At 31.7% G+C, this 72089-nt stretch overlaps 5 protein-coding genes across 7 annotated transcripts in view; 2 read left to right on the top strand and 3 right to left on the bottom strand.

The window, feature by feature from the left end:
• Nucleotides 1–25412: 25412 nt before the first annotated feature.
• LOC114379913 (MAR-binding filament-like protein 1) lies at nt 25413–29673 on the top strand. Of its 2 annotated transcripts, none has more exons than XM_028338733.1 (4): nt 25413–25812; nt 27062–27105; nt 27202–27342; nt 27595–29673. In XM_028338733.1, exons 1-4 carry the CDS (start codon nt 25569–25571, stop codon nt 29359–29361), a joined length of 2196 nt encoding a protein of 731 aa, XP_028194534.1. In that variant the 5' UTR covers nt 25413–25568; the 3' UTR covers nt 29362–29673. The 2 variants fall into 2 exon arrangements, with proteins under 2 accessions (XP_028194534.1, XP_028194533.1); XM_028338732.1 differs by having other exon boundaries at nt 25414–25812; nt 27059–27105.
• A 1755-nt stretch (nt 29674–31428) lies between these two features.
• LOC114379853 (DNA polymerase epsilon catalytic subunit A-like) lies at nt 31429–54523 on the bottom strand. Its single transcript, XM_028338636.1, has 49 exons — nt 54217–54523; nt 53826–53891; nt 53679–53738; nt 53404–53499; nt 52907–53067; nt 52655–52743; nt 52322–52542; nt 51803–51889; nt 51527–51661; nt 51033–51155; nt 50062–50145; nt 49119–49283; nt 48839–49015; nt 48529–48642; nt 48184–48288; nt 47211–47329; nt 46925–47096; nt 46758–46852; nt 46417–46522; nt 46237–46316; nt 45949–46125; nt 45471–45558; nt 45253–45333; nt 45022–45165; nt 44398–44493; nt 44033–44233; nt 43849–43903; nt 43610–43752; nt 43071–43495; nt 41577–41712; nt 41296–41493; nt 41133–41207; nt 40120–40310; nt 39777–39957; nt 39551–39615; nt 38672–38810; nt 38479–38580; nt 38143–38226; nt 37846–37920; nt 37253–37312; nt 36906–37168; nt 36720–36768; nt 36243–36403; nt 35903–35969; nt 33861–33971; nt 33557–33727; nt 33253–33462; nt 32576–32682; nt 31429–32042 (listed from the first exon to the last, which is right to left on the bottom strand). The coding sequence occupies exons 1-49, from the start codon at nt 54373–54375 to the stop codon at nt 31682–31684; spliced, it is 6630 nt and encodes a 2209-aa protein (XP_028194437.1). The 5' UTR covers nt 54376–54523; the 3' UTR covers nt 31429–31681.
• Nucleotides 54524–59892: 5369 nt separating this feature from the next.
• LOC114379616 (serine/threonine-protein kinase D6PKL2-like) lies at nt 59893–63597 on the bottom strand. The gene is made up of 2 exons (XM_028338302.1): nt 62831–63597; nt 59893–60729 (listed from the first exon to the last, which is right to left on the bottom strand). Exons 1-2 carry the CDS (start codon nt 63340–63342, stop codon nt 59931–59933), a joined length of 1311 nt encoding a protein of 436 aa, XP_028194103.1. The 5' UTR covers nt 63343–63597; the 3' UTR covers nt 59893–59930.
• Nucleotides 63598–67486: 3889 nt separating this feature from the next.
• On the top strand, nt 67487–70904 carry LOC114377906 (putative low molecular weight protein-tyrosine-phosphatase slr0328; the record flags this gene model as incomplete). Its single annotated transcript, XM_028336379.1, has 5 exons — nt 67487–67993; nt 68553–68688; nt 69033–69100; nt 69178–69264; nt 70572–70904. Coding segments are annotated over 5 exons (879 nt in total), but the record flags the coding sequence as incomplete, so codon positions are not given.
• A 679-nt stretch (nt 70905–71583) lies between these two features.
• The window catches only part of LOC114380489 (histone deacetylase 9), a 7152-nt gene continuing 6646 nt past the window's right edge, over nt 71584–72089 (bottom strand). Inside the window, exon 14 of one of the 2 annotated variants that reach the window (XM_028339571.1) lies at nt 71584–71939. In XM_028339571.1, the coding sequence (XP_028195372.1) occupies nt 71857–71939 (83 nt within the window). In that variant the 3' untranslated portion in view covers nt 71584–71856. The remainder of the gene's footprint in view (nt 71940–72089) is intronic. The other variant, XM_028339572.1, reaches the window with a different exon arrangement.

Here is a 72089-nt window from a genome sequence, read left to right as displayed (position 1 = left end):
ATGAAGTCGATATTGAGAGGAAGATCAGTGCCTTTGGAGAGTTGAACATCGAGCTGGTTAGGGTTTAATCCTATATTTTTTCCTTACAAAGAACTTAAAAACCCTTTTAAGGGCTTAGTGCACGAATGTGGTCTTTTCCAATTCCAAATTTTTCCGCCATAGAAACATAGTTGTGCGAATATGACTTAGGGAGAATTATGGTTCGCAGTGAAAATTATAAGATAGAAGCAAAATCAAGGGAAAAAGGTTCAGATGTTCAGGGGAGATGGTGTGAAAGCTCCATAAGATAGGCAAACAACCATGAAATTGGAACATGAATAGGAACAATAGTTATAAATTAAACATGAACAAATTGACACAACCTGACTCGACATTTCGAAGAAGAATAGAATGACACCACTTCCATAGGACGACATGGGTAGTGAAGCGACGAGACAATTAAAGGGGGTGACTAAGAGTATAAGGACAAGACCTCGAGGTCGACCGTAGGGTTCCTAACAAGGGACATAATTAGGAATAATAAGGGAAACAAATGAAAGAGTGAAAGATAGATTTTTTTTCCTTTTACATTGTTTAGAAAAGATGTGTTTTTTTTTATAACTTTAACAATATTTGTTATTGTAAACGTTGTCTTAGATTTTCATTACAACAACACTTTCCTTACTAAAGTGTTGTTGAACGTCCTCTACATGAGATAACAACACTTGTAAGATACAGGAGAAGGGGTGCCTCCTCACAAAGGGGGTCACAACGACTAAGTCCGAGCGATTGTTTACCAAAAATACATGTCTTCGCAAAGTCGTAAGAAAGTGTTATTTATCCAATGTTGTTATATGTATATTTTTTGGTAATGTAGATATAGGGCCCGTGTTTGCCTCCCATTGCATGAATGTATAATTAAAATTTGGCTCATATATTTTCAGCCAAGACCAATAATGGAGAAGAATCTCATGCCACATTTTGTTCAAGTTGAAAATAGTACCTCTGAAAACCACATTATGAGAAAATTACGAGAAAAACAGTGTCAATGATCTTGATCAATCTTTATATGAGCTTCTACGCAAGGTTTCAAATTCTGAGAAAACATTGGTTATACTCTATTGCTATAGTATGCCATATAGAGATTACTTGAAATTACAATATTTCCATACTACCTAACAAATTCTCTTTCACACCGCTTCAATAAAACAACAACCTCAAATTCCAATCCCCTTTTCGGCCTTTGCTAATGTCATGTGAATACTAGAGTAGGGGAAAAAAGTAAAAAAACGATGTAAAAATTATAATATAACTACCCATATACATTGGTGAGGAGAATCATAGATATATAATATGTATCCCGTTCCACACCCATTAATGAAGGTTATAAGCATTATTTTTTCCCCTTCCCTTACCCTAACTATGGAGACTTCAATTGGATTACGACAGCACTTCTTGTGGCTTGCTTCCTGCGCGACATGTGCCAAGCTAGACCCCAGGGGTGGAAGCTACTTAATTCCTCATCTATTATGGCTGAAGCAGTGCAGCTTCCACTTAGCCTGCGTTGGGATATGATGTTTCAAACAGTTCCATGGTAAAAAAAAAAGTCAATTAATTTATTACGGTGAAACTAAAGCGACAAATAATTATCACCTAATACATAAATCAACTCATGAAATATTTTAGTTTAATAGAATTTTTTGGATATAAGTTACATTAAATACAGAAAAAGTTTATTATCCATAATAATACTCATACAGGAAACTGTATAACACATTAATTTTTTCCACAATTTCTCGTTACTAGAAAAAATTTTGTCACATACACAGAAAATGACGTTGAGGATCACACCGGTGGACCACGCTGATGGCCGGCTATCAGACACTTCGCCATCATGATATTCTTCTTCTTCTTTTCATTTTTCTATCAATTATTTTTTGTAGAACTTTGTATTTTTATTTTATCACTTTTTATGGTAAATGTAATATTGTATTAACATTTTTCTGTTATTAATATTAATATTAAAGCATGTAAAAAAATAGAAACAATCAAATAACAATAGTGTATCTAAAACAATGTTAAGGGAATGTTTGTTTCAAGTATCACACTATATTCTCAAGAATCACGTTCTCTAAAATATAAAAAATATAACTATAAATATTATACCTGGATACGTACTTAAAAATATGTTTAGTTATATTTTTATATTTTGGGAAATATTTTAAAATTTTTAAAATAATTTTAATAAAAAATATGAAAAAATAGAAGTTACAAATATACACAATAAGTAGAATTTTTTGTGATGTATTTTCTTCTATTTCATGGAAAAATATAATATATTTAAGTAAACTTATTTTTTAAAATGAAATTTTTAATATCAAAGTTTTTAAGAAAATGAATAATTATTTTTCTTTATAATTTTAAATTTTTATCAACTTTTTTTAGTGATAAAATGTTTTAATTAAAAATAAGAAAATGAAACTAATAATAAAAAAAAGTGTAAAAAGAGATTTGAAACAAATCAGTGACGATAAAATATAATTTTTTTAAAATGTTGAAATAGTTTATAAAAATGGGTTAAAAATACAAAAATATCAAACAATAAGTAACTTTGAACATGTTTGGTTTGGTTATGAGTTGAAGTAGTATTTTTGCAACATGTTTGATTTGGCTATTAGTTGAAGAAGTATTTTTGGATGCTGAACAAATTATTGGAAAATATATTCATTATAATAACATATTTGATTAATTTTAAATTTTTATTTGCAATAAAAAATTTGTCTTCAAATTCAATTTAAAACTTAATTTAAACTTATATTTTTATATTACACACATCTTCTTTATTTTTTATATAACTTAATCCTATTTTTATTTACGTGTAATGGTTTCTTATCCAAAAATCTGTTTTTTACATCCATTTTTTATATAAAAGAAAAAACTGTCAATTCAAGCTCGTCTGTCAATGCAAATATGCAATCCTACGTGTAATCGGATAATGACAGAAAGAGAAAGTAAAACACGGGAGATATACATGCGGTCATGAATGAAGTTGATGTCGTTGATGATGTTATGTATGACGTCATGTTTCTTTTTTTAATTTTCTTTTTTAAATATTTGAAGCACATATATAAAAAAATTAAAAAATGTTTAGATAATTAGATATATGGGACTTGGACGGAGAAAACATACCTTTTAAGCCTTGTGAAAACTTTATATGCCTAGAGCATGAAATTCAACCATTTTTTACTCAATTTTATATCCTTATTTATTTACTTTTAATTTTGTAAAGCATTTTCATCTATTTTATTATTTATCATCAATTCAAGAGAAGACAAACCGTACTAAAAAGTTTATGAAAAAAATACTGAAAACATTATTTTCAGATAGAATCTTTTAATGGATTTTTTTGGCCTAAAAGCCCATTTTGAATTTTAAGATGAATTTATGATCTATTGCCAATAAAAAAAAGCTCTATTAATTTGGTACAAATTTTTAGTATCATCATGTTTTAGAAAATAAATTAGATAAATATATAATAGATAGATTATATTATATTTGTTTCTTTTTATATGAAACAAGTAACAGTGTAGACATGAAAGTAGTATTTTCCTATAAAGTTGTTTTACAATGCTTATCCAAAGTTTAACTTAAATCGTGGACGAATTCTTTAGTCATTTGTAGATGATTGTAATTTGCGTATTTCCACTTAACGCATTTCGAAGATCACATTATTCAAGGCTTTGCTTAAATTTTTTTGGTATTTGCATAAATTATTTCATTTTCTTTTCATTATAAAGATGTCCAAAACACACACAAATTGTAACCTAGGAGTTCATAATTCCTCATTCCTTAATCTCTTATGGTTTTTTTTTTTTGGAAGACAGAATATATTATATAGATAAATAAGGATCAGATGATGAATCACAAGTTGTGAGGCATTCACCTGTCTAGAACAAAATAAAAAACATGAAGTAATTACACATACAAGCCCTTAGCATGCCAACCAACAATGTGAGTCTCCCTTCCCATGTAATGAACTATATATATCTATTTGTTTACGATACAAAATCATCTCTAACTAGATGCAACCTGTTTCAACTAAGTAAAAAACAACTTTTAAACATAGGACAAGTTATTGTTGCCATTGATATAGAGAAAAGATTACTTTTATAACTCATTCGCCTTTAACCACAACCAAGCTCGTAATACCATATGATCGAAGGTCGATTCTACACAAGGCTGAGTGTTAGGAACAAAGAAGAAGGAAGGAAAATAAGTCTAACCTTGAGGGCTAGGAACCTCCAGAGCAAAGGGAAAAAGAAATTGTTTCGATATTTTTACCTATCTTTTCATTTCAATAAACCTCCTATATAAAGCAAAGTGCCAATGCTAAATGACAAAAACTAATAACAGAATAACAAAGCAATAACAGAAAGGCACTAGGCACTACAAGCTATTAACGAAATCACAAAAGCAATAATTCAACAAGCACTACTGCACTAGCTATAACATAATTGGTGCCAAATCCATTAAACATAATCTTTCAAATGATGAGGTGGTTTAATTTTCCTCCCAGGCCTTCCGTTGTGGTCTTCTTAAGTCATTATCTTCCTCTTTCTATCATTCCATGGCCCATCAAAAAATACCTTATCCTCAAGGTGATGGGCAGTGTTTATCAGGTGGCGGATCCATAAGGACAGGTTCTGCTCGCTGGTCATCATCTTCCTCCACAATCAGCAAGAAAAACTAGGAAGCACACTTATGACCCCTGTGGTACTTCTCATCACAATTGAAGCAGATGCCCTTTTTGAGGCACACCGCCAATTCCTCCAACAACAAGTGTTTAACGGATAGGGTGGTTGTTTTAGTGGTGTGGGTAAAAGGGGAGGTGATGGGTTAAAGTTCAAAGCTCATGGTGGCAATGGGTCAAAAGGAACGAGGAAGTGAGGGTTGTCGCAGAGCATCCGATGAGAGTCACTGAGTTTCTCTTCCTGCAGTCGAGCCAAAGTTGCCACCTGAATTAATGTGAGCGATCATAATGCCTAAACCTCTTAGCGAATCTCTGAAGCCAAATCGGAGATGAAACAACTTAGTAAGAAAGGTGCACGCAAGCAATTGATGCAATTAGCCAAGGTTTTGAACTCCGATAAGTAATTGTTGATGGAGTTGTGTTGCATCAGTTTGAACAGAGTTCCGGTGGGATCCTTGTACGTTGACGGGCGAAAAATGAGCCTCTAGTGCTTGAAGGAGACCAGACCATGAGGTAAGCTGGCCATTGCGGGCCATCCACTAGAACTAAGCCAACATGGGTCCCTCCATGTAGAAGGAGGTGATGGTGAGGCGTTCATGGTTCGAAGTGGAGTGATATTCAAAGAATTTGGGTGATCTTGAAGATCCAACCCGAGGAGTCTGACCCATCAAAGAGCAGCACCTCCAGCTTCATACGGTGTGGAGTTAGAGATGGAGACACAGAGTGTGGATGCATAGAAGAAGAAGATGGGGAATGGGGGTTGGTCTCGAGAAGGGTGATAACTGTGAAATTTGAGTTAATTTGATAGTCAATTTTGGCTAAGAATGATTACAATTTCTTCACTTTACTGTTGCCCTTAATGAATTAATGAAGAAATTAATATCTTTGCAGTTTTTGATCAGCAGAAGTTAAAAGAAGAAGATTTCAAGTGCTTTGGAGGAAAATTGATGCAAAAACTAAAAGAAAAAGTCTTGAAAAAAAAGTTGAAGATTGAGACAGCTCGCTTAACGCACAAGACAGACCCAATGCATCTCCTCGCTTAGCGGCCAATTCACGCTTAGCGCAAAGAAGGCCCATGAAGAAGCCCAAAGGTGAACTTAGCGTAAAAGCCCACGCTAAGCGCGAAGTCGCGTAAAAATTAAGCTACCTTAGGTCTATAAAAGGAATAAAAAGCAAAGGAGAAAACCATCCCTACACACCAACACCGAGACACCAAGACTCAAAGCCCTCTAATGAATACATCGTAAGCCTGAGTATCTTAAATAGGGAAAACCTTCTTTCTATGCCCATTATCCTCTTTTCTTCCTTTATCCATCACTTCCATTCTTCTATCCACATCAATCCCTAAAATGTAAAGCCTCTTATGACAATAAGAGACTAAACCCCTATTTTTGGGAGCCTAGCAGACCAACTCTTGTAAGGTAACTCTTTATTATTATCTATTTAATGCAATTTTGTTTCTATTGCTCTTTTTTGTGCTTAATTGTTTATTATGGTCGGGCCATCCATATAGTATTTAGGGGATAATGCATTGAAAGGTTATTTTCTGAAGAACTGGAAAAAGGGTATCTAAATGAAATCATTGCTAGAAATATATTGATATTTGTTTAACCCAATTCATGCATCTCTAATCTAAATGTGATTTATTATTTTCATCTTTGCAAAAAAATTTGGGAGAAAATAATAGATAAATTAGGCTCTTCATACGGGAAACCAAAGATAGAGTGTCTTAATAGATGTGGGTAGAAACAGGGATATCATTAGATAGAGAAAATCATTAACATTACATCACAAGTAGTTTTGGCATGTTAGGCTCCAACATACTTACATTTTGAATTCATCTTTTTATCATCATCTTTCTCTTTTACATTTCTTATCTTTTACTTTAAAATTACTTATCTATTTTATCTTCTGTTTTTTTTCTTATCTCTTTGAATTTCTATCTTATCTCTTTACCTTTTATTTTAAATTTCTCATCCTTCTTATCTCTTACTTTCTTTAAATTTTATATTTAAATTTCTTATCTCTTGCTTTTAAATTGGGTTTGAATCAATCAAAGTATGAACAAAGTTCCTATGGATTTGACACTCGTACTTCCGAGTACTTCACTACTTGAGACAATTTGGTATACTTGCCAATGAGTTAGCAAAGGGTCATCTTTTGCAAGAGCTCGTCAAACTTGGTGGACATATTATTTTGAGTTGCAGCAAGAGCTAGTTGATTGGCAGGAAGCTTGGCAATAGGATCCTTGATTCGGTCCATATGCGATTTCGAGCGGGTGGATTCAACCATGAAAACTCAACAAGAGCACCAAATGTTAGGAACGAAGAAAAAGGAAGGAAAACAAGCCTAGCTTTAAGGGCTAGGAACCTCTAGAGCAGATGGAAAAGGAAATTGTTTATGTATTTTTGCCTATCTGTTCATTTCAGTACACCTCCTATATAAAGCAAAGTGTCAATGCTTAATGACAAAAACTAATAATAGAATAACAGGGCAATAACAAAAAGGCATCAGGCACTACTAGCTATTAATGGAATCACGAAAGCAATAATTCGACAAGTTCTATTGCACTAGCTATAACAAAATTAGTGCAAAATCCACTAAACATAATCTTTCAAGTGTCAAGGTGGTTTAATTTTCCTCCTGTGCCTTTCGTTGTGGTCTTGTTGAGTCATTATCTTCCTCTTCCTCTCACTGGGTAGAGTTGAATACAATGTCAAACCGATGAAACCATAAAGACCAAACTATTGTCAACCACCTCACCGCCCATAATCTTCTCATCTTTGATCCATTCACTCCTCCACAATGTTGACTTAAGTGAGCTTTAGCATCCGTAGGTAGTGGTTGATACAGTTCTAGCAATAAGTAGAACTTCTGCCACACGTTATAAGCAAAAAGACACACAAACAAAATGTGTTATGCAGATTCTTGCTTCCTCCCACAAAAACAACAAACAGATTATCACTGCCTGTGATAATATTCCTCTTCCACAAGTTCGCCTTCAATGGAATTTTATCCAGGAATGACCTCCACCCAAAAACAACAACCTTGGTGAGCACCTTTAACTTCCACAATAATTGGAAGAGATTTGAATCACGAATAAAGGTCTGACTAAGCAACAAATCATAAGTGTTTCTCATGGAGTACCCCTCACTAGTAAGGTTCCGCCATGACCACCCATCTAGGGGTATTCACGAGTGTGGTTTACCTGTCACCCAACTTGACCCAATTATATTGAGTTGGATATTTAAAGTGTTTAGATTGAACCCGGCCCAATTAAAATCCGATCATGATAGAGTTAGATAACATATTTTATTTTTTGAACCCAATCCAACCCATATCATATAATTTAATTTATTATATATATATATATATATATATATAAATTAATTATTGCATAAAGGATACAATAGTAATTTTTAGCTTACATAGTTTATTAAATTATTAAATTAAACCACTCTTTTTTTTTCTTTTTTAAGTTATTGTTTTTATCTCTATCTTGATTTTTTTTTATGTTTTCGCATGTTAATATGATATTTTATTTCTATCTAAAATAAAAACAACGTATTAACATTGAAATTATTAATTATATTAGTCAAATATTTTCATAATTTGATTTCTTTTGAGTGAATTTAGTCATTATATAATTTTAATGCTTTCGGCAAAAAAAAATATTTTTTAAATATTTAAATGCAATTAACCTGACCTGACATAACTCGACCTAACCCGACCCATAAATTTTGATTTGGTTAAACAACAGGTTTAGCTCAACTTGACTTGTGAACAACCCCCCCCCCCCCCCCCCTCTCCCAACCCATGGGAGAAGACCGCTAACAAGATTAAAAAATTCAACCATAATAATTATTTCTCACTCCATGCATTTTCTCCTAAAACTAAATCCCCAGGCCCATCCACTCTTAGAACACACACCCGTTTCCCCCAAAGTCAAATGTTGTTGATCTGAGATGCTATAAATTATGGGAAAAGGTCTCATTGAGGCATTTGTCTCCCACCATACATCCTCCCAAAAGTTCATCTTTCTACCATTCTCAATCGATCTTCTTATGCTACTTTCGAACCAATTATCTTCCTTTCTCCCTTTGGTGAGACAGATCACATCCTTCCACTACCTCTAATCATTCTTATCGACACTTCATCCACCTTACCTTTTAGAACCCCATACCTTGCTCTAAGCACCTTCACCTACAAACTAGACTGCCCTCTTCATTAAGTGCCATCCACCTCCATTTTCCAATCAATGCTTTATTAAGCACTTCCATATCTTTTACCCCTAGCCCCCTTTCCCATTTCCCCCTGCACACAATACCCCACTCCCACCTTTTATAAACATGAACTAGTCTCATCTTTAGTCGGGACGGGGATAAGGATAGGTAAACTTGCCTTTGATCCGTCTCATTGTCATTCTTACTTATCGTTGTCCCGTTTTTAAGTGGCCCGTCCCTAAGAATCAAATTCAATAATATTGGTGTTAGAATCCCGTTGTGGTAGAAATTGAGGGACCAATTTGACAATTTTTAGCAAACATTCAAAAAATTTCAAGCATAAGAGAGAATCACATCATAGACTATTGTCATTTAATTGTATTTTTTGGACCATTTTAACAAGGGACAAAATTGAGGACCAATTTGACTATGAACGCTTGTAGAACAACAAACCAATTTTGGCGAAGACGCAAACATTTTGTGACAAATGGATCCAAAACATTGTGTTTGAAGGAGGCAAGCATTCACTAACAAATTGGTCCAAAAGGGTGTGTTTTGAAGGAGTCAAGTCACTTTACCCCTAGAGGTGTCATGTCACCAATGTTTGTGCCACATATGCACAAGGATGAATGAAAATAGAAAAAACTTAATGGTTGAACTAATTTACCATAATATTTACATATTTACGTATTAAACTGGTTGTTTTCATCTTTAGGTCAAATTGTGAACAAATACATCTTTCAAATATCAAATTAGTCATTTATCTAATTATTTTTTATATTCAAGCGCTGGGGTGGCAATAACAAATTCTATTGTTTGTTTAATTAATCTTAAAAACATTATTATCAGATTCGTTACCTAATGAAGTAATGATTCCAAAATATAAATTGTTTTAACGTCAACCTTAAATATATATCTCCAATCACATGATTATATGCTACTAATATGCAGTAGTAAGTTTTCTACACACACACACACAAAAGGTCTTAGACACCACACACCTCTACTAATTCATTGCCAAATGCCATATATATAGGTCGCAGGAGAATCTGCATGTTCATATAATTTGTGTTGTACGGAATAATAATAATAAAAAGAGCAGTTCATTAGGGGAGAGAGTGTTCTATATATTTGAATATAATTTTGATATACTATACATTTTTATATGACCAACCGAGTAAAATTAGATTGTTCGGATCAGATTTCAAATTTAAATTTTATAAAAAAAAAAGATATGATTGTAACAAGAAATCTTATTAAAGATTATGAATAAAGTGTTTTACAAAAATTAATTATCAATAAAATTGACAACAGATATTTTACATCAATAAAATAATAATTCAAAATGAAAAAATATTTTTATATTATTAACTAACTAATAGTTAATAAAATTACTTTTAATTGTGTAGTAATCTATTAATTACTAGTTAACAGTATGAAATAATGTATTATTCAAATATTTTAAATTATATATTTATAATTCAACAATGAAGATACTGAAATAATCTGATATTTGTATCACATTCTCCTTAATAATATTTTTATTTTGAAAATGTTGTAAATATATTTTTTATCATATTTTTTAATATATTTTTTGGTGTTGGCATTATTTTTAATGTATTTTTTTATTTGCTAAAATTTATCAAAAATTATAAAATTATGCGGACCTTATTTGTTATTTAATAAACCTTATTGATGGTTTGGTAATTTCAATTGGTTTAAATTAATAAAATTAAATATATGTTTAGAGAAATATGTTAAAAAGTGTGTTGACAGGACTAGTACTCCTGTTTTTCTTTTGTAGAAAAAATCATGATAATAAAGATTTTTCTTGGTGCAGAATGGAAACAATGCGGTTTGAATCAGGATCTCATGCAAACTATCAATCCCCGCTGCCCAATGAGTAAAACAGTGAATTAAGAATAAATATAAATATAATTTCTTAGATAAGTTTAATTAGTATTACAATCCTATTAGAATTATAATTTATTTTGATAACTGAAATTAATTTTTTTTATCAGCCATATATATATATATATATATAACGTGGTACTAGGAGTACCGAAAACAATTACAAATGTATAAAGCTTACAACCCCGTACCCTACACGTATCTTTGCATGGTTGTTATATATTTATGATTCTAAATTCATAAATAGAATATAACCGGCCAATGCTTCAATAATACTAACTGAAATTATTTTTTATTACACAAACTTTAATCTATATTAGAAAACAACTTTGAAAACTCTTAAAAAAAACTATATCTAATTATTGTCCATGCAGTAGCTAACCGCTAACTGTATAGTTTAATGATGCAAATGTTTAGATTCAATGTATAAAAAATAAAATGTATTGGTATTTTATAGCAAGAAGAAGTTAGCTGAATGCATGTTTGGGTGTTCCCGTGACCTCTATATATATATATATATATATATAATCTAGAGAATGGATGTTGAAGCACAATGAGATAATACTAAGAAATGTGCCCATATAATATCACCTAATGTTTGTCCATTTCAGACAAGTAATAATACGCGTCCTCGTGTCACTGTTTTGCGAAATCTTTTATTTCCCTTCTCGAATTTTAAAACTTATGTGAGCTTTATTTATATTTAACGACTTTAAACTATTGCTTAATTGCCGTATGTATGCAATGTCTATCAATATCTGAATCCATTAATTAAGCTTAAGTGTACTTTAATCATTTCAAGTACATGATTCATGTAAAAAAAATAAATTAAAATGGTATAATAAATTTAACATTGAAAGTGGAAGGAAAGAAAACATAAATCACGGGTGTTTCTTTTAGTAGAAAGTGAAAAAAATAACAAAAATAGTTGACTTTATGAAACAAAAATTTAAACTTTTTTTCTTTTATATTTTCTTCAATTTAAATTTAAATTTTTTCTTTTCTTTTCCATTTCTTTTCTCTCTACCAAATATAAGGTAAGGGTTATAGAAAAATTCAAACCATGTTCGATCTCAATTGGAAAGTCAAACCCATCCTCTCCTTCAATAATGTCAAAGTGCCAGTATATGCAGCCAAGTCAATCTAGCTTAAATTTTCGTCCTCTCTGATAAAAATAATCCTGTAGATAGAAAGAACTTTATTTTCATGTGGACGTACTCCATGTGCACTAAGTCCAAAAGAAGAAAGCTTTCTTTTTCTTTTTGAAATTTATAATATAGCATATTTGAATGATTAAAAGTTTAACTATTAATTTCATCCTTATATATACATGATTTTGCATTTAGTCCTCACATCTAAAAAAAAAAAAAACCTTTTTTACTGCAAGAAACTATTTGTTTTAGTTTCTACACATATGCTTTTAAACTCATTTTAATCCTTGCAAATATAATTTTTAATTCATTTTAGTTCCTAAAATTTTGAATGACTAATAATGAAGCAAATTAAAAAGTGTATGTATAGAGATTAAAATAACTAATTTTTAAGTGTAAGGAAGAAAACATGAAAATTATCCAAATATAATAACCAAATGAGGAATTGAATATTTATAAAAAATTACATCAATATAAACTTGTTATCACATTTAAAATCACAAATATTGCAATCTCTCTCTCTCTGTGTAATTAATGCATGGTCTTGATTTGTATCGGAGAGGCAGAAAAAGATCTTTATTCGTGTTCGTGCAAATTAGTTTGTACAGCTCAAAAATGTAAAATTATTAGAAAAAAAATTAAAGAAGTTAATTAAACATCCCCCACAGATAAAAATTGAATGTTAGAGTTTGAGACAAAAATTAGAGATAAAAAGTTTCATCTAAAAACCATTATATTTTTAATTAAGTTCGTGTCTAATAGATCAATTTTATATAATTAAAATATCTAATTATATATAAAAACATTTATATATTCATCGTAGTATGTTTCATTTGACCAACAAAGTTGATATCTTGTTGTATTTGTTAAGCAGATTGTGAATGATTTGATTCTTAACTATATGAATAAATAAATAAAATCTTTGGTACCAACAAAAAAAAACTCTTAGAATGTTTCATCTTTATGTTTGTCTCAAACCAGTTAAACTGATAAAAATTAAAGTCAAAATATAATTTGAGATGGAAAATTTCAGTATCAAACGTTTTTTTATTTCTAAACTTAGTTTATAGAGTTTTATTTGAGAATTAATCCAGTTAAAAAAATTGTTCGAAGCATAATTTATTCTCGGGTTAGATTAGAAGTGAATAGAAAGGAAATAAAAAATGAAATAATAGAATTATAATAAAGAGGAAATAAATATAATAGAAATAAAAGACAAACATATATATAATAAAAAACATGATAATTATTGTCGAAACTTATGCCAATACCGTCAATATAATTTATCAACAAAAAAAATGCCGTCAATATAATCAATTTCAATTGGTTCCAACACCAACCATAAATATTTATGAATATAACTAAAGCAATTATTAGGTAGGTAAGAAATAGGTTTAAGAACATAAACACAAGACTATCAATTAATATTTGAATTGTTAACATAAAATATAAATTTATTATTATATTATTTAAAAAATATATAAATGTAACTACAAAATCCCTATATTGAAATAGGACAAGATGTATAATAGATTTGTGTTTTATGATTTTGTAAAAACCTACATAAATATAGAAGTATATTAAAAAGAAATAATATAAGTACAAGAAATTAAATCAAACAAAATAAACGTTTTCCATGTACAATAAAAAAATCAGTTTAGGAAAATATCTATTTGAAAATAAAGGATTAGATGATAAAGTAATTAATAAAATTTACCTTTTAAAATTTTTAGATAAGGACAAATTTGAAAACATCATAAAAACTAAAAAGCTTCGTTTTTCCCATACATGTCGGCTTCACTCGGGGCTGGTTTCCCAATCTCAAGTGCAGCTTACGTACATAAACACACAAACTATCAATTTTTATTTTAATTTAATTTATTTTGTAAGTATGAAAACTAAAACAAGCAAAAGCGCAAAGATAAAAAAGGCTACGGTCTAATTAATTGATTAAGAAACGTGTGAGACTACTTAATTACTAGTTCTTTTGATGTAGCTTGTAAAGATACTATAAATGTGAGGCATTGATAAGGAATCTTTATGTGTAGATAAAAAGCTTCCTCTGACATGCATAAATAAATGTTACTCTCTCATGGCATATGCCCTCAAAGTCAAAATGATGGAATCTTTTACTATATTTGGGGGACATCAATTGGTAAGATGGTTTTCTATTTTATCATGTGCCCCATCGCTGGGGTTTAAAGTCGACCTACTATCTACTTATACATTATTAGACTATAGTTTTCAAGTTAGATGTGATATAAAGAAAAGCTGCAACTATAGAGGAATAAGGCTTTAAGATGAAATCTAACATGGTATCAGAGCAGGTTCTGATCTTGGGATCTGCTGCGATGAGCTGGGGGTGTATTGAGAAATATCCAAGTCCCACATCGGTTGCCTCAATCCTTAGAGTGCGATTTATATATCTGTTGGACAACTTCACTTAATGCCAATTAGTTTTAAGATGAAATCTAACATCAACCAGCATGTTAATTTTCTCACCATTTCTACTAGCTATGGTTGCAATTGGTACACTTGCTTGTGTACGTAAATAATACGGTAATTATACCATTGGTCACACCAAGTAAAATTCAACGGAGAAACTACTTGCACCAACATATTTTGGGTGTATGCTACTATGGTTAGCTCATAATTAAAAGATCAATCTGTGGACGATAAATAAATGGGAGAAAAATAGTTAATCGCTATGGGAAAAAGGGTGTTGCTTTTATAAGATAAAAAAAAATGTTGACAGAAAATAAGATGAAAATTGCATGACAGATAACACGAAAAATTTAGGACTCGCTGTTTTTTTATTAACATTTAACCAATGGCAAAAAAAGATTGTTTATTAATCATTTTGTATAAATTAATATTTTTTAATTATAGAAATAATTTATACATAAATGTTTACGAGAAAAATCTTATTTAATAAAAGCTATTGCATAATAAATATTATATTCAGCAAACTTAAAAACACCTTAATTAAATATGTCAGTTGTTCTAATTCTAGATCTCTAATTTAAAACTATATCACTCCATAATGTGTTGGGCAAAAGAATTACACTAGGGTTTAGGGTTTTGGACTGATCACAACAATCTATCGGTTTCTAATGACTTGGATCTCATGTCATCATTTCACTTTGTTGAGGAATAAATAACCGAATAATCCAACACAAATTCTGCAGAATAACATGTACGTGTCAGCACATACGTAGGTTTAGTATATATGTTTAAACTTATAGAGGTTTCCTCAGTTGATTTGGTTTTTCTTTTCTGCAGTGTATTATATATGTACTACAAAGTTGTAGTTTTTTTTTATCAAATTATGAACGCAAGTACACCAAGCAAGCTGCAAGCCTAACTTGGCCGAAAGCATAAGCTTTTATTAATGTCAGACAGAGAAATCAATAAAATAAATTATGCGCGCTGCATGCATGTCCTTGCATAAAATTACATTAAATTCTGTGTGCCATTTTTCAATGTCATGTTTTTATTTCATGCTTGCAGCCCAACCGTTTCGTCAACTTTCTCGATACTCGTAGTGGCTAGCTTGATTTAATTTTTTTTTTATAGAAGCTTGATTTAATTTGAACGTGATTCTTATTGTCAATTATGATTAATGGGTCCGTCGTGTCAAGCATGATAGTAGTACTACATATCAATCACTACTGCAAAAGGAGAAACCTTATGAATGAATATGCCCCATATAAATAAAGGTTTCTGTGATTCATATAACAATTTATTCACTATTTTATATATTTATTTATCTTTATTATATAATATATTTATTATATTTTATATTTTTCTATTTTAATTATATAATTTGTTATCTGAGCTATTACACAAATAATATTCCTACGTTGTTAATGCGTGTTTTGCAACATCTAGGGATTTTTCCGGTACACATCCAATTGACTATTAATGTTTAAAGTATGCTTGAAAACAAGTTCCTAACTCTAAGTGTATTATTTAGTTTCTTATTTTTTTATGTATTTTTTCATATTTTAGATTAATTTTTTATTTTAAAGAAACTAATAGTTATGACTTTCCTTACTTCTTAACGTGTTTAATTTCAAACATATATGCTATAAGTCTTTGTGAATGTTTATATCAAATGCTCAAACAATGAAAAACTAAGAATAGCTTTTTTGAGCATTAGCATTCATATAAGTATCACACCCACATATAGCCAAAGTTATTGCATGTAATTTTTGTCCTCAATAATATATATAAACCAATACTACCTCTTATTGATTTGAATTAACTTGAGCCTGTTTTGGCCAGATTGACGGTCTGACGGATTAATAAGAGACAAAATAATGCACAGTATGCTTTAATCAAGTTGTTAATGGGTCTCCAGTAAAAAAAATTAAAAAAAATAAAAACACACGTTTTTATAGAGTCTCCGCCATTGCAATAGTGATTCCTGTGACATTATGGTCTAACTAACTGATCGTACCAAATTGACATTAATAATTAAAATAACTAGGCATATATAGCACCAATTAATTAATTAGTATGGATATTAGATTTTGTGAAAACAAGTTCTTCAAGACATAATAAAACGAGTTTTTAATAAACATATGTCTTTTACCCTAGAGTAGACATGACAAGAAAACCTGTATCCGTGGGTACCCATCCGAATCCGTCATGATTTTGACGGGTAATACCTAAGTTGATCGGGTATGGGTTCGGGTTTGAATTTTCCTCGATAATCAAAAGTCGGGTACGAGTACGGGTATGTGATTACTAGACCCGTCCCGATCCCGTCTCGCCATTTAAAATCTTTAGAATTTTTACATAATTTAATCAAAAGGCATATAATTTTTATTACTAGTTAATTTTATTTTAGAATTTTTACATAATTTAATATTATTTTCTTAACTATTTATGTAGACACACGCGTTATAATAAATTTATTGATATATAAGTAGATAAAAATAAATGTTTAACAATCAATTTATTTTTTTCTAAAATCAAATTTTTAATATTTTTTTTTAAAAAAATATTTTTCCAAATGGTGTGTGGAACGGGGTTGGGGATACCCGATACCCGACGGATACGGGGATGGGATAATAAATTCAAACCCGTCGGGTATCGACTACGAGTATGGGAATATGTTGAGGAGTCGAGGTAAGGGATTGGAGAAACAATACCCGTACCCGACCCGCCCCATTGTCATGTCTATCCTAGTTTTTTAATTATTTGTGCTTAGAATGGAATGTATGTTTCATTTTTTGTTTCGGAAACTAAAATTAAAGGTAGACAAATTCCTGGTTCAGTAGTTATTTTTTAAATATAAAGGATTGACTGTTAATTAAGGGAGGTACACGCATGCAGTACATCAATAGAGCAGAAACTTGATGAGTTTTGTTTGGTATTAAGCGTGAGACCGCACACAAATGTTGCTTTCACGTTTTTTCGGGCACTACCATGGAGTTCTGTCCCATATAGAGTCAATGTTTATTTATTTTAGTTGATTCATAGAGAGAATCAATTTTAAAAGCATTGGCAAGTTAGGTGTAGGGTGTTAAACAATACTCAAATGCTTTACTCATTCTTTTAGTTCTGTTACTTGAGTATTGTTTTTGAATTGGTTAAATTTATTCTGTTTTTTGAAAATGGATTTATTTAATTATTGAACTTAATTTTTTTATAAGAAAAAATTGAATTGTCACAACCCATATATACTGAAAATGAAATTAGCAGCCATTAAAAAAATAGCAAATGTGTCACATCCAAACTAATCCTCTTAAAATAATTGATTTTCTTTAAACAAGTGTTTTTATGTTTAAAAAACTGAAACTACCAATTTTCATAACATGTGATACTAGCGAAAGATTAAAACTGTCATACCTAACTTAACATACTTTTATTATAAAAAAAATCTTACATTAAATATTTATATGATGATTTGCAAATATTTGATCTTAATTAATTCATTTCTATATTATTTATAATTGAACTAGCTTATTGTATTTTTAGTATAGATAACGAACAAACGAATGAATAAATAAAATTCACAACGATAGCATATACTTAACTCTAATGACATAAATAAATTAATGAAGAACGCTAAAATATACAACTAAAACCCAATAAAGTAAAATAAATACATAAATATCATCTTATTATTATTATTATTATTATTATTATTATTATTATTATTATTATTATTAACGACATCGTCGTCATCATTAATGATGATAAGAAACTAAAACAGCTCTTTGTACTCATCAAGTTGTCACTTAAAAATTCAGGGGAAAAATGTGTTGTATTTGATTAAATCCATATTCCATTGAAAATATTTTTTTAGTTAAACAAAAAAACTTTATGTTGAGTAAATTTATAATTATGATATATAATTTTTTTATTTTAATTTAATTTTGTTGTTATTTTTATTATCAATTATCTATAACTATTAATAATGAGAATTATCTCATTTAGTGTACATATTTCATTGGACATTTTTACCTTTAAATCACTTCTTTTTAAATTTTTCTTTTAACTTACATTAATTTCTTTCTACTTTTATATTATCATTTTTTATTCTATCAATTTTTTTATTAACTATATTTAACTTCTATTTTTTATTATTTAAAAAATTTAGAGAGGGGCCTCTCTTCCCCTACCCCCAGTAATAATAATGAGAACAACAAGTAATAGAACTTCAGGCCTAATCCAAATGTAATCAGAAAAGAAAAGCGAAACAAAGGAAGAGATACTGGATCAGACTGAAAAAAAGACTGCTGGGTGGAGCCCAGTTTACATGCGGAATTAATGAAAGGCACTTTCTATTTACATGTCCTGTGTTTGCTAAGTACAACTGCTCCCTTCTATTTATAATTTTTATTTTCAATCCTACCATTTTATTTGTTAAAACATAGTTTTGAAAATTACTTTCCATAACATATATCAATTCTGGAAAGTAATTTACGGAACAATGTTTTAACAGATTATAGTTATGGAAATTAGTTTCTAGAATTGATGTATGTTGTTCTCGAAAGTATTTTTTTGATAGTCATTGAACATACTTTCGTTCAAGAGTCACCATAATCGTTAATGTAGATGCATAATTATTTTGACATGTGATATTGAGAGACTAATAACCCATATATGAGATTCCAAATGGGTGAAACGTGAAGAGACACATGATGGTGTGATTAATGACTTTGATTTGTGATTATTATTATTTTTATTTTCATTGTGTAAAAAAATGAAGTATTATGTCCATTGTATAATAGATGATGTGAACCATGGAGTATTTGGAAACGCAGCCGCACGTGGAGGAAAATGTAAATAATCATGAATAAATTTTAGGCTAAAATATATGTTTGGTTTCCTAACTTAGTTTTTGGTTCTAAATTGGTTCCTATGATTTAGAAGTTCTAAAATGATCTCCTATAGAATCTTTTAGTAACATGTCAAGCTAGAAGGAAGTCACTTTTAGATGAGTCCTGATGCTTTGATTGCTGTCATTCAAATTAAGGAGATGAATAGATTCTTCTTTTGAAATTCTTTTGCGCAACATTAGTCTTTTCTTTTTAGCTTCTAACTAAAGAAAATGGTCAGATCAATCATAATTAAAGAAGGAGTTTCACGGAACATGCATATAAATGAAAAAAACACATAAAATATAGAATCTAATTAATTCAATTTTATTCAATAAAATCATTAAATCCATGTGGGTAAAATATTCACATTTGCGTTAATCACTAAATTAAAAAATTACCAATTAAGGGTATGAAAACATCTCCGGCTCAAAACAAGATCATCAAAAACTCTAAAGAATGAACTAAAGACTCATTATGTGAAACAAAATGATAAAAACTACATGTCCAGAACTTCATGCAATTAATACACAAACTCATACCCCAATGTCACATCCTATCAGAGCATTATGTCTTAGCGTCCTCTAGCATGAGGTTTTCTATAACCATTCACCTAATCATCTACTCCCACGAACACAAAGTTTAAGATCATCACAGGATCCAAACACCAACAGAACATAGGGAGTGAGTTATCACATTCATAACTAATAGAGAGAAACAAGACAATATGTAGATATACATATCATATAAATGAAATACAACTTACTTAAACACAACTCACATCATTCTACCACTTATTGCGTAACATCACATTTACACTACATGTCTCACACATTTTCACATCATTCATGTACTCAAGGATCAAAACACAATATCACTCAACCAATAAGTATCGATCAATACACCAGCGTTATGCAACAAATATGTTAAGACTCAATCTTATATGCAATGTGATATCATGTTAGTGAAAAACATCATCAGGTGCCCAAGAGTACATGACAAGACAAATCACACACTGGTAAGTCAGGTTACTCTCACTAGGTAAAATCATAGAAAGACCATTCAGAGTTACGTTGTTTTATGAGAATACTCCAACCATGTGAGATCGACACAGACTTAAAGAAGCACTCAAATCAGATGTATTTACCCCCAAGGCCTAGACTTCGAAGAGTCCGTCAAGGTCTCTCCTCCTTGATTCAGGTCTAACCCAGAAAACATTTTAATACGTAGACTCTATCTATAAACTATACAAAACACACGACTCCTCAATTGTTCTCAAAATAATTTTAACTCGTCGCGCCTCAAAGTGATTTAACTCATCGGATTCCCACAATGAATCATATCATAATACTCATTGCACATTAACTCGTCACCCTTAAAAGATCTTTTAGTTGTGTGATTGTACGGTTCATAGCACACATTTCAATACACTTGTGATCTCACAATTTAATACATACTCAATTTGTCACTTACATAAAGTTCATCACACTTTTATAATCTCAATACATCACGTTGATCATCTATGGAGATTGCTGGATTTTTTTCTTTCAAAAAGAATTACAAAATTTTATTATTGATGTGTTTTTCTACATCACATCAATGATAATGAGCTAAGTGTATAAACCTGAATTTTTAATTATTTATTTTTATTTCTAACTTTTGACAGATCCTGATGGCTTCGTGTAATCCACGTAGCTAATTTCACCTGGTGGGACAAGATTATTATTGCTGTTTAGAGTTTGGACTTTAGATGGTTTGAGTAATAAATTTCTGTGTTTTTCCTTGTTCATTGCAGAATTGGTGCAGAAGGAGTAAGACGTGCATGTGCTGAACTTATTGAAGCATCTGAGAGGAAAGATAAGGATGCGTAAGGAAACTCCTCCATCATGAATCTGTAGTTTATATATACATGTGACATTAGACAAACTTTTAGGTTATAGTGGATGAATGACGATCTGTCTGGCTTTGTAGGATAACTGATATATTTCCACCAAACTATGTTCTGAATCCATGAGTTATGTGCGTATACGTAGCATATCTTATCGATGTGCTCTTGCCCTTATTCATTATCATTTTACCTACTTTGTCTCTTTAGTACCTCCAAAATATCATTCCATTTTGGATGGTTACTTATTATCTTGGCTTGATTAGGTGAGCATGAAATTATTCTTTTGTAAGATATATAGGTTGCACCTGTTTAAAACAGCCCTGTGATAAGTTGTATGATTATGCAAGATGGAAGTACCAGGATCTTGTTTTATCAAAGAAAGAGTACATTAGCATTTGCATGCTTATGAATTGTTTCCATAAGCATATTTTATCAAGTGTATTCTATATGGATCTGGTGGGTGGCTGGATTAATTGAATGCATTATTTATTGAATGGTCATCGGTCGATTGATTAAGATTTGCTGTGAACTCTATTTGAAGAATGTAGTGAAGGTTTTTAGTCTGCTGAAATTTTGTATGACATTTTTGGAAAATATAGACGAATATCACACAGGCACTTAAAGAGTGGGGCATTGTATCATTGAACAATTGTTAATGTATATAAAACTAAAGCGTCATAGCAATCAATTATTTTGTTCTTTCCCTTATTGTTAGACACCCTAGATTTTGTTCGATTCTACCTTTTTTAATACTTTAAAGATTTACACTTTTCTTGTGATGTTTCAGTTGCGCCCTGGCTTTATACTGGACCAAGAACAGATTTTCTTATTTGAGAGGCAGATTTGAAACCCTTGTGAAGGTACATCAATATCACTTTAGGTTTGGCTTCAAAAATAGATCAAATGCAGTTTCTTTTTCCCCTGTCAACAACAGTGGTTGTACCTGGCTTTTTTATATTTGTTAAACCCATTTGTCATTCCGAGTTTGGTGTCGATGATTGTGTGTGTTTTTGTTTATTAAGTAAAGAAAATTGAAAGATTTTTAAACTATTATTTTATTTGCTTGTACAGATAATATCTTACACTCTTTTTTGTCTCCCCTATTTTTTTACTGATTGAATGCAACATGATTGCATCTACATACTTATGTACTGAACAACCTACTTGATTCACACAATTGGAGAGGAAGGTAGAAAAAGAGTGTTGTACAGATCTTAAGATTGCATGCGATCCCTCCTCTTATTATCACCGTGCTAAGGTTTTTACTTCTTTGGGTAATAATTTTTATTTATTTTTATGTTTAATAGAGCTTTAGTGAATCAGTTTTATAACTAAACTTACGGTGCTTCACTTATGATTTGGTTAATTCTGCCATAAATATGCATTGAATTTTTTGCTTATTGTTGCTATGTGATTTTCAATCTGTGGCTGTTACTTTCTTATTTAAGAAGACAAAAGAAGATATGTAAATTGGAATTCTTGGTTTGTATTGGAAATGATTTATTTTTGCTGAAGTTAGTAGGAACTTCAAATCTTCTAATTCTCATATTATTTTCTATTGTGCAACTCTTAAATGCCACAGATGGGGAGGAATATTATCTATCTTGAGAATATGCTGTGAAAAGAATGGATCATTATGATATCTACTGATGAAGCATATCTGGTTGAAATTTCTGATGACTTGCCTTGGTAATTTCAGTAGCTATTTTATATGACTTGGCCACAGGTTTAGGTTCATCAGGATCATGTGATAATCGGTTTTCTGTGTACCTACTTGTTTATGTATATCCAATTCAGCTTCATATTATGTGGTTTTATTATTTATGGGCGAAGTCAGTAACCTACAAATGATATACAAGTATGAATGATTTCAAATTTCCTTTTGAAGGTTATATTTTGCCTTTGATAGTTTTTCTCTTCTATAATTTTCTTAATTAGTGATAGGTTATTATTGGCATTTCCTAATGCAGAGAATTCCTTGGGTGCTCTAAAAACTACTTTTTGTTTCAAAATATTCTAATTTAAAGGTGGGGAATTGGAATTTGGAAGTCCTTAATAGTTTAAATTTTGGGTGGTGAGAATAAGGAATTTAATGTATAATGATATAAGATATGATATCTTATTTATAAGATATGATTTAGATGAAATATCTTCTAATGATGTGTAATTAATACTACCTATCTATATAAACAAGTTTGACAGGATTCCTTTGACTCAAGGTTTCAGTTTCAATCTATTATTTATTTATATTTTTTCTCATTTTACATGATATTTAGAGGTAGGTTGAGTGATAACAAAAACTATCCCCCACCGGAATCCCCATTTAGCCTTTTGGTCGCCGCATTTATTCCAACAACCTTTTTCCCTGTTCTTTCCTAGTTTTCGACCCTTTCTCCTTCTAGAGTTAGGGTGAAGGAATAATGAAAACATGGTAGTGTTGCTTTATAATGGATAATTGTGCCAAGATCCAAGATAGTAATGGACCTCCATGCCACCCTAGGTGTTGAGTTGAACTGTGAAGCATGAACACCAGTCCTATTTGAACTGTCGCAATGTGGGATACGTTTTCAACAGTGACATGTCCATGATAGTTATTTGACAAGTGTTAGACACTTCTCATTAAGTGTCCAATTATTCTACTCCTCCATACAAGTCTAACACTTTAATTGATACCTCCGTATGAATGAACACATGACAATATATATATATTTTTTTTATATTCTTTTCTTTTAAAAAATCATTTTATGGGGGCAACTCCACTTTTTTACGGGGGAAAAATAATAAAATTGTGAAATTATCGTTACTATCCATTATACCCATAAGAATAAATATGTAATATTATTACCTAAATATCTTGAATTTATTTGTTAATATGATTAAACCTGAATAAGTGATAACGAAATTGTGAAAACTGAAGCATTTTTTTTAATACAAGGCAGCTAGTTAAGTATTGAATTCCCTATTATTTCATAAAAAAATAGACTAATAATAATAATAATAATAATAATAATAATAATATGAAGTGTGATGTGAATGATAACCATGTTAAGCATGAGGCTTAACACTGTATTATCTGCAGTATCTGCTCATTTGTCATTATTAATACATACATCTCCTAGTTCTAGGCCATTGCTTGGCTAACATTCAAGGGTCAAAGCATTTAATTCGTGAATCCTTTGATTCCTTCCTAACTGACCCATGCTCGTGTAAAGGAATAAGACAAGATTAAATATTTTCAAAGATTATATTTTAGTTAATAGAATAAAATTGTTAGGATTATTATTCAAAATTTTTGATAATTTACTTGAAGGAACAATTTGTCGTTCATTATAGTTTTACTTCTCGAACATGATTGATTCCTGTAAATAATATCGGCCAGACAAAAACTACATATAATATTTAATGCAAGAAATCAATTCTAGCTTGTGGAGGATTCATTAACTAATTTAACAGTATTCCTAAATCCTAGCCCCTAAATAATTCACACATCATAACCATATCACTTATATGCTTTTTTTATCTGAGGCAAGAAAAAAAGTAAAAAAAAATGAATAAAAAGAAATCGGAAGTATTTTTTTTTCATTGTTTAATTAAGGAGACAAAATAGGGAGAAAACAGAATTTGCGAGCATTAAAAAAAGCCGTCTCTTCTTAATTAGACAGAAAATGACAAAATATTAAGACTTATTTAAATATGTTTTTGTTATGGTAAGTTAGTGTTTTTTTATTTTTGGTTTCAATAAGTTCATTTTTTTATTTTAGTCCTTCTAAGTTTTTGGTCTATAAGCGTAAACTTATGATTATTATAAATAAAAAAATTAAAATCTTAAAAAGTCCAAAATTAAAAAAAAATGACAACTTACAAAGATTAAAAATTAAAAAAATAAACTTACAGGAACAAAAAATAAAAAAAACACTAACACAATAATGAAAAATATATTTAAGTAAAATATTAAAACAATAAAGTTACTCAAATTGTATTATAAATAAATAAGTGATTCAAAATAATTGCATGTTTTTCACGAAATAAAAAAACTAAAAATAAATAAAATTGCATGTTCTCCTATTCAGTTTTTCTTTCCAACCAAAAAAGAAGATCCCATCCATCCGAATAAGAAATGAGATATAAAAAAAAAAAAAAAAAAGCAACAATTTCTATTTTCCGGTGTGTTGATTTCCTATCGTTCTTCTTTCCCAACCATATATTATCCTTAGCAAAAGAAAAGCGTCAGATAGATTGGGCATCACCATCCCATCACATGCTCAAAAACCCGCTAAGCATAGCACTCTATTCACATTGTATGTGGCGCATTGCGACTCAGTAAGCAAGAAGATGGCGGCGAGTAGTACCTTCTGCTTGCTCCACTCTCCCCTCTACCAATTCCCATCTTCTTCTTCTTCTTCTTCTGGGCTCAGAAAGTTGCGAGCTTCCACAACTTCTTCGTGCTTGGGCCAGCAAGACAAAGACCCAGTCTGTAACAAAAGAACCATTCTTTTGTCGAGCATCGCTCTTCTTCCGTTTCGCCGTTTGAAGCGGGCCCCTGCTCTTGAATCCCCACCTCCACCCCCAACCCCAAGTAAGTTGCTTTTCTTCCGTTACTCTACTCATCACTCATATATCATATATGAACCGTAGTTTTTATTTTATAATAATGTGATTGTATTTATGTGGTGAAAAAAAAAAGATTCGAATAGAGGTGTCCACATTAAGTGTGACCGTATCTTGAATAGGATTTTCTTTCAATAGAAAGCCTACATAGGACGCGTAATTTTGAGTGAATTTGTAATTAGTAGCCCCAAAAAAGAATAGTATCCTCCCCCGGATTGGCTTATAACATTACTGAAACATTTTCTTGTTTTTTATTTTTTAATTTATATTATTGTTGTGATGCTTGGAGTAGATTTACTCTAACTTCCATTATTTGAGAATTTTAGGAGTGCTCATGCGTCCGAGCTCAGTAGCATTCAAGATTAGGAGCCAAGATTCAATTATTGATACTTGTTTGGTTGAATGCAATGTGTTGTTTTTGAATTAAAGAGATATGGATTTAAAGTGTTTAAATCACTTCCTAGATATGCACGCTTTGATTCTTGTGAGCATTTTTAAACTCGCAGAGTTTTAATGGAGCAGTGATCATGCAATTGATCAGAAATGATAGGAATATGTAATAGGTGTTCCCTCCTTTTTTGCCCCTTAATATTCAGAAAAAAAATAAATTCAAAACTTGTTTCCATGCTAATGCAATAGAATCGTTTGCAGTTTCAACTTGTGAGTATGCTTGTTCCTTCTTTTTTGTATCTAGAATATTGTAAAGACTAGAATTTTCAATTCTTTTCTTCAAGGATGAAAAATAAATGGATACTTAGAAACTTCATAATGGAATGGATGAAAAAAGCTTACTGATTTGCTACTTTTTGCTTATGATATGTTCTATATTATTGGACTGATTTGTTAATTTCAAAGGAATGGCTGATCATTTTACGTCCATTACTGCATACCATTAGAGCTCCATACACATGTCAAAAGTAGGTCACCATTTTTTCCTTTCTGGACCCCTTCTGTATTTATGCACGCAATGTTTGGCCCTTGCTCTATTATTAGATATTTTTATTATTCATGAATGCCTCCTGAGGTCTGCCCTTTACACCCCAAGGGAAAATTGGATTTCAGGGACCTCAGGTGTGGTGCTGCATTTTATTTTCCATGTCCTTGCCTTAAGTCTGGGATGTCGATGATAGTATATTACCATTTATAAATGTTCAGTAAAGCATCACAGTCTTCTTTTTTGTAGTAACTTGTGTAATTATTCATTCTCCTTGCAGCAGAAGAAACTGAGGTGAAGACGCAAGAGGATAACCAGGAAGCCGAGGTTTGTGTGCGGTTAAGATCAGATACAAATTTTTGCTTATCTTATTTGTGCTTTGGGTGTTTAGTGTGGACTAAACTTTGTAGTTTCTATGGACAGAAAGCATCTGAAGTGGACCAACCATCAAATTCCTTTCTGACTCTCCTGAATGGAATTGGAATATTTTCTTCTGGTGTGTTGGGTGCTCTCTATACACTTGCTCAGAAAGAAAAGTCCACTGCTGTTGCAACAATAGAAACAGTAAGCTTATATGCACTCTTATGATTCTTGGAAACTGGTCAGATGTGTGTTATAGCCTTTGAGGAATCTCTCTCTCTCAAAGAATCATATAGTAAAAGAGGGAAATGAGGGAGTATTCTCCTCCTTCTGCTACTTAAGGATAAAAAATGACTGCTTGTTTTCCATTTAATTTGATTTAATTTTTTTTCTTCTAAAAATCATTTTCGAGTATTTGTTTATTAAAAATTAAGCAGTTTAATTTACTGTTTACAGATGAGCAGCAAACTAAAGGATAAGGAAGAACTGATTGTTTCCTTGAAGAAGAACTATGAGTTGAAGTTACTGAACAAGCAGGAGGAACAAGCCAAGCTGGTTGAAAAGGCAAAGGAAGAGCAACTGGCATTGATAAACCAACTGAATTCTGCAAACAGTACTATTAAACGCTTGGGACAGGAGCTTAAAAGCGAGAGAAGTTTGATTGAGGACCTGAAACTTCAAATTGGCCAACTTAAAACTGAGCTTTCAAAGACTGATACTGATAAAAAGGATCTTGAAAACAATTTGAAAGAAAAGATAGATTCCATTGGAGTTTTACAGGAAAGAATCAATCTGCTGAGTGTGGACCTCAAGGGCAAAGAAGATGTTGTTCAAAATCTTAATTCATTCCTTGCAGAAATGGAGTTGCAATTGAAGAGTTTGAATTCTACCTATGAGCAAACCAAGGATGACTTATCCAATGTTCAATTGCAGATTCAAGGGCTGAAAGATGAACTACTGAAAAGCCAAGAGGAACTAGAAGCAAAAGATTCCTTGGTGATAGAACTAAATTCAAGAGTGAGTTCCTTAACTCTTGAGAACAATGATTTTAGGAGTAAATGTGATGTCATCGAGAAGGAATACAATGTCCTAAAGCTCAGTGCTGAAAAGAAGGCTGCTTTGGACTCTAAGGTTTTAAGAGAAAAAGATGAGGAGCTTCATCAGCTAAAGGATCAGTTCGAACTTGCCCTAGGTGAAGCAAGCAAAAACCAGACCGTCATTGTTGATTTATCCCAAGAAAGAGATGATTTGAAGGAGGCTCTAGAGAATGAATCTAGCAAGGTGAATCATTTGAAGCATGAACTCCAAGTCACCCAAGAGAATCTTGCAAAATCAAGAAATGAGTTTGCTGAATTGGAAAACTTTCTAACTGAGTCAACTAAACTGCGCAAAGAGCTTGAGCTCAAGGTCTCTAAGCTTTTGTCTGAGCTCACTGAAGTTAAAGAATCACTACAGAGAAGCCTTGAAGATGGAAAACATGAGGCACAAATGCTAGCAAGTGAGCTTACAACTGCCAAGGAACACTTGAAGGAATCACAAGCAGAGCTGCAAGGTGTGTCAAAAGAACTAACAACTGCTCTTGAAAAGAATGATAGCCTACAAAAAGAATTAATTGATGTCTACAAAAAGGCTGAAACCACAGCAGAGGATTTGAAGGAACAAAAACAGTTAGTTGCTTCTTTGAACAAAGATTTACAAGCATTAGAGCAGCAAGTCTCAAAAGACAAGGAGTCCCGAAAACCTCTTGAGAGGGACCTGGAGGAGGCGACCAAATCACTAGAAGAAATGAACCGAAATGCGGTGATCCTTTCTGGTGAACTACAGAGAGCTAATTTTCTTGTTTCTAGCCTTGAAAAAGAGAAAGAGGTGCTTACTAAGTCCCTAACCGACCAAAGGAATGCATGCAAAGAGGCCCAAGACAACATTGAAGATGCTCATAACCTTATCATGAAACTTGGCAAAGAAAGAGAGAATTTAGGGAAAAAAGGTAAGAAATTTGAAGAGGAATTGGCTTCTGCCAAGGGTGAGATATTGCGCTTGAAGAGTCGAATCAATTCTTCAGAAGTTGCTGTTAACAATGACCAAGTGCAGAAAGATGGAGGTGAAAACAAGGTCAATTCTTCAAAAGTTGCTGTTAATGAGCAACAGAAAGATGAAGGTGAAAACAAGGTTACTGTAAGTGCACGTAAGACTGTCAGAAGAAGAAAGGCTAACCCACAATAACATAGAGAAAGTAGAGAGTTTTCTATTAAAAAAATTCCGATCAGGATCATGATATTCTGTAATGAACTATTTGGAAGCCAGTTGATGTCGAACTCTATTCACTTTTGGCATGCAAATATTTTCATGTTGCAATAGTATTGTACAAATGAAATGGCATTGTAGGAATTGTTAAGCTAAGCTTTTTGGATAGTTGATTTCTGAATTCTGATAGTTTTCTATTGATAGTAAAACCTATAAAAAGGTGAGAATACGTGTACTAACCATAGTCTGCAACATTAAACATTGGTGTATATACAGCTACTTTTCCTTGTCTATCAAGCAAATCAATACGCTCACCACTACTCTTTTTCCTGAACTGTACCATTGGTGATTTGGTTAACTCTGCCTCCTCCCATCTCTTTTATTTGTTGAGAAATGCTAACACACTTTTTATTGATTGAAATTTATTGAAAATTATAAATTTTTATTAGTTTCACATCTTATTTAACCAATCATTTTTAACCAATAACAGAGTATGTTAGGAATGTGTTATAAAGTGTTACTAGCATTTATTTATTTTCATTTGTCGGATGTTGTTTTTATCTATTCAGCTAATATGTTAAAACATCATTTTGATATCAGCATGTGGTAGAATGAAATTCTGTTATTCAAGCTTTAGTCCATCTAGCAAAATATTATGCATATCATTTCCAAGTTCTGGTAGCATGAAGGTAATATAAACCTAAAGCAGTTGTAATCTTTTTCGCAGAAAATGAAAAACAGACAAAAATAGTTACCTTTTTTACGGCAATTCTTCACAGTAACCGATATCAAAATCCTACAACGTATCTTTTTTACGTTATTTGACATGGATACTGATGAGAAATGTGATTAATATGCTTTTCCATTAAAGAGCATGTAAAATAAGTAGTTGAGCACTGTACTCCTCACTCCTCAGTTTGAAGCTCGAGGACATTTGTACAACCTCTCTCTCTCTCTCTCTCACTATATATATATATATATATATATATATATATATATATATATATATATATATATTATGTATGAGCTTGCTACTTGAACATGTTCGGGCACTTCTTGTGCTTAGAACTCACTTTAATAATATTTTCATTTAGCTTTTAAAAAAATATTATGTGATTGGATATGTATTTGTAGAATTAGTTTTGAATAAACATGATTTTATAGAATTAATTATAAGTAAATGTGAGTGTCTAGTAGCATGATTTTTTTTTGGATGATATTAGAAAATTGATTTGGACACACAATGTTTGGAAATTGCAGTCAAAATTAATTTTGACACAATTTTGGGTGTGTAATTACTAGTGACTTGAGTTTAAGTGTTTAACTAAGGATATAAACATGGAACAGATAACACGACTAAAGGTATCATGGAATAAATAACACAACTCAAGTAAGTATTGATGGAAAAATCTACTTTTGATTGATTCAATGAGACTTGAGTTAGTTGATAATTGGGATGTTTGCTTACCATATCGTTGTGTTACGACGAAAGATATTGTGGTCATTTCCTTACCGCGGCAATAATGGCAGAAAGTTCGCGTACATAAGTGGAAGTGCGAAGGAGCTTGGGGTGAATGGCTTGCTAAAGAAGGCACTTTAGATTGGATCAGATATTCATTCGATTGAAAAAGTAACACTATTAACTGGTATGATCAAACCAATTTTTTTTTTCCAATTTTAGACATCTCGTACTATTTTTGAGTCTCACATCTGGTGTTACTTTTTCAATCCCACATTTGTTGTCTCGAGTCACATCAATATGCAGAGCACCTGTTCCCTAATACAGGCAAGCTGTATGGTGTAGCTGTCACTTCTAAAATAAAAGATTCTATAAAAGCAAGGATTAACCTCTGATCCTAATATTTGGAGAAAGCTTAATAAACCACTAGACTAAATGCAATTATTGGTATTCATATATAACTATATATAATTATTTATTTATACCAGTTAATTCAGTTCAATCAGTGACCTTCAACCACTGACCCAGGACCTTTACCGAATCAATCATTGATCCAAGTTTTATAACATTCGTTTTAGTGACTTGCATTGCATGCCAACAGGATAAATATTTCATTGATCACGATAAACATTTCATGTACATGCAATTTACATCATGCAGATGATAAATACAATAAAAGAATTGCTTAGAGCAGTGTCAAACAAGCACACCGCACAGGGATGCATAAATATCAACTGTTGGTCACAAGTAGGTTTGGACACTTTCATATCTACACTTGCAGGGACCCACTGTATACATAGATACTATTGCTCTGATCCTAGGCCCTCACTTAAATTTAAACTATCTAAGTTCTAAAATCCAAGAGGTACATTCTTGGAGAAGTTGGAATTTCTGACGAGAAGCTATGTTCAAGAAAATTTGCATTTTTTCACGAAATTCACTTGCATCTTCCTTGCACCTAAATGAGCCTGCACATGCACATTGCTCAGCCAAATGTGCAGCTTTCACCTGATGGCACCTGGTACACACCAGATCTTGCAGGTGGTACAGCCGTTCTCTTTGTCTTACAGTTTGAAGAAGAGCATTCTCCATCACCTCACGGTCATAAGGCTGGGCACACTGTGGAACTGCACAACGCCACTCCTCAGTTAACAAAGCCGAATCACGGCACAAATCCAAGTCTCTGCAGTCATTACAATAGCTGTACCGAAAAAGAAAAATTAATATTGATGTGAATACAGGAATCTTAATGCACTTTTTTTTTAGACCATGATTAACATTGTTGGATCCAACATATAAAGACAATGGGAAATTCATCCGTATAAATCAGGATTAGTGCACAAGCTTGCAAATTCAAACATTTGCCTAAGAAATAATAGATAGATAAACCCCAACCCTACAGGGCAACAAGCAATTGCATAGTGTTGGGAGAAATGACAACGCTAAAAAGACCTTGGCATTTTCTAATTTTAAATGAATTATGTTAGCAGTAACCCTTCTTAAGCAAGAAATTTACACAAACCACATCGACCCATAAAAAAACGATAAGAAATTATAAGGAATAGTCAATGGTTTTATTAAACGAAATTCAATAGTTTGGTAAACAATTAATAACATGGGGTTGTAGGCACATGAGGGATAGTCAAACTCGAGCAAGAAATTGTGTCTTCCCCAATAACAAAAACTTATTAACTCCTAAAACTAATTGATAATCAAAAAGTATATTTTTTTTACCTGCATATGACATTGGATAAGATGAAGGAATGACAAGGACCATGAAACTTAGCTTCAGGAGCAAACTCCTTAACATCAACATATTTGAGCAAATTTTTTCTCAAGACCTGCAAGTGAAGGACACAATCAGAATTCTTGCTTTGCTCACCAAAATGTAGAGACCAGAAAATCAGCTGATGGAGAAAGAAGTCATTCGACTTAAATTACTTAGGCAAGGAAACATATGCATTTAACAAGGAAATCTCAGTCTCAGACATATTAAAAGTATTCCTATGTGAGACCATGCTGCAGAAGTGCAGCAAGTATATAACATTAACAATAGTATGTTACTACTGATTTACAATGTGTTTGAGAACGTGCTAGAATCATGTTGAATGGGAAAAATGTGCTTTCCGATGCAAAAATTACAAAGCAACAAGAGAGCTGCTTTTGCGTTGTGTTAAAAAGAACACAGGCACAAACACACTCTTAGTAATGTCAACACACCTAAGGAAAACAAGTAGAAAAATGAAACAGCACGTTCTTTAACACATCCTTTGTTACTAGTCCGTATTTTAGAAGTCAATACTTGCTTTTAAATGTGATCTGTTTATAGGACAACTTTGAATTTTTAGAAAATAAAGTAATAACAAAGTGTGTTAAAAGAGTGTTGCTAGCATTACTAAAACAATTATTACCAAAACTTCATGCTGCACACTTTGGTCAAGGGCCAGGACAGCACAAACATGCTTGATAAATTCCAAGGAAGCATCCCCTCTATGGACATCACCCGTAAGTGGAGGAAGGCCCGATGTACTCTGGTTGTTTTCTAATCTGTTCATACCCTTCATATGAAGACCAATATCGTGAACAATTCCTAGCAGTTTGTGTGTGAAGTACGAGCCGATCTGTGGAATAGAATGTAAAACAAAATAAGAATCAACTAATTTTTAAAAACAAGAAAGCATGCAATTTCAATTACTTCTTCTGTCATTGGTATACCTGCTCTTTGGTAAATTCCGTTATTTCTGATTCAAAAGCCTCTGCGGCTCCAATGTTAATTGATGGTGTACAGGAGTCACCATTCTGCAATGAGGCCCTGATTTGTGCTTGTTTTTTTGCATAATTCCAGGGAATATACATGAACTGAGAAACGATGAAAACAAAATGGTCCTGTAGAAATCCATAATATGAACAACTTAGACATGAATGCAGACCACTTCTTGTATTAAATGACTCACCATTTAATTTTAAAATCCAGTAAAAATTCTATAAAAAAAAAAAAAATTCTTACTGGTTAACTTACTTGGATTTTTTTCGGCAAGTATTCAGCAATATTCCAGCTTGATATAATGTCTACTTGAGATTCATTATTTACAGCTTCATCAGATTTTGTTGGTATTCCACCATAGTTATACTACAAGCAGAAAATCAAAATGACATTAAAAATATGTTAAATTACCATATTTGTATAGTAAAAATTATTGATCTTCACAAATAACTAAATCATCCATCACTTCACCACCATCATTAGGCAATTGATATAAAACAAAGATAGCCCAACTAGAAACAAGTACTGCGAGATTTAAAATATTTATGACAACGACTATCCATAACATTTTCTCGACAATAATTGTAAGAAATTTTTTTTTCCCTCACATTTGTAAACTTCCACAGTTCAACTATATTTTTATTTTTCTAACCAACCATTCAGAATAATAATTATCAAATATGCTTGGCAGTCCTGTACTAATTTATTATTATATCTTAGTGACAAACAAGTCCCAGGCTATTCAGAATGTTTGGATTTCTGGTGTGAAGGTCCAAAAGTATGTTTGAGAGTAAAAAATTAGTTGGGTTAACTATGTTTTTTTGTCACTGAACATTTTTCAAGTTTTCACTTTTAGTCCTTAACAAATTTTTTATCAGTTTTAGTCCCTGAACTTTTATTCCTTTAATACATTTAGTCCTTCTCGTTAAATAGCACCATTAAATGATGACGTGGTGTCAATTTTATTACGTTTAGTGGCTTTTTTAAACAGACAGAAATTGCCTTGTTAAAATGAAATAAGCAATTAATGGTAGCTAAAAACCTCCAAAATGGAAACCAGGTCTAAAATAACACAAATCTAGCAAAAAAAAATGGAAGATCTGAAATCCGCAAAAACCCCAACCCTAATCCCAAACCAAATAGAAAATGTGGCACACCAACCCTCTTCCCCTCCAAAATCCTCAACTACAAAATGCGACTATGTGAAGCCTCCACATCACCCCCAACAAGATCCCCCATTACCAGCGCCACAACGTCCCCCACCACCCATGGCGACGAGTTTTCCCCCGCCAACTTTCAGCAGAGCTGTGCCAGAAGTCCACGGCAGAGACAAACTGCTGGAAGTAGAGTCTGGCCAGTGTCCTTTAACCGTCCCTTGGAGACCTTGTTGAAAAGCTCCCCACCATGGACGAGTTCCATGGTGATGTAGATTTTGGACTTGCTGGCCATGACTTTGTGCAGTGCCACGACGTTTGGGTGCTTCACCATCTTCATCACCGAGATCCCCAACTGAATCGATCAACAATTGTTTCTTCACAACTAAATTCTCTATTGAACTCACCTGATACAATGAGCATAGCTGCCCAAGGTTTCATTCCTTTTCAATTTGGTTTGGGATTAGAGTGGGGGTTGTTGCAGGTTTCAAGCAATAAAAGGAAGAAGGAGAACTGATTTTGGGTTTGGGTAATTGTGGGTTTCAGATCTAATTCCTTTTTTTTGAACTTTTTTTTTTAATTTTTGCTGGATTTGAGTTTATTTTTTAAATGGATTTGTGCCTCTACTTATTCTGATTTTGATGTTGGATCAGGTTTCAGAAAAGGCAAATGCACATTTTGGGGTTTTTTAGCTGCCATTAATTGTTTATTTCATTTTAACAAGGCGATTTCTAGCGGCTTAAAACCACCAGAAAATAAACCACCGCTAAACGTAATAAAATTGACGGCACATCATCATTTAACAGGAAGGACTAAAAGCATTATCAGACTAAAAGTTCAGGGACTAAAACTGGTAAAATTTTGTTTAAGGACTAAAAGTGAAAAGTTGAAAATGTCCAGGGACCAAAAACATATTTAACCCAAATTAGTTTGGGGTCATGTTTGGTTACCTCTCAAAATTATGTTTGAGAGTAAAATTTTGCTTGCAAACTCAATTTTGGAGAAGCAATACTTGGGATACTTTTGCAAACTCAGTTTGCAAACTTCAGCTTAACCCAAACTTAAGTTTGCAAACTTCAATCCAAACATGCACTAAAGTAGTTAGGCCTAAACAATGAACAACAAAAAATATGATGATCAAACCTGATCCATGAATAGCAACGAGCACCAGAACTGCAGTGGTTCAAGCTCAATCCATTCAAATAGATCTCTACAAAAATAAGCAATACAAGGTTATATAGAGCGACAAACATCAGTTTTAATTTCAATTAAGTTGAATTTGGCAAAAAAGAAAAAAGATTTGAGTGATTCTTTCGTCACAACTTTGTGTAATTCAAAAGAAAATTGTAATTGTTCATTCTTAAATGAAGTAGGACAAAGGTTTCCAACTTTTGTTATCTTTGGTCAAATTATACAAAAGATAGCAAGAACTTTTTTTTATATAATAAAAGAAAAATATTTCTATGGCTTTTGCAAGACTGACCTTGATTGTATAGTTCTTAACAAACTGTCACAGTAAGCTTTGGCTCTAGACAGATCATATTTCCCAGTGTCTATAATAATTTTTGAGAAGTTTGCAAATACAATTGTAGCACCTAACTTGCGGAACTCTGCCAACAACAATGCAAAGACCTTCTGCATGACCTATAAATATCAATGCAATCAAAGGACATGAGTGACATGCAATTAAGAGATTTTAACTTAGATGTGTAAATTGCAATGAAATGAACAAAACAGGATCTACAAGCCTCCAAATATAACATTAACACCCATAACAGGACCTACATAGTTGAAAACCCACTTAACAGGTAGGAAAGTAGTATACCATCTCTGGGAATAATCTAATTCACTAAAGCAATTTGGAAATATAAAAAACAAAAATTTATGAAAAAAAAAGGAAAACTAAGAAATGAATTTCATTACATGCACTAAATAGCTTCTTTCAGTGTAAATTGTTTACCTTGTGGAGTAACTGGTGGAGAGCAGGATCATGAAGTTTTGATTTAGGGCTGCAACACAGGAAGGAATATAGTAATTAATTAGAGAAAAATAGGGTGGCTGTTAATATACCTTATAGGCAGTTTGGGCCCATGGGCTCATCTGTGTGGTAGTTTAACAATGGCAAGCAAATAAAGTTAGTCAAAACCTGCAAAGCCATCTATACAGATGTTGCAAAATTGAATCAGCATAAACATTTCCGGATGTAACTGCATCAGCTAGGCACCGCTGGATCAACTGTTTAAGGACTCGAAAGGCTTGTACACATGAGGTAGACTCGTCAAAACCATTTTGATCATTTGTGGAAAATGCTCCAGAATCAAGTTCATGACCAAATCTTAATAGAGTGCCTCCTTCCATTTCATTAACTAGGTTGTATTTGAGAAGAGCATTTACAGCCAGGTGGTGTATCTGCAAATAAATAAGTAAAATAAAATCCCCATTAATTTTTAAATGCTTGCTCAATTTGGTGAGAATAACTTAAGATTATCGAACCTTTAGCTCCACAGTTACGTTTCTATAAGCTCCAGGATATGTAAGAGCAGGTTGTTGGACCTATTTTCAAATAGCAAAGCAGTCAATTTAAGGAGATCAAAGATGAACATGTTAAATCATCAAATAATGACTAATAACAAGGAAAAATTATTCCCAGGTGACAATTGTGGCACAGTTTGGGCACCTATAGTATTTATCCACAAACTACAAACCTTCTGAACCCACAGTTTAAAATATGATCATTATGTAGACAGGTGAATTAGTTCACTAACTGTTACTAAAACTGGGAGATGTCCCCCAATATCTTTTACAAAATAAGAACAAGTTGACAATGGTCGTCATGTTATAAAAAGTTGTTACTACTTACTACTATTTGTAAATAAATAAAAAAGTGGTTTAGTGTATAGTAAAGCAAATGGCCAACAGCAGCTTTCATAGGCATGCAGAACTCATTTGTATTCTCAAATAATAATAATAATAAATATAATTACTTAAGAACAGAACACTAAAGCTTTGCAAAATTGATAAGAGGAAACATTAAAGGTCTGCAAAAAATTGAGTTAATAAAGAACCAAAATATCAATATGGCATACCTCGTCGACAAAACAGTTCTGTTCACTGTTAATTCCACCTAAATCTGGAAGGCCATCATCAGATATCCAAAGTACCTGTACAAATGAATATCTCCTTAATGAATTATCATTTTAGGGAATATACTGAATCACCAAATGTTTGACACTGTCCTTTAAGAAAAACATACACCGACATTTGAGCATATCAAAGATAAAATCATTTAGTTCAAGTGAGAAGTAAAACATCACAAACAAAGAAAAGGCAATAAGTTTCATTTTGTTGATAACATTCCAATAACTTCAAATTAAAATCAGAACCTGTTGATTATCATGCAATGCTCTTGAAAAGAAGATATCCGCAATAAATATAAGCCAGTCAAGTTCAAAGTTCCCCAGCGGTACCTGCAAAAGATGCGCATATGAAAACAAAATGTTGGAAAAATTACAAAATAAAATTTCTCAACTGAAAGTATTTCTGCTGAGAACAATTTACCACAGTTAACAACATGTAAAGAGTGTTGCATATGTTTTTACTTGTTGTCTTGATTAACCAATTTTGTTCGGTAAACTGAAAATTTCTTTTACAAATAAATCCTTTTCTCTATGTTTTTATAATTTTCCCTCAGATATGCTACAAAAGATTGAAGTAATTACATGGGCATATCTTGAGAGAGCAATTCTTTGATTTAGCCATTGGACTGATGCAGCACAACGTTGCATTCCAGTTTTAGCAGCAACTTGTTGCCATCCAAGAATCTAAAAAAGCCAAAATTAAATATATTAAATAAGAGAGAGATCTAAATACAGACATACTTGAGAAGGACCACTTGTTTCAAAACATTTTTACCTGGTACTGACTATCACGTGCATTATAAGGAACACTCAGGCATGGAAAATTATCCAGAGCTCGGATGCCCAATTTTACTAATTGAACATTTGGGCATTCAATGACAGCAACCATAGGCATGTGATTTTCCCTCCCATGACTAAGATTATTAGAGAAGAACAAAATAACTCAGTCCAAAATAAGTAAATAGAATATAGAATATAGAATTTCAAAAAAAAAAAAGGAGAGAATTGGAAAGCCTCAATCTTATGAAGACCATAAAGATTGAGCATTGTAAAAATTTGAAGGTGCCATCACTCATAATCTGCTTTTGAATATTAATTAATGTAACATGTACACAACAGTGGGACAGACCCCTACGATTAACACCCAAACACATGAGTCACATCAAAATCTGGAATTTATGGCTAAAATCAGGTCCAGACAGACCAAACCTAATTTATATTATATATAAACTCAAGTGCTACTAGCTTATCTATACTCAAGATTCAAAATCTTGTCTCACTCTTGCTACACTACAGGCAACAAACCTGTCAGAATAATTACAAATCTATCCTAAAAGAAGAAAATGTATGAGAAAACTCCCTGTTCTTTTTTACAAGTCACATTTTAAAAACTTCCATTGTTCCTTTATACAAGTTACTTTATAAAATCTATGAAGGATTATATATTTTTTCTAAGTCTACCCTTAATCTCTAATTACATCATTTTTAATTACTCCACACTTTCCTATTAAATCCACTTCTCTAATAATTGCATATTGAAATTAATGGGGCATTACAAAGATAATTAAGGGGAGAGAGAAATTAGTAGAATTAAATAAAGGTAATTCTAGAAAGTTTAGAAAGCATTGTAGTAAACCAAGATAGGAAAAATAACCTGTGGCCATTTATTGCTCTTTGCATCACTGCTTCAGCATCCTTGACATGTGCAACATAGTCCACCTGAATATGGGACATAATTATACACAAACATGAAAATAGATAACTTCAGACTCTTAAATGAAGAAATTTTAAAAGATAAAAAATTAAAAGAACAAATACAAATTAGATTTTAAGATATACTGCATGTAAACAAAATGATCAAAGAATTGTTGTAGATTTACCTTAAAATTAATGCCATTCCTCGGAGGTGGCTCAATAGACAAAGACTGGCAAGCATCATGAAAATGTCTTTCAAGAAAAACCGGGGATAAATCTTTGTTTTGATAGGGATTAACCACCACAACAGTCATTGTTTTTGATGCAGGAAAATATCCAATGTATATAGCCCGTCCCTCAGAGATGCTGAAGTTAACAAATGAGTGTTAAAAGTAAAACTACATCATTAAAAAACAATGCACAAATAATGGACAAGTCATGAAATTAATTTTTAAATCAAGTGCAATTATATGTTTTTAACTAAAAAAATGAAGGAAGAAAATAATTAAACAATGAGCCTCCACTTACCTATGGTAAAAATAAAAGAAAGATATAGATTGTTCAAGATAAGCACATTCTGCTGTGGTCTTCATGTGCAATTCACTTAAATTCCATGGTTCTTGTAGACTACGTTTATTAGCAGTCTTGTCCACCTTACATACACAACCAAGCTGGACTATTGCATTAAATTCCAGTGGCACCTTAGTTTCATATACTCCCTGACAAAAATTTAATTCAGATAAATCCAATGTAACTACAAATCCCATAAATTACACAATGAACATAAAGTTGATAATATAATTTAAGCTCTTGACTGTACCTTAATAACAACAATCCAAGAAATATACATGGCTGTAAGAAATGAATCAAATTTGAAAGAACTCCCATTTTATCTGACATAAAAGATTCTCACAAATTGGAACACAACTAGTCCCTTTGCCCATTGCCACAGTCATATCAAAGTTGATATTAAAAAAAAACAATATTACAACTATTATTAGTCAATATTGATAAGTTCTACATTTACAGCATGAACAAATCTAGTCATTTGCTTTTCAAAATAAAGACAACCACCTAAATGTCGAAATCAAACTACCAATTAGTACTAATACAAGAATTTACGGTACACGAAATTAACTATCAAATTATAGGTTATACAACAAATTGTTCATACAAAAGTAGGAATCAAGTTATTTTAGGAGAAACTCTTGGCAAAATTAATTCATTCAATAACTCTTTCTATATGTCAAATTTCAACAACTCAACTTTTGAATATTTATCATCTCAATTATCATACACAAATTCTATATAAATCAGGCATTTATAATTAGATAATCTTATAGTAAATATTTACTTATATTTTCGAAAAATATATTACATGTTTAAAATTTAATAAAAATTCATAGATTTGCTCTATTCGATAATATCTTTAAAGATTAGATTATTAAAATTTAATATATACAAGGAATATTATTGAACGAAGTAACCTGATCCTCACCCATACACACACATATAGTCAGATTATTAATAAGTATGCTGACCTCAACATCAGGATCTGCTAGAAGAGCTGCAAGTTTTTGGCTTGCTTCCCCATATTGAATTTCATTAATTGAGACCTGCAAAATCTCCAAAGTAATATTGCCCCATTTAAATAAAAAGATTAATAAGAAAAATATATTTTTTTAAAAAGCAACAACACAGTACCTCATACAAGTTATAACTATGCCTTCCATGAGGAAGAGTCTTGTTAACACGTTTACCCATAAATCCTTCAGTAATTGCTGATCTTGAATTGAGGTAAAAGACTCTAGGAACAGAAACATGAATCTTATGCATACTCCCATCAACAACAACCCAAGCAAAAAATTGGCCTATCAGTGAACTGGGGACTAGTTGTATTATCTGAACCAAAAGATTAGAATAAGGAATTTAAAAAATCATACCAATCATATTGAAAAGCTGATTACTTGCAAAATTTAACAAACCTGCCAGTGACGCTTTGTTAAGTCTACCTCAAGCCTTTTAAGATATGAACTGACATGACTTCTGCCCTGATTCCCCTTACCATTCATTTGTTCAAGAACACTACTAACACGGTCAGATTTCTTTGAATTCTCCAATCTTGGAAATAAAAATCTCTTCGTTAGTCAGGTTTTTGTCCAGCAAACAATGCTTAGGAGTAAAGAATGTCAGGCTGGTTACTAGTAAAGTCAGTCACACAATGATAAAAACCATGGGTGGGAATACCATACCACAAAAGCTAGTTGTAGTTTGAGAGCCCAACACAGTAAAACTTTATAAACCCCACACTAGAATCTCATACTTCCAATGTGGGACTCAAGCCTCATACTATGCAATTGCATCCTAGCATCCTAGCATCCAACCACACTCCAAAGCTCCAATGCCCACATGAGTGTTACATACTAGCCCTTTGATTAGTCCCAAGTAAACAATGCAATGCCACCATCACCACTCATGCCACTCATTTGCAACTGAGAGACACAGGAAAGCTTTGATAACAATCGATAAGAACCTTGAGAGAACCACACCATAAAAGCTAGCCCATTTGTAGTTCTTAGAATGTAGGTTAGGGCCTAACTCAACCACAAAAGTTAGCTCATAGAATAAGGGTTGCCCCCCACTTATATACTCTATCTTGGCACTATCTCTAGCTAATGTGGGACACAGGTTGTCCCAATACACCACCTCACGCCCAACACTTTTTGGACTTGGTGCATGCATAACATGGTAGGTGACCCTTATTAGTTTTTAATGGATTTAGGATGGGCTTGGATACCATATTAGAATGTGGTTTTAGGCCCAACTAAACCCTAAAAGCTAGCTCGTAGGGTGAGGGTTGTCCCCCATTTATATACTCTACCTTGGTACTTGGTACTACCTTTAGCCAATGTGGAACTTAGATTTCTCCCAATAGAATCCAAAGTCTAAGGCCTTAAAAAACCACAGTAGAACCACATACTTCCAATGTGGGATTCAAGTCCCATACATTGCAATTGGATCCTCTAACACATTATTCATGATTGGCCCTTCCAGTTGTTCTGGTGGCACCTTTAAAGAAAACTGTAGATATTTGTGGTTATCCTATTTTTGCTCTCCTAATTTGAATGTCTTGATTGCTGTTGATTAAACTTTGAATAGCTTAGTAAGTACTAAATTCTTGATATGTTACACATAAGACTTGTCTCATACAAATTCTGAAACAAAGTAATAAAATACAGGAATATAAACTTCTACTATACTGCTAAATTACCCCTTTATGTTTTTGTATGTGCTGCCATTAAATTAAAAGTATCATATTCTTGGTGGCTGGTAATAAAATTAAAGGCATAATACAGTAAAGGAAATTACTTCAGTAGAACATCCAGCAGATGTAGATTTAATACATTGTTTAGCTCTTTCATTTAAACAAAACCCCAAAGAACGGGACTTAAATATTTAGGTAGCAATGAGCACTTTACCTTTGCTTCTTTCTCCTTTCCAGAATATCTTTCCACGTTTGCTTCTTTATTTGAAGCCATCCTTGATAATCTACACTTCTGTAAACATTTTGTTGTAATGGTTTATTATGCTGCTGCTCCACATCTTCTTGATCATAGACCTTCCTTGAATGTTGTTCATTGTTAGCTTCATAATGCCGTATAATTGGTCTAGGTCTGCATGTAGAACTCCTGTCCTTATTTCCAAAGTCCTCCAACTCATTAACAATATCACCATCCATGACAAGAGGGACACGAGTTGAGTCATCATGCCTTTTTGAGTGTTCATTCCTATTCATTGATTTAAAGGCATCAACTAATTTCCGTTGGCGAAATTTGTCCTCCTTCTCACGGACCTTCTTATGCAACCAATCAGGATGAACCACCCTAGGGACGGGATTTGCAACCTGCGAGCATTAAACTCTTTCAGGAAAAAAAAAAAATATATATATATATATATATACACACAGGAGCAAACAAGAATGGATTATTTCAATCCAGAAAGAAAAAATTGAATGAACCTTTTGCATTGCAGCAGGAATAGTGATAATTTTTTGAATTGCAGAACTAAGCCGCTGCTTGTAATAGGACCAGTCAACTATGGATCGAATGCCAACATCTGATGAGACCTTGCACCATTTTCGGACATAGAACTTCATTACCTCTGCAAACATTAAGCATACACCTCCTTATTTAGAATGTAAAAAAGAATAAATTTGCTATTAATTGTGACTTAAGAAACTCAAAAATAAAAAGTTACCAGCATCAGTTTCAAATATTGCCACAGGAACAGCACGCTCACTTACTGGTGTGCCCTGCAAAAACAAAGACTTTTTAAGATTAAAGTAACTGGGCATTGAAGAAGCTGATTATGGTGAGCAAATGAAAAGGGATATAAATATATGTGTGATTCATAAATTTTCCATTTTATACATGGATCAGACCTTGGGTTCACTTGCTACTATGTACTGACATCGAAGACCTTTATCTTTGACCATTGTATCGCCAAGAAAGTCAGCCAGACGTCTAGCAGTGGTAACAGCACAAGATTTTTGCTGACCATAATCAGCTAAAGATTTGCTCATGGTACTTGATTCTGATATATAATCAAGCAACTCACTGTCTGCAATATCCTTTCCCTGGTTCTGTATGACAGAAAGAGTTGATATCACAAGGAAACAGAAAGTTGTATCAGGTCACAATCATCAATATCTTCCACAAACTAATTAGAGCAAACATACATCAATGTTCTTAAATATCATTCAATTATACTAGGAAGTAGAAATTAAACTGAATATCTATAGCATACATCAAGAAGATCAAGCCAGCCATTTGCCACTGAAGCAACAGCTGAATAGCATTCCTCTAAAGTTGAACCATGGAGAAACTTGTCAAAAAGTTCAGCCTGTTACAAGAAATGTGTTTCACATTAAAAAATGAGAACTTCAAACGAACATTCTAATTTTGCATTCGAATAACCATTAAAAAGAACCTCAACATTGAACAACAGTTGAAGGTTATGATTCAGGTTTTTTCTAAAAAAATGTGATGACAAGGTATAAATAAAAATACATAAAGAGAATGTCATCAAAGGTATCACACGAGCCAATCCAGAGAATAGACAACCACCAAATTTGGGGCTACTATTTCTGCAAAATATAGAAAGTATAATTTTTTAAATACCAATTTCTATCCAATAAAACAAAACTGCTAGTAGTTAATATATATAACTTCATCCACTTTAACTAGTTTTGGTTCCACAGATGTTGACATCATTACTTCTCAGCCTTGTATTAAAAACAATGACAGCTATATCATTCCATCATGTGACAGGGATCAGGAAGAAAGTAAAATTACATATTGTTATTATTATCAGAGCATATTGCATGATTTTATGCTTGGTGCTAAAGATCTCTATTCTTTATCAATATACCTGGAAAACTTTTATTAGCTTCAGTTCACCTCTGCGCTTGATCTCAAAACCTTTAAGCTCTGCGAGGGTTCCATCATCATTAAAAACAGCATATCGCTTCTTAATTAAAATTCCTTCTTCCTTGGAAGCGGGAAGGATCATTGCCTACATCAAAGAAAAGCCATATAAGTCATTTAAATATACTCAAAACTCAGGAAAACATTTAAATCATAAATTAAGGCTACATTTTACCTTGTATGGTCCATCCACCTCAAATTCAATAGAGCATTCACTGTGAGTTGTATAAGTTTTCCTGATTGGATCTGTGAGTGTCTGTCAGAAATTGAAAATAGAAAGAATATAGTAATCGTAAGTAACAGCAAAGCACTAACTGCAAAACACCAAAGCAGAAGAATCAGCATCAAATTGTGAATTAAATAAATCATTTACAGATAAAATTAAAAGCTGACCTGGTATTGATCATTTGTGTTATTTATTGCCACATCAACATTAAGCATAACACATGGGTATGAGATTGTAAACTTCTTCTTTGGGTCTCTGAAATCCATTAAATATGATAATCATATATAAATTTCTAGCAACAGCAATCAAAATTATTGAAAACTAGATAGAGAAAATAACAATTTGGAAGAAAAACAAGGTAAAAAGTAGGTAGGATCCAGCACAATATATTGCCTACAGCCAACACCTCAAGCGCTATACTAAAGCAGGAGGAATGATGCAAGAATATCCAATCATCCTAATAAACAATTAGGCACCCAAATCAATGTCCCATTTGGAAGTCATCAATTTCCTAAATTTCTTCATAATACGAACAAATTAAAAAATGATCATCTTAGAATAGCCAGAGTTCAGGCCGCTGTCACTAAAAAACAATCAATTAAAATTTCAATACATGTAGTGCAATCATATATGAACAGAGCATACTTTGTTTTAAAAGTGAAATTTTCCGGAAAAGATCCAGGTAGTGCACACCAGATACCATCAGTGTCTAGTTCAAGTGGTTTTCCTATTTTCTCTACTAGTAAGCGGGCATTCTGAATGATTTTTGCACCAGTATATGTCACTACTCCAGCCATTTCCATGGAGTACCATCTTGCACCCCTGTAAGATAAAAATCAATGCACGGGATGATTAAGAAGAAGAAATAGCAAATGTAACTAAATAAACTCCAATGATGAAACATCAAGAAAATACAGAGGTCAATATACTCACTTGCGCATGACATATCCATAAAAGGAATTAAGTATACACTTGTGAGCAAGTTGCAATGAATCATAAAGCACAACCATATCCTGGTCATTAAATAATTAAAATGAAATCCTGTCATAATGAAGTACTGTTCATAGTACACTGAATAAATTGTGGAAGAACCATAACAAATATCATTCATACCTGTGCTTCCTGGATCTTCATAGAATTTCCACTAGCCTTGGCCTCTGACAACTTTCCCTTCCAAACCTTATTGAGACCTTTATATTCATATCTTCTATCCCGGAAACTTGAACCAGATAGCACAAAACTGAGGCTTAGTGCAACACAAGCAACGAAAAAATGCGGAGTAGAAACTTAAAGAGTGTCTCTAAAGGTTAACCACACATTATATCCATGAGCAATATAACAAATATGGTCCACAGATTATAACATATAAGGACATACTAATTACTCTTCTTCAAACTAGATATGCAAAGGTTAACTTTATTATTCAAAATTAATCTTCAAATATCTTCACTCACCTGCGAACAGTATCAACATAAAATGGATTTTCACGCATGCAGATTCCTGCTTCTCGAAGTTCAGTAACAGGTTTGTCAAGTACCCGCTTATATGCCTGTGGAATCCATCAAGATTTAGTATATCGTAACATTATTTAAACAAGCATGTTCAATAAAACAGCCATAACCTTCTGGCAGTATTTCTTTAAACGCTCTTTCAGTCTTGATTGTTGCTCTGCCTTGGGAAGGTCAAGAAAAGATTTTGATGACTTCTCAGAATAGTGGGTCAAGGCTTTGTTGTTCTTCTCAGAATCATCAACAAACTCTGATTCAATTTGTGTCTTTAAAGCATAATAGTCACTGAAGGATTTCAAATGAAAGTTATAGTCAATCGTCAATCATTTATTAATTTTTCAAAATTGGGCTAAAAAAAATCTTCTGAACAGGAAACATTAAGCAAAAAGAAAATTAAACCTTTTCTTAGCCATGAATGTTTCTCCACGCCAAACCCACTCAAGTTTGCGTAGGCAAGTCTTTCCGGGACGATTAAAATCACATGCAGTGCAAACTTCCTCCGTAACAATTGACGGTGGCTGCGATTAGAAAGAAACTTCCCTCAGGGAATTTAGATTCATATTTATCAGAATTTCAATATTCAGGATGACAACTCCTAGTGGGGCAGGCAGATCAAACAGAAAACAAGTATATCCTTAACTTATCTCCTAGCATTTTACTTTAAATGCTTATCCACATTAAACCTTTGCCATAAAAAGCTAAGAAACAACTCTATCAACAATCACAAGTGTGTAAGACCACAACAAACTCCATGCCACCAGCTGAGTATTTTCATATATGCCAAAGACTACATAAATGCCATATTCCCATTAAATATGCTTCAAGCTGCGTATAGCAGTTATCCTTGACTTTTACTAGTCTTATTCACATTATTTTGAAAAATCATCTAAAGGATAATTGGAGAACACTAGTGATATTTAAAAACATTCAAGTCAAATATACTCATATAACAAATTATCTCATTTTGTCTACATGTTTTTCTGTTTTTGATATTTATATTCTTCAATTTATGGTGGTAAAAACTAAATTTTCAATGAATAAATCTCCTATACCAAGGCCTAATTGCAATTAGGAGAAGGTGTATGGGAAGAGAGTAACATCGGAAGGAAAAGCTACAGTGAAAGAATGTGAATCTGACAAATGGGGAAAGCTTTATGTGGTGGGGATCATGTGTATCTTTTTTTCATTTCAGCTCATAGCTTGGGACCAAAGGATTTCCTTCCTTGGCTAGGAGCATTTTGCTCTTCTATTTCTGTAATTTCTGTCTGTTTTCAATCAAAATACAATCTCCCTTCAGTTGGATAGTGTCTGTTTCTATCAACTTGCATATCCTGCTAAAGAGCAATAATATAAAATACAGATCTCATCATACCTGAAGTCGGTTTGTTAAAATTATGTTTGGATACATGGCAGCTACATCCAGATGATAAATGAGGGGACATTCTTCACGTATTGGTGCATCTCGTAATTTTACAAGCTGCATGCATAAGGAGAAGTAGTCATGTGTTATTGATGACAAGCATATTGTAATTTCCAGAGTTTTAGGCCACAATAAACAAATGTCAAAATCACAGCCACTGTGATGACACATGAGTAGCAAATACTGATCTTTATTCTTAAAAAATGAAACCAAACAGTTAAATTACAGATGCGGACATGATTATTTTATGCTAGTAAATACATGAAAAATTGACCAGACAAAAATCAGAATCCGTACCTTTTCCATGATTGCATTCTTTACTTCATCATAATTAGAAACAAATTCCAAATCCATCTTACCCTCCACTGTTATGGCATACTGTAGATCTCGATCAAGGTTGTTGATAAGTTGCTGGAACCATGCCACTCCATGGTTAGTGAAACATACTTACAGACAGATATCATAATTGAGTTAATAAAATATAAACTACTAGAATTACAATAAACAACAACTAAACATATGAAAATTGCTAAGATTGTGTATATTTTATAATATAAATGAATGCTAGTCACTGGTAAAGTAATTCAAGAAGATAGAAACAACAAACCTGATAGGCAGATGGCTCAAGTGTAAAACTAGATGGAATATCAGATCTGAATACACCACTTTCAAGACATTCCACATGACCACCAATGTACGTCTCACTCTCAAGAAGATGATTATTATAAAACTTCTCTGGGTCAGATTGATGTTTGTTAGGACATATAACATTAGCCTTGTATGCCTGTAAAAGATGCAAACACAATTACAAGGGAAACCAAAGGCCATGAAATGAAAATTTTGAAGCAGAGAATTTCAACATGAATGGCACGTGCATAAGAGCCCACCTGCACCATAAGCAACATTTCACACAGGGTTCCACTACCTTTGCGCAAAACCTCATCTGGTGACATGGGTATAATGGTTGCAAGAGAGAAAATAAAGGGATGAACATAAGTTGTATATAAGTAATAAGTTGCCACTGCATCAGAAACAGAATAGGAGGCCATCATCTGCAATAGCAATTCAAATAAATAAAATGATTAGCATGTCTCGTGACCAACAAGAAGCATAACTTTTCAGATTGAAAACTCCAATGTCAAAGTAGAACAAACCCTAACTCTGAAAGGAAAAAACCGGGATAAAAATAATGCTCCTTAGTCCTTTCCAACATAAAACAACTTCAAGATTATACAGTTCTTCAATTCTTGATAAACAAAGGCATGATACTTCAGAACGACTTCTTAATTTAAATTACTTTTTTTTTCCTTAAAATGAATCTCAGTAATCCAAAGTGGAAACAATCATTAAGCTACACCACTTCCATGAACTTGGTGAGTTGGGGTACAAGGATATGCACTATAATCCCACTGTCGAGATATATATTTGCCAAAAGTAGAACCCAAAAGACCAACAAATTAGGAGACATCTGTTTTATCCAGAAAATAAGCATCAAGTAAAAGGCCCTTTTTCAATCTAACATAGTAATGCCAATCAAAACCAATTGCATCACAATTTATTAGGCAAATAAGACCATTATTTCACTATCCTCCATTTCAATGACTAGGGAATAGCAGCAGCAATCAAATCAATACTTAGTTTGTGCACAATCATAGCATGCAAGCCAACAAGAGAAAAATGGCATTCAAATATATTCACCACTTATTCATACACTATTTAATCAATAGTAAAAAAACCAAAAATTCTCACTACTTACAATGCTTCATCTCCAATACACCATATCAAAACAATTTAATAAACAATACAGATATCACTTTAAATCACTCATACCTGTGGCTTTTCCTTTGCAAAGCGAACCATGTCCTCAGGATTCACCTCCAATGGATCATATCCCAACTTTGCTTTTGTAACTGCCTAAATAATAAAAGTAAAGAAATGTCAATTAGAGAAAGGACAAACTTGGTTAATCAGAAATTTATGAGACAATGACTTATTCCTACACTATTTATTATAACATACAAGGAAACTAATCAAGTTAATGTAAAAATAAAGTTTTTTATCATAAAATTTAGAAAATGATTTTCACAATATAATAAATAAATGAATACATAGTTAATATCATTTGGGAATGTCCGAAATGAAATTTGGCTTATGTATTAACATCTTACATGAAGACTGCTATGCCATTAGCATTGTTCATGATTACCATAGCTTGAGGAAAGGAATTAAATATATCAAATATGATGAATCTAATAAAACTTTCTACAGCATCTTATGATTCTTATCAATGCTTGGACACTTCTTATATGAGCTTTCAGAACTATGGTGTCAGTTTTACTTTTAAATTCATTCTGTTAATTTCTTCCTTTATTAAAAAAAAAAGCAGACGGTTTGGAACTTATCTATTCATTTACTTTACATTGGTTTTGTCCACTATTTCAATGAAACTCGTTGGTCGACCAAAGAAAAAAAAATGAAAAACACTAAACAGTAGGAGCCAAAGAATCCTTATTTGACTGTCTTAGAGGCTTAGAGCAAGGTTAGCCATAACCAAGTCCCATGCCCCACATGAATATAAATAAAAGATGAATTTTTTCTTTTGAATAAATACATACATACATAGATATATATATATATATATATATATATATATACATACATAGATATATATATATATATATATATCATGAATGAAAAACTATGTCCTAAAGAGTTAGTTAGAAACAATGAAGATAATAACACTCATAATTAATAAAATAAATCATGCAAAACAGATGAGAACTCAAGTTCAAACTTTGTACCTTCAGGCCTTGGCTCCCCTGAGGGAGATAACTATCACGTTTAACCCAAGCAAAACAATCTAAATGGCAAGCATATCTAGCACGACATTCCCCTTGATTCATATCGCATTTGAACCCCAATTCCTGGAAGATTAAATAACAAGCATGAAAATCATTAATAGAAGGAAAAAGAATACCAAAATCAATTAAAAAAGAAAAACTAATATGATTCACTGCTTTGGAATAAGGATAAAACAGAAACCAAAAATAAACAGACATGATTTGTCCCAAAACATCTATGCGAAAATGACTAAAAGAACTATTTTATAACATAGTCGAATTCAAGCTCAAATACTAAGGGAACAGTTCTCAGTTCTCACACTACATACTAAAAATAAAAAGTACATACATCACCATAAAGAAATGGAGAATTGTGCAGACATGCCAACAAGTACATTTACTTGTTTACCATTTAATAGAAGTCAATTGCCAAAAACAAAAAGTTAACAACATACATCACTCATTTTGAACCCATGATGGGTTGCCCTTCGTTCCAGGAATGGCCAATCAAAGAAATCACCGTTATACGTCACATAGATACCAGGTTTCACCTCTTGCATATGAGAAAACCATAATCTAAGAAGCTCAATCTGGGGAAAAAAAGAGTAACAAATTAGAATCATCATTTAAAAAGAAAAGAAAAAAAAAACTTAGTAGAACCAAGTTTCAACAAGGAAATAAGATAACATATACAATATTCCCATTGTGTATGGATTTAAATATACCATTACCTCATTTTGAGCATTTGTCACCTTAAAACACCCTTCAAACTCTGGTTTTGGAGTGTACTCTATATCCTCTATATCATCCCCAACACACTAAAAACAAAACAACGCAAATATTTAAAGTCATCAGCCCATGACAATGACTAATGCCTTACATTATATTTGAATTTCAGGATCAGTTAATAACCACATTTGATGCATGAGTTAAATAATATTATATTCCAATTTCCATAATTTGGCATTGAAAATGGCTCTGTAATCTCTAGTTGTATATCTAAATTTCAGAATCAAGTTCCAACATTGTATTCAATACTCCAATGCAAATTAATTAACCTTGCAGATAAACAAGCTAAGTACATGAATCTTTTATGAAAAGAAAGACAAATTAGAATATATCGATCATGAGAATACTAATGATAAGAGGCTTTTGATGAGATGTGTTTGCTGATTTCCTTTGTATAAATAAGTAAATAACAGAGTCAGAGTGATAGAGAGATAGCATGAACATTAATATATGACACTTACCTCTCTATTTATGATTAAATACCCTTGACCATCTACCATGTATGAAATCATCATAATTAAATCATAATCAGCATCAGGAAATTTTAATGGAAGTTTTGTGGTCTCAATGTCAAATGCGCAAATACGAACTTCAGCACGCTGCAGAAGATCTGTCTTCTTCTCAAGTGTAACCCCATTATTACTGGACACTCCAACATCATACCACTGGCCACACCGTATATCTAGTTCACGTGTGATTGCAAGTGTCATGATAAATATAGACAATAGCACAGCATCAGAAAATAGGATAACTGAATAAATATTAAAAACACAATGATAAATATCAAAAGGTACCGTTGTCAATAGCAAAGCGAACATGATAAGGAACATCATATTCACGAACATCGGTTATGCAATCTAGAAAATCTTGAGGTCTATGTTCTCTGCTAAGCAACAAGCAAGCTAGGATCAGATCAGATAAAAAGAAAAGTTTATTTAACTAAAATTATCCGACATAAAAAAAATGCAATGCATCATTAAAGGAAATAAAATGTCAATGTGATACTTCAATCTAAATAATTTTCTGTCCCATGAAAATTGATATACCTTCTTTCTGTTGACACGGACAAAAAAGCTTCTGCAGCATCAGACTTGGCCTTATTTCTTTCAACAGTAGGCATCAGGTCTCTCTTCACATCCATCAATTGTTGCACAGTATCAAATGAAAGCTTTAAATAAGATTTTCTTAACCCAGATAAATGGTTTTTCTGTTGAGAATCATGAAAGCAAATCAGAGTCCATTTATGAGGAGAAAGAAAGCAAGCACAGCCTATTTGAATCAAAGCAAAATGATAATTTTAAAGAAATATGGCAATCTCAGATTTATTTTCAGAAAGACCTTGTCAAATCCACAAACAATAACGAGAAGTTAATGCAGACTATATCAAGAAGAATCATATTGACTTGACTTTCTAAAGACTCTCAAAGAAATTAACAAATAAAATCCAATAAAAAAAATTACTAGTGCAGAATTTTGTATTTTAAAAGCTGCTTGTCATGTATCAGACAAAGCAAAGCAGATAAGAGATGCATAAATTGCTTACAAGATCCAGGTCTTCTTTTTCTATAATTTCAACATCTGCAATCTGACCTTCATAACGTCTTTTCAGGTATGCTTCAACATCAATCTCCATTTTATCCTATTAAATTATATAATCATAATTAACACCATCATCATAATGGGTACTACAAAATAAAAACTGAATGAGAATATATCCACAAACACAATGAACATAGATGATTCCAGTCACACACACACGCACTTAGACCCAAATATGCTGCCACACAACCACGTACACACATGAATGTTCTCACTTACCTTTGTAGCTACATAGAAATAGGGCCGAAATCTGAATTTTGTCTTGAATGAAGAGCCATCCTGCAAGCAGGCTCAGATCAGTAAACTATTCCCCAAACCAAGTCACTCTTCTAGTGTAACAAAAAGTAAGCTTATGCCAAAAAATACCTGTGCAACAAAGTAAAGATCAACGCAACTGTACACTTTGTAACTGTCTTCATCGTCAACAGAAGACTACAAAAGTATGAACAAACATGTTTAAGTTCATCAGAATGATATATGTTACAGCAAACCAACTAGTTCTGATTGCATATTTATAAATAGGAACCGGAAAACTCGACTGAGAGTGATGCAATTCAATCGTTCATTAGACACGGCTATGTAATAACAGTTCAATTCACGCTTAATCAATGCTTGCGAATTGCAATAGTAATCGTGAGGAGTGAGTGACATTCACTTTCGTACTCATGTTTAGTGAATCGAACATCATAACTAGCGAACACATTCAAATCACAGGCTGAAAGCTCACAAGATGAAAATGAAATAGCAACGTGCTTACGGATGCAAAAGTGAGTAACCATCCTAGACGCTTTTCACCTTCTGAGAAGAGATCGAACCCTAATTTCGCCTCGAGCTCTTCCTCGGGAGTGCGGTTCAGCTTCCGCTTCTTGGATGCTCTGTTGTCTCTCCGGTCACGTCTCCGGCCATCGCCGCTCATTGTCGCAACCAGATCGAAGGTTTTAGGGGTGACGCTTTCGAATGGAAGTTATGAGAGTTTGGGAAAAGTGAAAAACCCTTTGAAGCTCTGATAAGTGTGAGTTGAAGATTGGGAGCGGCAGGAAGAGCCTAGCCTACTAGCATGTGCATTTTCCCGCGCTTCTATTAAAGAATTTTTTTTTTCTTTTTTAAGGGAATTGACGAAATTTTTAGTCTGCTAGAAATTTTCATTTTTCGGATTTCAAATTTGTTGGATTTTTTGTTTATTAAGTTTTTTTTATTTTTGAATCATTTTTTCTATTTTTATTTTTATTAGATTGTATCTAATTAAGAAACTTGGATTTCCAGATCTTATTTGAAATTTGGCACAAATCGATTACATTCACAAACTTAACTAAATTTAATACTGCACTTTGTTAATTTTGTATTCAATAATCTATTTGTGATGATACATATTTTTTATAATTTTTTCTTATTTATATTGAAAAATAATTCTAAAAAAACAAGAATAAAAAAGATTAATTCATTATCATTAAAAATGAAAAAAAGTACAAAAAAATCATTATTAAAGAATAGATATTTTACTATTTATTAAAATCTCAACTTTTATCTTACGAGATATTCTAACATAATTACATTAATTATCTTACGAGATATTCTAACATAATTAGTGTTTTTATAGTATTTCTATGTATTCATGTGATTATCTTAGAGTCTAATAAAATTTAAAATCATGAGAAATTTTAAATTTTAAAAATTTTAAATATTTCAATTGAAATTCTTTTATTTTTAGAATTTTGTGTTTGGATAAAAAAAATTAAAATTATGAGGGTATAAGAAAATGAATACAAAGAGAAGAGAAAATAATATATGGTTGGTGTACATCATCATACCTAACCACAAAATTCAGTCAAAGATGTAAGGCATAGTACAGGTCCTCCACATCGGCAAACACCTTCACCGCATGATAGATAGCAACTAATGCTCTCTTGACTTACGAGTGCAGTTCTATGTGTCTCCCTACGCCCACACCCAATTGACGCTCCACGAACTTAGACGACATTTCTTAAAAAAGATGATCATCGAGGGAAGAGTCAAGAGAGTTATAGAACGGAATTTCGGGAACTTTCAAGTGTAAGAGATAAAGGTTATGAAGGAAATACACAACTGTTTGGGAAGGTTTTTCTATATGAAAAAAATTTCAATTTTTCACCTTTGAAAATGAAATTAAAATTTCACATTTTTAATTATTTAAAATTCTATTTTAAAATTTCAAAATTTTAAATTTTTCATAAAAAAATCTAAATAATGAATTTTAGATTAAAGAAATTTAAATTTTCTAATAAATTAGTTAAAATTTTCTATCCAAACACGCTCTTAACGTAATATGTTATATTAATATTTTATTTACTAATATATGCTCTGATTCAAGTAATTATATTTGATAAATATTATTAAAATATTAAGTATATTTTTGGGTATATGTAATCAAAATAATTATATTCATATCAATTAATAATTTTAAAATAGGAAGCAGACATATTTGTAATTCTTTGTGATAACCGCTTATAATATTTATTGTCATATTTATATTTAATGGTGTTATTATTGTGGATGAATATATTTACATGTTATATATTATGTGTATGTAGCATAAAAAATATTATTTAAAAATGGAAGTTCTTTCAATAATAGTGCTTTTCGTTATTTTTTTCTTTTCGAAAGACAATTCTTTTCCTTATTGATCCTTAAAATTCTGGGGAAAAGAAGAAGTTAAAGAAAAACTACTGTATCCATTCAAGCAATTAACAAATATCAAGTATCATGTTGGTGCCTCCAAAAAGTATAATTATGAAAGTGAAAAGAGAAGGAGTAAGAAAGAAGAGTTGAAAGGGAAGGAAGTGTGACATGTTCCTTGAATATTTAGTTAAAGGGTATTTTAAAAAATTAACTACACTATTACCTAATTGCATTTTCAATATATGATTAATCAAACTATTATACGAAGCAAGAAAAAGGTAAGAGAAAAAAAAAGAGTGAAGAGAAATGCTAATATAATGTACCTCCTTCACAATTCAACTAGATTTCTGCATATAGAAAAAAAATCAAACAATGAATAACCAAAAGCCAAAATTTACCTGGGAATGAGAAGTATGTATGAAGCTAATTCCTTCATGTTAGCACCTCCAGTATTTAAAATCATCAACATTTCCCTTAAAATCTCTGTTTAACTTTTCAGTTCATAGTGACATCAATATATATTATCACAACCATGTAAAAGTAAATTGATTAAGAAATAATTCCAATGAATCAAAATAAGGGAAAAAAAGTTAATCTAAAGAAGAAAATGCTAATGGTTAAATACTTCTTAATTGCAGTCGATGTATCTCCAATAGTAAGCATAACCAAAAGCCAAATTTTACTAAGGGATGAACAATACGTATGAGGGGGTTGAATGTTGTATTGCCCCGTGATATCTTATTAATTCGATAATACAAACAATCTGAATACATTCTGGTTTGGTTGCTAATCTGATTACATAAAACATATAAAGCATGACACCAACGCAAAGCAGATATCAAAATGAGCAAGTTCTGAAGGAGAAAAAAAAAATTGATCCTTTCATTTTTTTTTCTTAGTTGCAAAATCTTGGTATCTATTTTGTCTATTTTATCATATTAGTCATCCTATTTTTTAATTCACTAACAGTTAAAATTCATTCTAGAAGTTATTAAATTTTAAACGTTAACTAGACTTAAAAAAATAAGAATTTACAAAAATGTTCAAGAAAATATTAGAATCATGATCCTTAAAAGTAAGATACTTTTCTACCATTATATCCACATGTTCATTTAAATATTTGGTGTAAAATATATTATTAATATAATTTTTATACAAAAATAGTTCAAAATTCAAATTTTTTTTTTTTTTAATTTATTATATTTTCATAATCTTATATATTATCTTTTAAAATACAACATATAAGATTAAATTCTATTTTCACATAAATTATAATATATATATATATAATTATATAAACTTTATTTTTATTTTATATATTATATTTTTATAACATTATTCAATATTTATTTTATACAATAAAGATATAATATAAATTTTATCTTTAATGTATTTTTTTATATAAATTATAATTTAATAAAATGCTAGTATTTTATTATCCTTTAAAATACTTATATATGTGATTTAATGTCAGTATTTTTTTTACTTATATTAAAATACTATTATTATTTATTATAATAGTATTTTTATTTATATTTAATCAGGTATTTAATTTTTTAAAAGAATTAAATTATATAATAAAGATACGTAATTAAATAAAATGATAATATTTTCTATTTTTAAAAATATTTATGTTGACAGCATTTTTTTATCTATATTATAATAAATAACATGAATATCTTAATGTAGAAAAAAAATATTACCATTAAATCACAAACATTATTGTAAAAGATAAATATATAAGATTATAGAAATATAATAAATTAAAAAGAATAAATTTTTGAATTTTGAATTATTTTTTATAAAACTTATATTAATATTATATTTTACACCAAATATTCAAATAAGCATTTAGATGTAATAGAAAATATGTTTCTTATTTTAAAAGTCATGGTTCTAGTTTTTTCTCAAGTAATTTTAAAGTTTTTATTTTTTAAGAAAATATTAGTCAATTTTTTAGTTTAATTTTAAAATTTAATCGCCAATGAAACTTAAATAATAAATTTTGAAATATAGAAAATTAATAAATAGGGAGACGAATAGGATGAAATACACAAAAATGTTTTAAGGAGGAAGTTGTAGTTATTTACCCGATAATGATTTAGCAGTTTATTTGTTTGTGGGTTCGCTAGTTTTATTTATTCAACATTATTTTAAATTTCAAATAAAATCTCAATCAAACTTGCAAGGAAAAAGGGAAGTGCAAAAAAAGTAACTAAGGCCATCTCGAATGATGGTAGCTTAGGAGTTGCTTAGAGTGAAGATACTTTTTTTTTTTTTTTCTTTCTATTCGAGACAATCAACGTGACAACAAAAGTTTTTAAAAAATAAGAAACACGTTGTCTATAATATTAAAATAAAACAAATATTAAATATCATTAAGTTATTTTTAGACAACGCTAGTTTTATTTTAAAATATTTTGTTATTAATGTTAATTTATAATTTATGAAATAATATATTTATTTTGTGTAAAGGAATTTACTATTAACAACATCTAATAAATTAGTAATAAAAGTAGTTGTTAAATTAAAAACAACATAATGTATTAATATAAAATAAATCATATAAATTAAAATTAAAAAGAAATATAAAAAATATAAATTATATTAGTCATTTACTTGTATGAATAGTTATTATAATTATGTCATTTACTTTTACACAATTAACGTTTCTTATACCTATTTGAAATTAGTTCACCTATATAATTATGTATATTGATTGACCTTTTTGATATTTGTCGTTGTTTCGAAAGATCAAATATAAATCTTAGATAGATAAATTTTTAAAATATTTTTCAATTTATATATAGGATCAACAACATTATTATCTAATAAATTATTTGAATTTCTAAAACCCTAAAATAATATTAACTTTAAACTTATTAAAAGAATAAACCCTAAAATAATAATAACTTAAAACTTATAACTTATTAAAAGATTAAACTCTAAAATATTATTATCTAATAACTTATTTAATTTTCTAAAATCCTAAATTAATATTAAATTAATACTTATAATTTATTAAAAGACTTAACACTTATAATATTATAACATATATTCTTTTAAAAATATTATATAATATTCAAAAATCAAATAGTGAAGTCATGTCATTCTTCTCAACTTTGAAGTCATGCGACAAATAAGGACCCTCCATCCCACCATCCATTGTGCATCAAATCACATCCAACCATCTATTTTAATATTTGGTTTAAAGTTTAAGTATTTAAAATAAAATAAATATTAAATATCATTAAGTTACTTTTTTATTTCATTTAAAAACAAATCAAATTCAATAACAATATTAAAAAAATATATAACATATTAAATAAAATCATAAAAAACATACAACATATTAAATAAAACTAATAATAAGTAAAATTTAAAATATTTACAATTTTTAAAAAATTGAAAATAAAAAATAAAATAAAAGTAATTAATAAAACTTAGAACATGTAAAAAAAATTACCCCTTGAAAGTCATAAAAAAATTACAACTTCAAAGTCATAAAATCAAAAAAAGAAAAAAAATACTAATAAATTTAAAGTGGTAAAAAAACATGAAACTAAAATCGTAAATAATTTATTTACAACTTTAGGTAAAAAATAAATAAAAATAATAAGTGATACCAAATTTGACACTTATAACTCAGAAGCTGTAACAACACTTGATGCCTATATGAAAAAAAAAAAAAAAAACTAAAACTCCCCAAAGAGAGAGGCGGTATAAATAGATAAATAATGAGAAAAATAAATTGATAAGAAAACAGTTTTATGGAGGTATCATATATATATATATACGGGTGAAATTTCATGTCCATTAATAACAGTCAATGAAAATCTCAGGACAAGTTTGATGATCATCATATATAGCTTTGGCACTACTAGGTGGGGGAACAAATGGAGGAGTGGTACACCTCAGCAACGCCCAATTCACGCCTTGAAAGAACGGGTGGTGCTTGATCGCGGAGGCCCCCATCACCGACCCCAGTCTCTTCGCCGGGTCCTTAATCAGCAGCTGCGAGATAAGCTCTTTCATGGCTGCCGAAGCCGCCGGTTCCTTCGGGAACTCGAGGGCCCGAGCCACCACGTTCGCCAGGGTTAGCTCGTGGTCCATGCCCTTGAACGGTGTCACACCATAAAACAGTTCGAACATGAATATTCCCAACGTCCACCAGTCCACGGCGCTACCGTGTCCCTCACCGGACACGATCTCCGGAGCCAAGTACTCGTGGGTCCCCACGAACGACATGGACCGGACGTTAACGGGCTCGGCCACGAAGGCGGGCCCATTAAAATGGGTTTGTTTCTTCTTTTTCTTGCGTTTTGGGTGGAAGCATGAGGCCGTGGGGGCTATGCAGTTGGGGATCATGCATGAAGAAGTGGCACGTGTGGGTTCCACGTGGGAATCGTTGCGTGGGACTGTGCGGGGAGGGTTTTGATCGGAGATGATTTGTGCCGTTGATGTGGAATCGTCGCATTTTAAGGAAAGGTCGAAGTCTGTGAGCATGATGTGGCCGTCTGATCTGATTAACACGTTTTCGGGCTTCAGGTCGCGGTAGATTACCCCCAACATGTGTAGGTATTCAAGAGCCAACAACACTTCCGATGCATAGAACCTGTAATAAACCAAAAGAAAAACTATGTCTTAAGCATCGGCAAAACCTAGCATGCCATATTTTAAGTGCAATTAAGGCTACTGTATACAAGCATTTTTGTTTGGTATGTTAAAATTTATCAAGAGATGAGACCCTAATTCAAGGCAAGAGAAGTCTCTAAACTCAAGTATTCTTGTACGGATACTCATATTTACCCCACCTCCAAAACACGACTAAGAACTTGAACAACATGCAACTTGTGAGTTATGAGAGCCTGATTTGCTCCACTATGGCTTAATTTCTTGGAGTTTATAGTAAGTATTTTAATAAAACGTTAACGTGTTTTGTCACTTCGTAATATTAACTATAATTAACATTCTTTTTGTTGAGCAAGAATGTTTGCAGAAATGACGAGACAGATGTTTTGTTTGTTTGTAAGACGAGAAATGTTTTTGCTTTAGAACTTGGCATATATGTTGTGCGACATCTATGAGACAACATCGATAATTTCCATGTAGGGAAAAAGAAAATAAGAAATGTCAACGACACGGCCATATGCATGTGTCAAAAGATGATTTAAAAAAAAGTCTTATGTTTTATGTGAGAGTGAGACGTGTGAATAATGACAAGAAAACAAAAGCGGTTAGTAAAGTGACTCTTCATGCAAAGTTAGCAACTTAGCAAGCATTTTCTCGTTTCACCTAGCTAGAAGAAAAATCTGGGGTAGTTAAACTTGAACATGTCTCTGAATGATTCAGCTTTTATTTCCATTGGTATGTGGGAGTTTTTTTATCACATAAAAGCGTGCTGAATGAAAAGGGGAAAAAATGAAAGAAACTATTTGACATGCATAGGAATCTTTTGAAGGTTCACCAAACAGACAAGCAATGACCATCAATTTTCTTTATCTGATCATAAAGCAGAAACATAACAAGCAAAAAGAAAAATAGAAAATAGAAAATAGAAAATAGAAAATAGAAAATAGAAAATACATTGCATTAGAGAAAAAAACAAACAAATTAATTATTCATTTATATTCTAGAAACAGATTTAATTTGGAAAATCGCATAATCCCGTGGTCCTGGCCTTGGTTAGGGGTTTTGAATCCCACAATAGGGACCACATTTAATTTATTATTCTTAAAAAAAATAAAATCTAGAAATCAGGCAACGAATTATGAATCAAGTTTAAAATATGTTATCTCCCTCGAGTATCTCTCTACTCCATAATCCAGAATCCATAATTCCATATATACAGAGATAACAAGAAGATTCGTCATCTGGGTAGATTGCCCCTAAAGAAAAAAGATATAAAGTATACACTTTTGCAGGTTCAAAACTCTGCGAAGTCCCCACAAATCTGTAAACTTTACATTTAAAAAAAAAATATATCCCTCTGGTAAAATTAATCTACCACCTCGAAGGGTAATCATGCACATCCTATGGGTACCACAAAGTTTATAATAGCTATCACACAAAACTTCTCACAAAAATTGAGCTACCATAGTGCGTTGTCGTTTTGACCTCAAAAGTAATTTTACGTATAATGCATAGGCACATCATCACGTGCCAGAATTATTTTTCGAAAAGTCATTATCACATCCTTAATTCTTTACTAACATACTTTAGTACTATAAGTTAAATTTCAGTACATCCTAAAAAAAAACGTCTAGTTAACTAGTGTCTTCAAGATAAAGTGAAAGAATTTAAAATAAATAAAATTCAGAAATAGAAATCACAGGAAACAACTAAACATGATTATATGTTATTGTATGGAGTATCAACAAAGCAAATGATTAAATTTTATCAGGAGAACCTAAATGACTTATTATCGGTGGAATTCTTTCTTTCTGAGACATTTTATTTTTATCGTACGGACAGAAAATCAGAATTCAGGTATCACTCTTGTCTTGTTGGTAACTAAACATGCTTTAATAACATTTTGTAATAATTTTTTTTTTATTTCTTAAGCAATGATGTGAGGAGCTGATTAGCATATGTCAGAAGAAAAAAATACTACTATACACTGAAACACGCAGCCTACACAGGATCATTCCCCGAGAAAAAAACAAAAAGAAAAGAAAGCAATGATTTGATACGAAGAAAACTAACGGCGTGCGCACCTGACGGCGGATTCGAGGAAGCGTTTGTTGGGGAAGCGCTGGCGGAGGACGTGCAGGTCACCGCCGGGGCAGAACGGCGTCAAGAAACAGAGCCACTTAGGCGCGTGGATGAAGGCGTAGAGCGTGGGCAAGAAAGGATGATCCAACATTTCCAGAATTTCCCTCTCTGTCCTCGCTCTGCCTTCCTTGTTCCTCCTCGCCAAGTCCTCCTTCTCCATCACCTTCGCCGCGAACACCGCGCCGCCGGCTCCAGCGCTTTCCTTGGGCACCGCCAAGTAGACGGCGCTCATGTCGCCGGAGCCGAGGCGGCGCGTGAAGTGGAGGTCGGAGAGGGAGAGGGGGCGTTGGAGGAAGGAGGGCGCGTGGGGCTTGGCGTTGGGGAGTGGGGTGTTGAAGTGGGAGGAGGTTGAGGTGGTGGTTGAGGAGCTGAAGCTTGTGCTGCGTTTGATTTCTGCGGTGGTGGAAGTGAAGCTGAGGCTGTGGAGGTGGTCGGTGAGGTCTTGAGACTCCATGGTTTTGGGGAATGGGGAGAAGAAGACGCAGCAGTGTGTCAGGTGCCGAGCAGTGAGCAGGGGGGTAACTGTGACTCGAGTGAATGCTCTGTGCTTTTTGGATTTTAAACCCACGCGGGTAAGTCATTTCCGGTCTTTTATTTTATTTTCTTGAACAGCAACACGCCGGTTTCTACATGAAAAGGGCACTTTTTTTTTTTTTACCTATATAAGTTATTTTTCAAAACTATTTACATGTGTGATTTTTGTCATCCCCAGTTTTTTTTGGTTTGTCAAGATACCACCTTGATTAACACATTTTTTTTTTCCATGTCCTATCCGTAAGTATTTAATGTCAGTCAAGCTAATATTAAATATATTTTATATATTTTCTTTGATTTTTTTAAATTTTTTATAATGTTTTGATTTATTTTATGTTTTCATTTTAAACTTATAAATTATCATTAATAACTATAGAAATATCATTTTTTTTATCTTATTTATTGGTTTTAGGATTTTATGAAATTTTATCATCATTTTCCTTACGAAATCATAAAAATAAGTGGCAATAATGTGATTTTTTTTCATTAGTAAATATAAAATGGTGACATAAGATTCAATTACTAGACACGTATTCAACCAACGCTAAATTTAATAAAAATGATAATATTAGATCTAGCATTAAATGAATATTTGATGTCAATTTTTTTTTTTAAAGTTTACTTGATCGAATGACACCACTTTTATTTACAAAATACCCGAAATAGGAAGAGTCAATTAAAGTAGCGTCATCTATTGTTTAGAGTACAAATGAAAAACATAATATTTCACTTGAAGTGACGCCTCCTAAATTCTAGTTGGCAAAAATCACCAATATAGCTAAATAGTTTTCTAAAACACCCTAGCAAATAGTTTTATGAAATTATCCATTTTGGTTAAAAAAAAAATAAAGTTTGAAAAGTGATGGGTTGGACTTGGGGATAAGTGAAAAATTGTGGATGCGTGCACTTGAAACTATTCTTTTTGTTTAGATCACTAGAATTATTCATTATAAACAATTATGTTTGAGGCAATAGAATCATTATGAACAATAAAATTTTTTCTTCAAGTATTTAAAACAGTTACATATTCTAGATTCAAATTTAAGATATTTAGTTAAGTTAAAATAATCTCACGTCGATTAATTCATGCACTTGGATCATTTTGGAACATACTTGTCCAATTTAAATGGAAGCAATTTTAGAATAACAATTAAGAATTCCACTTTATTAATTTTCAAACCATCCATATGAAAAATATTTCATCGAAAGACAAAATCTGCTTTAGTTTTCTATCTTCCTAAAAAAACAAGACCTTTTTTTCTCAACAATTACAAGGTTAAAATATATGTTGGCTCTCTTGTCTTTTTTTTCTTTTCAATTTATTGGCCTTCTTAGTTAAAATTATTAAGAAAACATTAGAATAAAAAAGTTATTAAAAAAATATATTCTAAAGAAATAGAAGAAAAATAAAATGAAAAAAAAATTATGAAGTTGTTTGGTTTGAAAAAAAAGAAAAGAAAGTTTTTTTTCTTTCCGGAAAAGACCATTTTATTCTTTTCATATGTAATTGTTATTTTTTAAGTTCGAACCCCAGACACTCCATAAAATCAATTATATGACTCCAATAACAAAGGAAGGCGCGCAACAACCGAATATGTTTGCACATAATTGATTATGTGGATACATATACTGTGTGTTTGGGTTATCATTTAGAAATTAATTTTGAGTTTATAATTAATTTTTAATATATTTTTATATGTCTGACTTTTTGTTAGAGAAAAATTCAGAATTAATTTTAATTTCAGAATTAATTTTGAATTTAAGTAATTTTAAATAATTTATATGTTGAATCTAAATTTTTGTACTGAATTTCTTAATTTTATAATAAAACTTCTAAACATAAATCATTTCCCTATTTAAAATCAATTTTAACCAAAATTTAAAATCAATTTTATCATGGTCCATCTAAAAACAACTATAAATTTCATTCTCACCCTGCCATATATCAAAAAACACATGTATAAATTCCATTCTCGCCCTGCCATCTATCAAACAAGAACATGCCAAGTACAAATTAGAGCAGCATAATAGCCCAAGCCTTTCTCCAAATAGATTTACTTTTGGTAACGTGGAAAAAAAAGTGACCTTTGTATTTCTTCGCTCATAAGCCTTTCTCCAAATAGATTTACTTTTGGTAAAGTGGAAAAAAAGTGACCTTTCTATTTCATCCCTCATGAGTTAAAATAAAAATGTGAGTTCCACGACCTGTACTTTTATTTCCTATTTTCTATTTCTTTTCCATTTCAACGCGGTCAAACAAAGCTTTAAATATTTTTGGTTGACCAAATTAATATTTTTTATATTTTACTGTATTAATTTAATCAATTTTGTAAAACATGTCAAATTATGAATTATGAAAGATGTCACAGTAACATTTCTTACTTCTTAATTCAATAATGGTACTTTAAGATATCAAAAAAAGTTCAGATGACAATGTATACTTTTAGCCATAATGAAATTAATTGAAAAAGGTAATGCAAAAAGTAATCACCTGATGACATTTAATTAACATTGTTCTCACTGTAGTGTTAAGGTGAGATATCTTTTATTCAATTTTTTTTTTTCTTTTTCTTGTTGTTGGATATGTCCTTTGTACACATCTTTTTTTATTTTTTGAATTTATAATAAGTTACAGAAAGAATTTGAAAAGGTCAAAATGTGCCCGAGCATAGATCAAATACCAAATAAACTATACAGGACCTTGAGCCAAAAATAAACTATAGCACACTCTTGAATTTGAATTTTCAGTAGTTACATATACAATGACGAGAGAGTCCTACTAAAGAGCATCTGGCTCGATAGAGAGAAAAAAAACTGTACGGAATAAATGGAAAGACACTGAATTACTGGGTCAAATTTTAAACATTATCTATGTTTTCAGCACAAATACGATAGAATTGTGAAGAAACAAATGGTCAATACAAAATTTTGAAAATGTTGCCGTTGCTCATTTCATATGCCTGTAAATGTTAGGTGAGCGAAGTTAAAACGTGGAGTAATTAAACTGTGCATGTAATGCAGTGTCATTCTTTCATCTCAAGGATGAAATAGCAATGAATGTATAGTATGTTCAGGTTCATTTACAAGCAGCTTATCTCAAAAACAAAATGAAAAAGAAACAAAGAATTACTATTAGCACACTTTCTAACATATTTTTTTTTAATATACTTTCTTTTTCTTTTATTAGTTAAAATTTATTAAAATTTATAAAATCATAACAAAGATTTATTGAATAAAATGAGACTTACAAAATTATATATATATTTTTAATAACTTTCAACAAATAGAAAAAAAAAGTATGTAAAAATGTTTTAGAATGTATCTCGTTAGTATTTTTCTTATTCTTCCCAAAAAGTTATGATAAATTAGGAGGTCTTTTGTAAGATATGTTTGAATTACTCCCACTAGGATATTAAATATTTTTCATTTTTTAATAAATTTTTAATGGATAAAAAAGTCAACCCCATAAATTATATATTTTGTTGAGATTATTTTTGAGAAATAATCAATCATTATTTAAAAATATTACATTAATATTTTTATAAAAAAAATTAATTAGCATATACTAACCATATAAATATTTTATACATAATCACCCAATAATATATAGTTATATATTATAAATTTATTGATTTTTAAAATAATAATTTTAAAACCATTCTTAAAATAATTTCTTATTTATGAAAAATATAATTTTTTTACACTAATAATGTATTAAAACTAAACTCTTTTATTTTTTAAAAAGTTGAGATAAATATTCTTTAGAAAATAAACGTATTATCAGTTTACCACTAGTAAAAGTGAACTGCCATATAATTATGGAGTTTGGTGTCTCTTCATTTACCTGTGGGAAAGACACAATACTTTGTGGGATCCACTTGTTATTAGAGTGTTATGCTTTTTTCTCTCCTACTATATGCTTCCGATCACTAAAGAGGATCTTAATTCACAGTTATGCATGTGCTTGGATAAAAAATAATTTTTAAAATTGTTTACTTATTAAACATCTCTCAAAAAGTTAATAAAATAAAACAAAACACTACCATCATATAAAAATAAAATACCTCAATGAAAAGAGAAAAAAAAAAAAAACCAAGAGGATAATTTTCATTGGGGGGCGTCTCAAACAAAAAATTATTGGGTGTGAAGCATGTAGTGTAGCTCCTCCAACGTCAAATTTGAGGACAGTGTCGTATCGAGTCACCACCAGTGAAGGAATAATGAGCGTCATTAATTTACGATTTTGCCACTGTTCCCAACTCCTCCTCCTCTCACCAAACCCGAAGCTCTCTTCTTCCTCGCAAACTGCAAAGTTAACTCTGAGAAAGAAAAACCCAACGACCCCTTTTGCCATTTCCTGCAAAACCCGTTTCTCTTCTTCAATTCGCGCGTCCATGGCTTCACCCTCCATCACAGACGCCGAAACAAAGCCGTTTTCTGTTCTCTTCGTGTGCCTCGGCAACATCTGCAGAAGCCCCGCTGCTGAAGGAGTCTTCACTGACTTAGTCAACAAAAGGGACCTCAATTCGAAGTTCAAAATCGACTCTGCTGGCACCATCAATTACCACGAGGTGGGTTTATCTATGAACAAACAAGCAAACACCCTTATGTCATTTCATCCAAAAGATCACTTTTTTAAAAGAAAAATTAAGATGGTTTTTTTTTAGTTTAACATTTCCACCAGTCAGAAATCTCGTTGCAATGATTCTTAAGATAGTTATTATTTTTGAGTTTAACTCACATATGCCAGTTTGTGATTAGATTTTGTGTATATATTATTTATTTAAGGACTTTTTTAGTTTAACTTATTTTTACACGGTCTATGCACAATTCTGTAAAAAGAAGAGAAATTGCTTAATCGTGAAATATTTTTCTATAAAATCATGAGGAAATTTTAAAAGAAAATGCTTTGGGGATGGAAATGAAGACTGTCTACATTACTTGGATTGAATAAGATGTAATTTGAAGGGTTTGATAGGATTTACAATGTCATCCAATCACAAGTTTATAATAAGTTTGTTGATTTTTACCATAGTTATACCTAGCATCTGCATATGAAAATTAAACTCTTTAGATTGTTTAAAAGGTTTTTTTTTTTTGGGGGGGGGGTGGGGGGTGTGATTTTCGAAGGGAAATGAAGCGGATTCGAGAATGAGGGCAGCTTCAAAAAGGCGTGGGATTCAGATAACTTCTATTTCGAGGCCAATCAAGCCCTCTGATTTCGTTGACTTTGACCTCATTCTTGCTATGGACAAACAGAACAGAGGTAAAGTTTGGTCATGTGTTATGACGTGATAAACTTTTATGTAAGTACTTATAAGAGTAGAAAATAAGAATAGAAAGTGAATTGAATTTCTTGTGTAAGCTAAAATCAATTTATGCATCTCAGCTACCGGAGAACTTAAATAAAAGCACTTATATAAAAGTTAAGTGCATAAGTTGATTTTAGTTTGTGGTTGAAGCTTAGATAATTTTATCTTGTTTTTTCTCCTGTAAGTGTATATAGAGAAATTTATCCAGGGAAGCTGGATGGGATGTTTATGGTTGACTCAGTTCCTCTTGTTTATGTGTGTTTGGTTTGCTAATGTATGTTTTTATTGTTTGCTTTAGAGGACATATTTGAGGCCTTTAATAGATGGAAAGATAGACATTCTTTACCGGATGGCGCACATAAAAAGGTTGGTGCAAGGTTTTGCTTCTCTTTGGGCTTTTGTTTTGCATACTTTTTGGTCTAACTGTGATGGTGATGATGCAGGTTAAGTTGATGTGCTCGTACTGTAAGAAGCATGATGAAAGTGAAGTTCCGGATCCTTATTATGGTGGACCACAAGGGTTTGAGAAGGTATGCTATTCATGTTAGGGTATGGGTTGGCACTTGGTGCATTTTGTAGGTTGAAGTAGAGTGTTGCTTCCTAGTGCTTTGATAGTTTTGAATGATTATGGTATTTGGTTCAACGAATTTGATTAAGTCACTCGGAAAGAAGACCAAGCATTATATGGACATGTCAAGGTGGAATTGAGGGTTGAAACCATCCCAATAGCTTAAACTGTCTAGTGAAGACGCCCCAAAACAGTTTTATACTATATGTCTAATATACCACCTTATGCTATAGCCCCCTTAGGCTTCAAGTTCAGACAGTGCCCATATCCACATACTTTGCACTGAAATTCACCTTTGTTATTGGTTAGAAAACTGGGGGTGGCAAAGATTGAACTTTATTTATACTACTTGGTCATAAAGACTCTAAATCTCTAATAACATGTGATGAATGATGAACCAACTATCCCAAAAGGTTAAGTTATCAGGTGACGACACACATATGGACATAAATTACGTATCTAACGGTAAATATTGTCATTTAAGCAGTATAAGATTGTCTGACTGAAATCAATTCTTCTTGGTTAGTGCCTTTGAAGATACACTTTCCTGTGTCGTTGAATTACATATATTCCAACACACATATTTGGCACTTAAGAAGTTGAGCTGATCTCATGCTTTACCCTTTGTTGACTCCAGTTTCTCTCAAATAAGACATGATTTAGGAGATCTTAAGAAAATGGTTTTTATTAAGATGTCCAGAAGCAGGTCTTATTTGAGAGAAACTGGAGTTAGAACAGGGTAAAGTTGGACGTCTTAAATTGAAACATTTGTATTTGCATCTTTTCAATCTTCAACCAGGATATCTCACAGTGACTTGAAAAAATTATACCTATTCAAGAAATACGATAGGGTAAGTGGTTCAGTGTTTTTATTCCCAAGGAAAATTTCAAATTTTGGTTTTTGTCCTCAGCTTTTAAAATCAATAGTTTCTCATCCCTGTACTTTTGGAAATGGCTTTCATCTCTAAAGCTAACACTGCTTCCTCCAGTTTGGGTTTTCCAAAAAATATAGTGACTGAAATTAATGCTTTAAAAGTCAGGAACAAAAACCAAAATTTGGAAAATTTTCAGGGACTAAAAACATCATCAACTCAAAGTATATATTATTAGTGATTTGGTCAGAATGTGCGTCTGGTCTCAAATTGTTGATGATGCAGGAAATCCACCTATTTTAAAAATAAAAGCACTATTGTGTTGTACAGAAGACTTCTTTTCTTTACTCTTGGTTGATCCTTTGCTTATCAATCATCTTTATGTTGGCACTAGCAGGTGTTGGATTTGCTTGAAGATGCTTGCGGATCATTACTGGAAACCATTTTGGCAGAAAACAAACATGTACAACAATCCTGATACCTTTATTAATGGCCAGAAGATCCAATCATTGGTTTTCATAGATGTCAAAGTACCTTCTTGTTTCAGTGGTTCACTACCCTGAACCACCCACGATTTATATATATGGAATTTCGAAACTTCTTGCCATACTTATCTAACAATTGGAATCATAAGTTCGAATAACGGATATTCTTAGTTACATACAACCGCTGCATCGAACCCTCCAATTCAGATTAACTTAGTTGGCAGCGTTTATCTGGCTTATCTCTCTTTTTCGTTTTGAAAAATTAATTTCGTCTCTATTTTTTCTTTTCCTATTTTGTTCAGATGAACTAAATTCCTTAACAAACCTAGATAGGAAATTTTAATGCTGAAGCAGATTATTAGTGTATGTCAGTATGGTGCTTGAATCCTATATATTCTAGTTTGTTGCAGCCAAATATAATATTTTACAAGGAATAAACTTTCTGTGCAACTATTAATATCGTCGTTAGAGAACTTTAGGAGCTGTTAAATTTTACAGAGTAACTTTTTTTTTTACACTGGAGTAACTTTTTTTTTTTCAGAATTGCAACTGTACAAATTTTACTATATATTAATTTCATAAATATAATATTCGATTTTATTTTTATTTAGCTTAAAATTTTAACTCATTTTTAATTTTGAAATAATAAAAACATAAAAAAGTAGCTTATTTTGAATGTGGAATTCTAACTGTTGCATTTCATTTCTCTTTTGCTTCATTTCATGTTAACTTGTTTCCCATGTTCAAATGTCTTCTCTATTCTTATACACCATTCTATAACCTTTTCATTTGTTGCAATTGTGTACCGTAGAATGTTGGGCTCATTTATCAGAAATAGAGCTCTTGTAGAAGACACAATTGGTTCCGTAATTTGACAAGTCGTGCAACTCTAGTGCCACTATTGTTTATGAAATGGCACCTTACTTGTAAAAAGAATGTTATGCAAGCTCTTGTTGTCAGAGTTGCTCTAACACCGTCCATTTTCATTCAAAAAAATGACAGGGAAGAAACATCATTAATAATGTAACTTTGAGCAAATATATTAGCAACTGAAAACAATAAAAATCTTATAAATATACAAGTTTCTTGGGCTAGTACTACCGCTTTGTTGATACATCTAGGTGTTTGTCTAATTAACATTTTCCTTCTCTCTTAAAACGGTCAATCCCCCGCCAAAAGGCAAACGGCAACTGCACTTCATGAAATATTCATTTGATCATTGTCATTGTCACCATCATAATATTCATCATCGCGCTGGATGTGCTTGTCTTGAGTGTGCTCTGAAAAGAGAAATATCAAAATCAATAGACTAAACTTTGGCACCAAGTTAGACGGAATAGGGAAAAAGGATTTTTTTCCAAACATTTTATACATTTTTTTCTTTGTTAAAATTTATAATTGGAGAAATATGAAGGCTGAGTAATTAAAAT

The sequence above is a fragment of the Glycine soja genome, chromosome 12, assembly GCF_004193775.1.
Source record: "Glycine soja cultivar W05 chromosome 12, ASM419377v2, whole genome shotgun sequence".
In the NCBI taxonomy this organism is placed as follows: Eukaryota; Viridiplantae; Streptophyta; class Magnoliopsida; order Fabales; family Fabaceae; genus Glycine; species Glycine soja.
This window is presented reverse-complemented; position numbering and strand designations above follow the sequence as displayed.

Coding starts and splice junctions, on each gene's coding strand:
- LOC114379616 (XM_028338302.1), bottom strand. CDS start 63,342: ATGGAGTCTCAAGACCTCACCGACCACCTCCACAGCCTCAGCTTCACT. Junction 60,730..62,830: donor TTCCTCGAATCCGCCGTCAG/GTGCGCACGCCG, acceptor GGTTTATTACAG/GTTCTATGCATCGGAAGTGT.
- LOC114379913 (XM_028338732.1), top strand. CDS start 25,569: ATGGCGGCGAGTAGTACCTTCTGCTTGCTCCACTCTCCCCTCTACCAA. Junction 25,813..27,058: donor ACCTCCACCCCCAACCCCAA/GTAAGTTGCTTT, acceptor TTCTCCTTGCAG/CAGAAGAAACTGAGGTGAAG. Junction 27,106..27,201: donor AGGATAACCAGGAAGCCGAG/GTTTGTGTGCGG, acceptor TTCTATGGACAG/AAAGCATCTGAAGTGGACCA.
- LOC114379853 (XM_028338636.1), bottom strand. CDS start 54,375: ATGAGCGGCGATGGCCGGAGACGTGACCGGAGAGACAACAGAGCATCC. Junction 53,500..53,678: donor ATTTCTATGTAGCTACAAAG/GTAAGTGAGAAC, acceptor ATAATTTAATAG/GATAAAATGGAGATTGATGT. Junction 46,523..46,757: donor TATGTTGATACTGTTCGCAG/GTGAGTGAAGAT, acceptor ATCTGGTTCAAG/TTTCCGGGATAGAAGATATG.